The sequence below is a fragment of the Aquarana catesbeiana genome, linkage group LG02 (assembly GCF_042186555.1).
Source record: "Aquarana catesbeiana isolate 2022-GZ linkage group LG02, ASM4218655v1, whole genome shotgun sequence".
In the NCBI taxonomy this organism is placed as follows: domain Eukaryota; kingdom Metazoa; phylum Chordata; class Amphibia; order Anura; family Ranidae; genus Aquarana; species Aquarana catesbeiana.
This window is the reverse complement of record NC_133325.1, coordinates 67,029,762-67,090,709: the sequence shown is the minus strand read 5'-3', so window position 1 is coordinate 67,090,709 and position 60,948 is coordinate 67,029,762. Positions and strand designations below refer to the sequence as shown.

The 60,948-nt window shown below is 43.4% G+C and overlaps 1 protein-coding gene across 4 annotated transcripts; it reads right to left on the bottom strand.

Annotated features, from left to right (window-relative positions):
• Positions 1 to 6,930: 6,930 nt before the first annotated feature.
• LOC141126933 (high affinity choline transporter 1-like) lies at positions 6,931 to 60,697 on the bottom strand. Of its 4 annotated transcripts, none has more exons than XM_073613006.1 (8): positions 59,786 to 60,697; positions 41,809 to 41,922; positions 31,689 to 31,844; positions 30,964 to 31,112; positions 22,201 to 22,344; positions 16,311 to 16,464; positions 12,746 to 12,963; positions 6,931 to 7,757 (listed from the first exon to the last, which is right to left on the bottom strand). In XM_073613006.1, exons 1-8 carry the CDS (start codon positions 59,961 to 59,963, stop codon positions 7,257 to 7,259), a joined length of 1,614 nt encoding a protein of 537 aa, XP_073469107.1. In that variant the 5' UTR covers positions 59,964 to 60,697; the 3' UTR covers positions 6,931 to 7,256. The 4 variants fall into 4 exon arrangements, with proteins under 4 accessions (XP_073469107.1, XP_073469109.1, XP_073469110.1 ...); XM_073613008.1 differs by having other exon boundaries at positions 41,799 to 41,922; positions 59,786 to 59,927; XM_073613009.1 differs by lacking the exon at positions 59,786 to 60,697 and adding an exon at positions 58,314 to 58,333 and having other exon boundaries at positions 41,799 to 41,922.
• Positions 60,698 to 60,948: the final 251 nt, after the last annotated feature.

The following is a 60,948-nucleotide window of genomic DNA, read 5'->3' as shown; positions in this document are numbered from 1 at the left end:
CACCAAAACTCTAATTGTGTGAAAAAAATGAAAATCATATGGGTACATTGTTTGCATGACTGCGCAATTGTCATTCAAGATGTGACAGCGCTGAAAGCTGAAAATTGTCTTGGGAGGGAAGGGGGGGGTGTCATGTGCCCGGTACTGAAGTGGCTAAATTAAGTCAGCATGCAGGTGAGCGGTAAAATTGCAGCTCAACCACCTGGTTTTACCTCCCCCTGGCTGATCATGTGAATGAGCCCTAAAAGCACGGGCTTCTTCTACTACGGTTTGATCAGAGGCAATTGGTTAAACCAAAATCAGCTCACAGAAAACCAGATGACTTGTAATCGGGACTCACTCACACCACGCCGCACAGAAGACGCATGAGCACCGACATGCGTTTTTCTTTTCCTGTACCGGCCACATCAAGAGTCAGACTACTTTTTAAATCTTCTAGATTGTAAGCTCTAATGAGCAGGGCCCTCTGATTCCTCCTGAACTGAATTGTACTGTCTGTCCTCATGTTGTAAAGAGCTGCGCAAACTCTTGGCGCTACATAAATCTTGTATAATAATAATAAATCAATGACCTTAGGCTGCATTCACATCTATTAATGTCAATGAGCTGCCCTATGCTTGACAAATCGCAAAAAAAAAAAAAAAAGGGGGCCATGCGCTTGGTCACGTTAGTAAATTGTACAAGGGTGCTATTGGTAGTGCCTGCATTGACGCACGCCTACGCTATTCCTGAACGCACCAAAATGTTTTTTTCCCCAGCACCATGCGGCTGTAAATATATGTATAATGGCTGTGTTTAGGACAAAAATTAGGTGTGCAGCCCCCCTGAAAGGAGCTTCCCTAAGGATCCTCCAACTGGTTACAAATATATCTACAATGGGGTATGGCGCTCCCTAATTGATTATATGGGATGAGCAGCTACATGGAGGGGGGGGGGGTTAACTACTGACTGAAAGGTGATTGTGTCCCTCCTGTATCCTGATTAAGTGATAGTTGCAAACTATAATAGATGCCTTAGTAAAGGTTTGCAAAAAATAAATAAATAAATACCCTAGTGAGGGTTTGTAAAAAACAACAATAGATTGTGCCAAATTATAAGCTTCTCTATGTGATAAGAGAAATCATAATAAAATAACGTGCACGTTACCATATATTTGCTATTTAGTATTAAAAAAGTGAAAGTTAGAGTCCTATATTGGTCTCCTATAATTAATAGTGAAAGTTAGAGACCTATATTGGTCCCCTATAATTAATAGTGATGCACCTTTAAAAAGAAAACAACATATGGTATTGTGAATTTGCACTGAACAAAGACATAAACTGCACCTCTGCCTAACAATTCAGGCATATACACATAACATCAAACAGAATTAGATAGTGATCATAGTCCATAAAGTGATAAATTTCTGCAAAAAACGTGTTCAGATTTTCTTCAAACAAAACCGTGACTGGAGTGCTTTCAAACGTTCTTAGTGACTTTTGTGCTCCCCCTCAAGGGTCCCCACTCACCAGATCCAATCACCCCAAAGGGGCATACAGTGTGTGATTATATCATCCACGATCTCCTCACCACCGTAATTATTTAAGGCACCCAGGATAGTCTCCGGTCTCCGTGTTGATGATTGTATTCATGGTAACTCCCTGCAGGTCAGGTGAACCGGTTCACCTGACCTGCAGGGAGTTACCATGAATACAACCTAATCATCAACACGGAGACCGGAGACTATCCTGGGTGCCTTAAATAATTACGGTGGTGAGGAGATCGTGAATGATATAATCACACGCTGTATGCCCCTTTGGGGTGATTGGATCTGGTGAGTGGGGACCCTTGAGGGGGAGCACAAAAGTCACTAAGAACGTTTGAAAGCACTCCAGTCACGGTTTTGTTTGAAGAAAATCTGAACACGTCCCAGAAGACTATTGGACCATTCACAATGTGCAGTGCGGCTCGCGCATGCACAGTGGGCACCCGGCTGTGAAGCTGCAAGTTGTCACAGCCAGATGTCCACAGTTACCATGGCAGCACCGGGGACAGACAATAGGAGATTAAACCGGCTGGGGTGAGCACACCGCTGGATCGTAGGACAGGTAAGTGGATGTTTATTAAAGGTCAGCAGCTAGAGTTTTTACACAGCTAATTTTTACACAGGAGACTGGAGCTCCTCTTTCAGTTCAGATCCTCAGCCCTAGCACATGCCGAGGCCTAGCAGCAGTTCCTCTTTTATATCATACACATGCCCCCTTCTATGGGGTGGGGGGGACCCCAGGGGAAGAGAGAATGATCAGACTCTGCTAAACATTTATCTTCTCCCCAGCCACACCTTCTTGGCAAATGAAAAGAAGAAAAAGAGCGCACCAGCCTAGTGCATTATCCTTGACAGATTTATTAATTAAAAACAAGATAAAAACTACTCACAAAGGTTGAAGAAAAAATCGCATAGTATATGGCACAGAGGCAAATAATCCAGTGGTAGCAGTTTTCCAGGTCCCAGGAAGGAGGCGTACGGACTACTGCTGGCTAACGCGTTTCGAAGGTTACCCTTCTTCATCAGGGCCTGAGAGCAGCAAGGCCGAAATCCATAGTCCTTCTTGAACCCTTGGGACTTTCTAGCCAATACACCTGTGCGCAAGAGTATTTTTGCTTCTTTTTATACACCTTCTTGGCAAGCCTCACCAGGGACTGGCTGAGGTCAAATAAATATTCATAATCCATTGTCTAACCCTCCTACACTATTTCTGGAACATGCTTCCAGAGGCAGGCAGAAGCAATCAGCCAGCAGGTTTATTGATGAACCTGATCAGACCTAACAAATAAATTGCAGCTCAGCAGGCTAGGGAGGGGGGGGGGCTACTTTAGCAAAGATTGACTTTTATTCCCACCTAGTGCTTTTAGCAGAATAACTTGTTAATATAAATGATGAGAAATCATTTTTTTTTTTGTCTCTGTGTGTTTTAGAATAATTGGCAGTGTCTGCATTGGGCACAGGAGGTGTGTAAATGCCATTATATCATGAGAAGACCTTCTTTGCTACCATAAGTGTAAAGTTTTGCTCTTTTTTAAACCAGATATCTAATGTTAATTTATAATGGTAAGCAGTTATCACTATCTGCCCTGCACTGCACTATATAATGCAATCCACTCACCATGTTTTACAGCTCAGTCATAAAACGCGGGCCATGATGTGGAGCCTAGGGTGTGCCACAGAGCTCTCTCTGCTCAAAGCAGAATTTTGTGATTGGAGGAAAATCAGGTTACATTACTTTCCAAGGTCACTTTACCAGGCCCACCTAATGGTTTATTTAACTATTTGTGCTTTTATTCATAAGAATAGCACTCCTGGCTTCGTTGTCCGCAGAGTCAGCAGAGCGCCAAGCACATTTGTATAGCATATTGCTGTGCTTTTTTTTTTTAAATCAGTGGTATGACCATACTGTTGCTTCATAAATGTCCCTCTATGAGTATAAATGGATTGTATTTATTAGTATATCATGTGTCTGATCATATCTGTGCTTATATTTTTAATTTAATGCTACCCTGGGGTGTGTTTTCATAATCGGTGGCCCCATTTATTTCCCAAACAACTGTTGGTTTGAAAAATGTCTATAAGATAAATGTTTCTGATGTCTGGTAAATTAAATAAAACTGTGAATATAAGTCTTGGTGGTGTTGGAAGTTTATTTTCTATGCTTGGGTGGCTGATCATGGACCTCTGTTCCTCTGCTCACGTATGTGACTGAGTTAAAGAAAACCTGCCATAACAGAAATATGGTGGTTGGCATTGCTGATTTTTATATGAAATTAGATTGCTTGGCTTGCTATTTTACAGATTGTGTGCTTATAGTTTTTTCCGTGTCAGCCATCCAGAACTGGATAGAACAGTAGATCAGAAGTACTGACTTCACTACTGCATGGTCCTTGTAGGCCTGTGACTCGGAATAGTGGAGCCTAAAGCTGACCATAGATGGATATAATTTGAATATACTGTATGAAAGTCCTTAGGAAAAGTCTTAGGCTGGCCATACATGGTGCAAATTTCTTTCCTGCAACTACGGGCGGGGGAAGCCGTCCTCACTGGGAGAAGACAGTGATTATTGATAGAGGCTATAGCAGCCACTAGCGATAATCGTAAGAGAATCCGGCAGGCTAGTTGTACCCAAGCTGAATGATCGATCAACTTGGTACATTCAGCCTGCCCATTAACGGTTCGAACCTTGGCCAGTTGCTGTTGAACCAGGCGAGACTCGAACAGTGTATGGCCGGCCTTAGGAAAATTTGTCTGAAAGTTCTCAGAACATTCATTTGTCGTTCAAAAGATTTCGTTGGCTTTTACATTTGATTTTGGAATGAATAAGGTTTACTGAATGAAAACCATATACGCTGTTAGAAATTTGTTTGTTCGAGAAACATTTTTTTCCATCATACTCCTTCAAATTTTCACATCACTGTGGTTAAGGCTCCATTCACACTTGTGCGACTTGTCAACTTTGGACATCAAAGTCATACCCCATGTCTTCCAATGATAACCATTCATATATGCATGACTTAAAGTTTCAGCAACTTCAAAGTAGTTCATGCACTAATTTGGTCCGATTTTCATGCAACTTGAGGGCCATAGGCTTCAATGTTATAACCCTCAGAAGTTGCATGAAAGTCGTACCTGAATGTTATACAATGCAACTTGTGTGCAAGAGTTATCCATTATCACTGGTCAAAGCCAAAGTCGTATTCAAGTTGCACCCATCCAAAGTTGCGTCAAAGTTACACGCAACTTTGCTACACAGCACAGCCCTGCCTGGCAAGGCATGGACTCCACTAGACCTCCGAAGGAACGTTGTGATATTTGGCACCAAGCCATCAGTAGCAAATCACTGCTTCCACTGGCTTGCCTTCTTTCCATGGTGCCTACCCTTGGTCAGGAAAGCAACGTATACATACCCCGCCATCCATATGATGTAAAAGAAAATGTAATTCATCAGACCGGGCCTCCTTCTTCCATTGCGCCAATTGTGGGCTGTTGATATGGGTCAGCATGGATACCCTGACTGGTTTGCGGCTATGCGCAGCTCTATACACAACAAACTGTGATGCACTGTGTGTTCTGACACCTGAAGTGATTAGTATGGCATTTATGTGTGTACCGCTAGGCTCTGAGGAGGAAGGACAAACCTTTGAAACGTGTCAGCCAGCAGGGACCCCTATGTGGTCCTTCTAAAGGTCTGGAGACTGTATATTCCAGGACTTAGAAGCCGCGGAAGATTGTCTGTTTCTAGCATATTTACATCTCATGTTTGTGAGTAGTTTTATATATATATTTTTATCTACAATAAATGTATATGGGATCATGCACTAGGCTGGTGCGCCCTCTTTCCTTTCCATTTTTTTAGTTCTTCTATTGGATCGGACTACACAGGTCAGCCTTCCCCCCCTTGTGCATCAATGAGTCTTGGTCACCCATGACCCTGTTGCAGGGTTGCCAACCACCAGTAAATTTACTGACAGTTTGTAAAAATCTGTGTTTTTTTTTACAACTGCCAGTAAATATCAGGGGCTGATAATTTCATGCTGTGTTGACTTTTTAAGTATAAATCAAACAAATTACTTTATTATAGGTATTGTCGGTGTTTCCATATCTGTTCAAATATTCACTGTGTTAGTTTTCAATAGGCGTTTCTGTAATTTCTCATGTTGCCAGTAAAAAATGTGCTCCGCCAGTAAATTTTCCATGTTTTTTCAGAAAAAAATGATGCGGGAGGTTGGCAACCCTGCCCTGTTGCCAGTTTTCCTTCCTTAGATCACTTTTGGTAGGTCCTGACTACTGCAGACCTGGAACATCCCACAAGAGCTTCAGGATTGGAGTTGCTCTGACCCAGTCATCATTAAAATTTGGCCCTTGGTTGCTTGGGGGGCCAGCGATCGTGTCACGGAGCGGAAGAACGTGAAGATGACTTTGTAAACAAGGCATTTCCCTGTTCTGCTTAGTGACATGACAGGGATCTACTGCTCCCTGTCATCGGGAGCCGTGATCGCTGTCATGTGAGTAGTGGCCCATCCCCCCCACAGTTAGAATCACTCCCTAGGACACACTTAACCCCTTGATCGCCCCCTAGTGTTTAACCCCTTCCCTGCCAGTGTCATTTATACAGTAATCAGTGCATTTTTATAGCACTGATCGCTGTATAAATGACAATGGTCCCAAAAGTGTCAAAAGTGTCCAATGTGTCCGCCATAATGTCGCAGTCACGATAAAAATCGCAGATCGCCGCCATTACTAATAACAAAAAAAATTTATAATAAAAATGCCATAAATCTATCCCTTATTTTGTAGACGATATAACTTTTGCGCAAACCAATCAATATACGCTTATTGTGATTTTTTTATTACCAAAAGTATGTAGAAGAATACATATGGGCCTAAACTGAGAAAGAAATTAGTTTTTGTATATATTTTTGGGGGATATTTATTATAGCAAAAAGTAAAAAATATTGCTTTTTTTTCAAAATTGTGTGCCTTTTTTTGATTATAGCGCAAAAAGTAAAAACCGCAGAGGTGATCAAATACCACCAAAAGAAAGCTCTATTTGTGGGAAAAAAAGGACGTCAATTTTGTGTGGGTGCAACGTCGCACGACCGTGCAATTGTCAGTCAAAGCGGCTCAGTGCTGTATCGCAAAAAGTGTTCTGGTCGGGAAGGGGGTAAATTCTTTCGGGGGTGAAGTAGTTAAAGTATTTATAATTCTATATAAAGAGCACAGCATGCTCATATAAGTAATAATAAAAATAGAAATTACAGCGCGAAATACCAAAAGGAAAAAAACAAAGCAGCTGCTGAAAACGTGAGATACACACATGTACAAATATAAAGTTTAATAAAGCAGTGCTGCTTTATTGAACTTTATGCTTATATAAGGAACAGTTAGAGAGACATAAGGTATAAAACTATTGTTTTCCATTTATGTAATACAAATAAAATAACATTATTATTTTAATGAATTAATACATTTTCTTAAAAAAAAACTGATATCCCTTTAGACTTAGTGAACTGTAACCAGACATTGTGACAAGACATGATACATATACAGTAACTAAAACATCTTATTACATTGCAAATGACAACTGTAAAAGTTTAAGGCATAGTATTGCTTAATAGAGTCAATTATCACTTTGAATGTATTTACATAGCAGTAATATTATTGCATAAAGTATTTTTTTGGGAAAAAAAAGATGGTAAAAGTCATTGAAAGCTTTTTGGGCCTGGCCTCAGGTGTTATGGAGAGTCTCTCGCTCTTCCAGTTCATGTGGAGCTGGATGAGACAGCTCTTTGTGAAACACGTGGCATACATCCCATCGAAATGTAAGTATTTTCTTCATGAACAAAAACTGGGCCAGATAAGACGTGACGATTATGGTGATCAGGCTGACGAGCATGGTAAACGTCTTAAAGGGAAACAACTGCACATAGACACCATCTGCAAAGATGCATCCTGGGTAATGGAGCAATGGGGGAATTTTAAGGGAGTTTTCCCCTCCCAGGAGTCGGAGAACAAATCCCAAGACAAATCCAGCCACAGATCCATACGTGTTGGTGCTGGGGAGGAACAGGGCGCAGCACAGCTGAGGGAACAAAAGGGCGTACACCAGCTCTCCACTCAGGAACCAAAGGTCATACACGGAATTTGAGAGGAACGCCAAGGCTGTACCTGCTGAGCCCAGCAGGATCATGGAAAGACGCATGACGCACAGAACTTCTCGATCAGAGGCCTAGGAAAGTAGAGCAGAGAAAATGAGGGACGTGTTCATAAATTAGTTTGTGTCCATCAATATTCATGTTCATCCATTAGGGTCTATTAGTGCAGTGTTTCTCAACTCCAGTCCTCAAGGCGCACCAACAGGTCATGTTTTCAGGATTTCCCTCAGATGAAAAGGCTGTGGTAATTACTAAGGCAGTGAAACTGATCAAATCACCTGTGCAAAATAGTGGAAATCCTGAAAACATGACCTGTTGGTGCGCCTTGAGGACTGGAGTTGAGAAACACTGTATTAGTGTATGTCAATCAACGTCTATCAGTCTGGGCTTGCAATCCCATTCCATGTTCATTAGTATCTATTTGTGGGTACTACTTCTTACTGCATCATATGGAATAACTTGGAACAGTAGATTTGGCACTGGTATCTTCAGAAGGCTTAGTCCTTATCACTGATGATCCCTGCATAAGGGAGGTGATTATGGAAACAAGGGAATGCTGGGGATGCTTACTATGAGGGATGGGGTTACAGTATTAGTGTGAGGTTTAGAGTTCGGGTCACGGTGAGGGTTATGGTAAAGTTTGGTGTTAGAGTTGCAGTCATACTGTTTGTGTTAGATTTTATGGAAGGATTGGTGTGAGGGTAATGCCGCGTACACACGACCGGACTTTACAGCATACTTGGTTCGGCGGACCAGAGTCCGTCGGACAATTCGATCGTGTGTGGGCTCCAGCGGACTTTTTTTCCCCAAAAGTTCGACAGCCTAGGAAAGAAACATGTTTCAAATCTTTTCGACGGACTCGAGTCGGGTCGAAAAGTCCGCTCGTCTGTATGCTAGTCCCTCCGGCTGCACTGCAGGAAGAGTGGTTCTAGCAAATGCGCCCCTTCCATCTGCTGTCCATGCCCCCCTGTGTGTCCCTTATCACTGCAGTGCTGCCGGCTTCCCTCCTCTCCCACCAACAGCTGCTGCGGGCACACAGGGGAATGTTTCAGGATGGAGTGCGGAAGAAGGGGCAGAAAAATATGTCATTTACTGGCCCCTTCCTTTCCTGAATAAACACAGTTAGCGATCAGTAACCAATAACTCCTGTGTCCATTGATCACTGAAGCATAGTAAACTGTGTTTACTATGCTCCAGTTTGTGAATAAGCAGGAAGCCTCAGAGCGCTTTCTATTCATTCATCTGTGCAGCTGGGGTTGCAGGTTGCAGAGAAAGTGACTGAGAAATCTATGTCCTGGGCCACTTTTGGCCAATATGGGGGGTTTGGGGGTGGGCCCTGTCAGGTAAGCTGTGTGGGGCCCCGTCATTTCTAACAGCAGCCCTGTACACACTACTGCGATGTCTAACAGAGAGCACATAGCAATATCCACCCCATTATAAATTAGCCTCTTAGTGTTACAGAAGGCTCAGTATGAGGATTAGTGTTAAAGGGGTTATAAAGGTAAAAGTTTCTTCACCTGAATGCATTCTATGCATTCAGGTGAAAAAACATCCGACAATACCGCCCCCCCCAGCCCCCCCGTTTTATTTACCTGACCCCGCTAAGCCTGGCCATTGATTGGCTAGAGTGGATAGCGCACCGGGGGGCAGGGCTGAGTGATACAGTGAGCGGCTATGGCACTCAACACCATGCGAGGGAGCTCGCATGAATGTGTTGAGTCCTTGCAGGGGGGGGGGGGACCGAGACAGCCGCCGAGGGACCCCAGAAGACCAGGTTCGGGGCCAATCTGTGCAAAACGAGCTGCACAGTGGAGGTAAGTATAACATGTATAGCTTTAGTGATCCTTTAAGATAAAAGTGAAGGATAGTTAGGATTAATGGGAGCCTTAGGGGTTCTAAAGGCAAATAGACTGTGCAAGTGCAGTTGCCCCAGAGTGTAGTAAATGAGCTAAAGATTCACTTTGCAAAGAATACCCATTCACGGGCAAGGAAAATAAAAAAAAACAGCATTTTTGCTTGCACATAATTGGATGATGGAAGTCAGCAGAACTTCTGCTCATTTACTAAGATCTGGAGCAACTGCACTTAGCAAAGTGCACAGTCTATTTGCCTTTTAGTAAATCAACCCCTAAGTGTTAGGGTTGCAGGGAGGGTTGGTTTATAGGTTGATTTGTGGGACAGTTAGTGTAATAGGGCGTACACACGGTCGGACTTTGTTCGGACATTCCGACAACAAAATCCTAGGATTTTTTTCCGACAGATGTTGGCTCAAACTTGTTTTGTCTACACACGGTCGCACAAAGTTGTCGGAAAATCTGATCGTTCTAAACGCGGTGACGTAAAACAAGTACGTCGGGACTATAAACGGGGCAGTGGCCAATAGCTTTCATCTCTTTATTTATTCTGAGCATGCGTGGCACTTTGTCCGTCGGATTTGTGTACACACGATCGGAATTTCCGACTACGGATTTTGTTGTCGGAAAATTTTATCTCCTGCTCTCCAACTTTGTGTGTCGGAAAATCCGATGGAAAATGTCCGATGGAGCCTACACACGGTCGGAATTTCCGACAACACGCTCCGATCGGACATTTTCCATCGGAAAATCCGACCGTGTGTACGGGGCATTAGTGTTACAGGGCGTTAGTGTTGGGGTAGTTTGAGGGAGAGTAATTGTTAGGGTTAATATGAGGAAAGGTTACTTTTAGGGTTACAGGGAGGGTTGGCGTTAGGGTTAGTTTGAGCGAGCATTTGTGTTAGGGTTAGTTTTAGCAACAGTTAGTGTTAGTATGAGGATTGGTTACTATTAGGGTTAAAGAAAGGGTTGGTGGTAGAGTTAGTTTGAGCAAGGGTTAGTGTTAGTATGAGTAACGGTTACTATTAGAGTTACAGGGAGGAGTGGTGGTAGGTTTAGTTTGAGCAAGGGTTAGTGTTAGTATGAGGAACGGTTACTATTAGGGTTACAGGAAGGGTGGGTGGGGTGGTAGAGTTAGTGTTAATATGAGGAACGGTTACTATTAGGGTTACAGGAATGGTGGGTGGTAGGGTTAGTTTGAGCAAGGGTTAGTGTTAGTATTAGCAACATTTACTATTAGGGTTACAGGAAGGGTTGGTGGAAGGGTTAGTTTGAGCAAGGGTTAGTGTTAGTATGAGGAACGGTTACTATAAGGCTGCTTTCACACTAGGGCAGTGGGACCGTTAGCGGTAAAGCGCCGCTAGTTTTAACGGCGCTTTACAGCTGTTTAAATAGCGATTTTCGGTTGCTAGCAGGGCGCTTTTAACCCCCGCTAGCGACCGAAGAAGGGGTTAAAGGCACCCTTGTTGCTGCGCTTTTCAGGCGCTTCGGAAGCACTGCCCATTCATTCCAATGGGCAAGGAGCGGTGTAGGAGCACTTTATACAGTCCCAAAGATGCTGCTTGCAGGACCTTTTTTCCCTTCCCGCAAGTGCACCGCTCCAGTGTGAAAGCACTCGGCTTTCACAATGGAGAGGCAGTTTTCAGGCACTTTACATGCACTATTTTTAGCGCTAAAACGCCTGAAAACTGCCTCAGTGTGAAAGGGGTCTTAGGGTTACAGGTAGGGTGGGTGGTAGGGTTAGTTTGAGCAAGTGTTAGGGTTAGTATGAGGAATGATTACTATTAGGTCCCTTTCACGCGTCAAGCCCGCTCGGATCCGACTGTCTGTTTTTCAGGCGAATCCGAGCGGGGCATCCATTGAATCCTATGGGCAGGCGGATGTCAGCGGAGATGTGTCTGCTGACACCTGAATGCCATTTGATCCGCTAAAATCAGACGTATGTCGATTTGTTCGGCCATCCGTCTGGGGGAACGGATAAGATCTGATGAAAACGAACATGCTGTCTGTTTTCATCTGATCTCCCCATAGAAATCAGCTGGAAAAGTCCCTCCCCGCTCAGTGAGCAGAGACGGACCTGTCATCCGCTGGCTCAGCGGAGATCAACGGAGCAATCCCCTGCTGAGCTGGCAGACTCCGCTAAACGGATCCGCCCCGTGTGGAAGGGGCCTAAGGGTTACAGGGAGGATTGGTGTTAGGGTTAGTTTGAGCAAGGGTTAGTGTTAGTATAAAGAAAGTTTACATTATTGGGAGGGCTGGTGTTAGGGTTAGATTGAAGAGGCCCTTATGATAAAACACTCAGAACCAGGAGCTGTATGCTGAAAACTACCAGCATGGAGCTTGCCGCAATAAAACCCTAATGTATTGGTAAAAAGCCAAAGTAAAAGTACCCAGATAATAACACTGCTAACCCACTAGCCCAGCTTCTTAATGTAGTTTATAAAGACAGAGCAACTTTTAATTATTAGAATGTCTAGGCAAATGTACAAGAGACAGGAGGTGGGGACATAGATGATGTGTGGTAGCATATGTTTAGCGAGGGTATGCCCCCTGCAATAAGTTACAAGTGTTCGAGTGTACAAGAGTTCACTTCTGAGTAAAGTGACTTTCACACATTGACTAGATGTGCAGTATTCTGTATTTATATGATCATTAAACTCTTAAAGTGTCAAAGAGTGAGCTAAGCTTTTTCTTTTTAACCTAACTGTCCATCCAGGATTGTTGCCAGATTTAGACCAATATTGTAGATCCATTTATTTCATACTGCATACAGCTGTTTAAGGCTTGTTGGCCATCATCAGCATAGTGCATGGAAACAGTGGCTTCTATGGTGCAGGATTGGTGACGAAAGAGAAAAGCATAAAAAGTAATGATTTGCATGGCTCCAACCATTGTCCTAAAAGGAGGAATAATCTTCTTGCTTTTTGGATATGTGATGGAATGAGATATGGAAATACCATTCTGTTTTAGGAAGGCTCTACTGTACTACGCGCTGGTTCAGTTGAGAGCTTTTTGGCTCCTTTGGTCCCTCTTCACCATAACCTTCTGAGTTATACTTTCATAGCAGGGAAATATATAAAACCCATATACCATTCTCTATGTAAAACACATAATTTCTACTGGGTTGCTTGATGTGTTCCACATTTGTAGGGTGATTGTGTTGCTAAAGAATTAAGTCATTTTTTTTAGAGACTTTGTTTTCAGCTCACCGTTTTCCTTAGCATCTTCTTGTAGATGTTGTAGGCAAACATGGAGCTGGCAGACAGGAGAGAGGAGTCTGCAGAGGACATCACAGCTGCTGCAATGGCTCCCAACCCTGCCACTGACACATACGCTGGGCAGAGGTACTGCAATACCAAAGGAAGAATCATGTTCGACTCATTCCTCCTATATGGTGAGGGTAAGCCATAGCTAGTCTGGTTCCAGTCTAGAAAAAAAAGTCAACCAGCGGTTAGCAAAACGTGTTATACTATCGGGGAACTGACAAATAAAGTTAGACAAATATTCACTGACATAACTCTTTTGGGCTGTCGAAAATTGAATCATATAGTGAAGCTACACATTTACTCAGAAAAAAAAAATCATCCCCTCCAGGTTAACTACATATTTTAGCAGTTTTGTTCAGTCAGTTGGATGTCAATCCCTGAACTATTTTTGTGCAATACAAATTGTTGACAATATAACATGGACCATCTTGCTAGATTCTGTTAAAGAGGAACTGAACTCTGGGAGCTTTGCGCAAATAAGTCAGGCAGAAGGCAAAGGACCAGTGGTCTTGCAACTGTTTTTTTCCCATTATTGACTTATGACTTGTTCGGCATTGTATAGGCAGGGCTTTCCTTCCTCATGTCAGAGCCTCCAGCAAGGAGAGCAGTGACCTCAAATCTCTCTCCAAATCTTCTGAGACTAGCACTGCATATATACTGTATACTATATGAAGCTGTAGGCACAGGAGTGCCTGGGTTACATTCACATGCCAGGGAATGCATTGCTATTTTTCTGGAGGAATTCAGGTCAAAGGGTACGCTTTTTAACTAAGTTCAAGGAGTGGAAACAGCATTTATTTTTTTGACATACTCCTCTGCTACATTTATACACGTATCCCAGTGCCTAACTGGCAGTTTGTTTACATTGGTATCATGTGATCATTATGACCAAGTATAGCAATCACATGATACCCGGTATCATGATGTCTTTCTTATGACAACATGTAAAGGTACCGCAGGCAGTCCAGAAGTGGTTAAAATGTAAGTTTATTTTATTTATTTATTTATTTCAGGTACTTATATAGCTGTCAATTTACATAGCTCTTTAGAGCCCTTGCACACTGGGGCGGTTTGCAGGCGCTATTGCGCTAATAATAGCGCCTGCAAACCGCCCCAAAAGTGCCGCTGCATGTATTCCTGTGTGAAAGCCCCGAGGGCTTGCACACTGGAGCGATGCGCTGGCAGGACGGTAATAAAAGTCCTGCTAGCAGCATCTTCGGAGCGGTGAAGGAGCGGTGTGTATACCGCTCCTTTACCGCTCCTGCCCATTGAAATCAATGGGACGGCGCGGCTATACCGCCGGCAATGCGCCTCTGCAGAGGCGCTTTGCGGTGGTTTTTAACCCTTTCTCGGCTGCTAGCGGGGGGTAAAACCGCCCCGCTAGCGGCCGCATACTGACGGTAAAACGCCGCTATTAATAGCGGCGTTTTACCGCCGCCGCCGCCCCCGCCCCAGTGTGCAAGGGCTCTAACATATATATTGTACATTCACATCAGTCCCTGCCCTCAAGGAGCTTACAGTCCAAGGTCCCTAGCTCACATTCATACATACACATACTAGGTCCAATTTAGACAGGAGACATTTAACCACTTGCTTACTGGGCACTTTACCCCCCTCCTGCCCAGGTCAATTTTCAGCTTTCAGCGCTGTCACTCTTTGAATGACAATCGTTTCGGTCATGCAACACTCTACCCAAATGAAATTTTTATCATTTTTTCACACAAACAGAGATTTCTTTTGGTGGTATTTAATCACTGCTTTTTTTTTTTTTTTGCTAAAAAAAAACACAGTTTCATAGTTTGTTATAAAGTTTTGCAAACAGATCATTTTTCTCCTTCATTGATGTGTGCTGATGAGGCTGCACTGATGGGCACTGATGAGCACTGAGATGTGGCACTGATGGGCACTGATAGGCTGCACTGATAGGTGGCACTGATGGGCACTGAGACGTGGCACTGATAGGCATCGATAGGCTGCACTGATGGGCACTGATAGGTGGCACTGATGGCCACAGAGGTGGCACTGATAGGCAGCACTGATAGGGCACTGATTAGCACTGATTGGCAGTACTGATAGGTGACACTGGTGGGCACTGGTAGGTGGCACTGGTGGTTACTGATAGGCAGGACTTATATGCACTGGTAGGTGGCACTGGTGGGTACTGGCAGGTGGCACTGTTGGGCACTGCTTAGCAGAAGTGGTTGTCCGTGTGCGGGACCGATTTCCCTCTGACAGAAGCCGGTAATCGGCCTTTTCTTTTATCCTCGCGCTAACAGCGTGAGGGGAGAAAAAAAGCCGATTACGATCTTCTCTGTACATCACGTGATCAGCTGTCATTGGCTGACAGTTGATCATGTGGTAAGGGGACAGGATCGACCCCTTACTCCAATCTGTGATCAGTCGAGACTTATTGACTCGCTGATCACAAAGCGTGCCGCGCACACCCTGCAGGGGGGGGGTGCAAACGGCACATGCTCGGGAGGACACACATGGATGTAATTTAGGCCTACGCTGTAGCCATCTTTCGGCTATAGCGCAGGCGTGAGGAGCTTAACCTACCAGCATGTCTTTGAAGTGTGGAAGGAAGCTGGAGGACCTGGAAAAAAACACACAGGCACTGGGAGAACATGTAAACTCAATGCAGGTAGTGCCGTGGTTACGTTCAACTTCAGATTTTCCTAAAAAAAAAATACCCCATATGCGATTCCATATCCGGTGAATAGTACATACCAGTGATCCTCCTTTTCTAAATGGTGCACATCCTTCTATTACAGATGCAGCTGAGGGGCCTCTCCCAAAAAACTACTGGCACCTCATTCACCTCTGTTCTGCAGCTTCCATAGGTGGAATTTTGGAAAATCTTGCTGAAGGTGAACTAAGCTAAATCAAATACCAAGCTCCCTCTAGTGGTTAATGTTCAAATCTCTATGCTAATTACAATAAACCGTTACCTACAAAATATTAAGTTCAATCAGGGTTGCCAACCGCCAGTAAATTTACTGACAGTTTGTAAAGATCTGCAATTTTTTTACAACTGCCAGTAAATATCAGGGGCTGATAATTTCATGCTGTGTTGACTTTTTTAAGTGTAAATCAAGAAAATTACTTTGTTATAGGGATTGTCAGTGTTTCCATATCATGTTTATATTGTTCAAATATTCACTGTGTTAGTTTTCTCAGGTTGCCAGTAAAAAATGTGCTCCGCCAGTAAACTTTCCATGTTTTGTTAGTAAAAAATGCTGCGGGAGGTTGGCAACCCTGACTGCAATATAATCACCAAATATGTGCTCAATAAAAATACACTAGTCTTTAACTTTACGCTTCTGGCTCTGAGGCATATTTGTGACCTGATGCAAAGTCAAATAGTAAAAAAGAGGTTTTGAACAGGAATCTAAACAGTTATCAGTAAGGGAATTAATGAAATCTGTGCTGGAGCTGGAGATCAATCCATAATGTATCAAGCATTTCATTTTATGGCATTGTCATGGTTTGTTCTACTGGCTGTTACCTGTAGAGGCTGCGACTGCACCAATGAGAATAGAAGGGACCCCCAGGACTGCAGACAGAACCCCCGAGAGGTAAGACACCACCACTGCTTGCTTAGAAGACGAGGCAGCAAGAACTCTCTGAAAATAGATTTGCCATGCAATGCCACCCAGACTCTGAAATGACAAAATGTGAGGGTGAAATATCTGTTATTTCATTTTTATAGATAGTAATGTAAGATGTTTGAATGAAAGGCTAAGTGCTTCCTTTTTTATAAAAAAATTATAGTATATAAAAAATAAAATCAAAAAATTTTTTTTTTAATTTGAAGCCCACTTGTGCAATCACTTGTCCAAACCAGTGGGTTTGCAATGAGTATACACCACCACACCACACACAAGCAACAGGTCCATCTGATGGATGTGTCAGTACTTACTGCCAATTCTCTCTATCCCTAAACCATCTTAGATAGTACATGCGTTGTCAGTAAATGGAGTTTCTCTCACTTGGGTCCCCCATAGAAAAAAACAGGGAGCTTAAATAAAAACTAAACATTTGGAAGGATTTGGCTGGTGGGTGCCTGTATTCAGTAATGGCTTATGGGGTCAATTTATAAAAAATGTAACATGCGTATGCCTGAAAGTAAAGCCATCAAGAATAATCACCGTACTCTGTCTAAAACATTTATTACCTTTAATCGTCAGCTCCATCTTGTGGCCCAATGTGTTATTTTCCTGAAATACCTCAATCTGGAAAAAAATGTATCATGTCCACTAGATGGAGCTAATGGTCATGTGAAATATAGTGACAGGGGGATGGTTCGGGCCAAGCATCGGTTCGGCCCTGAACAGCACCCGTTTGAGTGTTCGCTGAATACCTGAATTTAGGGGATGCTCGGCGGGATGTTCTAAGCCCCCACTGGCTGAAGCAATGCAAGGCTTTGCCCAATCAGGGCACAGTGAATAGCTGGTTGTTAAGGAGCGGGCCGGGAAGCCGGCCACGGTTTCCTTAACAATGGATGAGCTGACAGCTGAATGAAAAAAAAAAAAACATTGCTGACAATACTAAAATGTGAAAATAAAATGTGGGGTCCCCCCCAAATCCATACCAGACCCTTATCCGAGAATTCAGCCTGGCAGGCCTGGAAAGTCTCCTGAACTATACCAGGCCACATGCCCTCAACATGGGGGGGGGTGCTTTGGGGCGGTGCAGCAGGTGTCATGATTGATGATGGATCTACATTGGGGGATATTGTTTTTTTATTTTTTATAAAGGAATTGTCAAAAAACTGTGTGTTTTTATTTTTCTTTGAGACTGTACCCCATACTCATTCACATAGAAGGGGGGCCAGGATCTGGGGCCCCCTTGTTAAAGGGAGTTTCCAGATTTCGATAAGCCCCCTGTCCGCAGACCCCCACAACCATGGACGATGGTTGTGGGGAAGAGGCCCTTGTCCCCATCAACATGGGGGCAAGGTGCTTTGGGGTGGGGGGGGCTGTGCCTCTGTCCCCAAAGCACCCCACCATGTTGAGGACATGTGGCCTGGTATGGTTCAGGAGGGGGGAGCACTCGCTCGTCCCCCCCTTTCTTGGCCTGCCAGGCTGCATGCTCACATAAGGGTCTGCTATGGATTTTGGGGAAACCCCATGCCATTTATTTTTTGGCGTGGGGGTTGCCTTTAAAATGTCATAGCAGACTAAAGGGACAAAAGGTTTCACATTTTTGTATTGCTGGCAATGTTTTTTTTTAAGAAAGCTTGCAGCTGGGAAAATCAATTTAAATGTCTTTTTCTTTATATACATCAGTTTTGCTGCAGCAGGTTCTATAGATGGTACAGATGCATCACTTTACAGGCAGACTAAGGGGACCCCCCGATATTTAAAATAATGTTTCATTTTAAATAAAAATGAAAAAAAAAAACATTGCTGACAATACTAAAATGTGAAAATAAAACGTGGGGTCCCCCCCAAATCCATACCAGACCCTTATCCGAGAATGCAGCCTGGCAGGCCTGGAAAGTCTCCTGAACCATACCAGGCCACATGCCCTCAACATGGGGGGGGGGTGCTTTGGGGCGGTGCAGCAGGTGTCATGATTGATGATGGATCTACATTGGGGGATATTGTTTTTTTATTTTTTATAAAGGAATTGTCAAAAAACTGTGTGTTTTTATTTTTCTTTGACACTGTACCCCATACTCATTCACATAGAAGGGGGGCCAGGATCTGGGGGCCCCCTTGTTAAAGGGAGTTTCCAGATTTCGATAAGCCCCCTGTCCGCAGACCCCCACAACCATGGACGATGGTTGTGGGGAAGAGGCCCTTGTCCCCATCAACATGGGGGCAAGGTGCTTTGGGGTGGGGGGGGGCTGTGCCTCTGTTCCCAAAGCACCCCACCATGTTGAGGACATGTGGCCTGGTATGGTTCAGGAGGGGGGAGCACTCACTCGCCCCCCCCTTTCTTGGCCTGCCAGGCTGCATGCTCACATAAGGGTCTGCTATGGATTTTGGGGAAACCCCATGCCATTTATTTTTTGGAGTGGGGGTTGCCTTTAAAATTTCATAGCAGACTAAAGGGACCAAAGGTTTCACATTTTTGTATTGTTGGCAATGTTTTTTTTTTCAAGAAAGCTTGCAGCTGGGAAAATCAATTTAAATGTCTTTTTCTTTATATACATCAGTTTTGCTGCAGCAGGTTCTATAGATGGTACAGATGCATCACTTTACAGGCAGACTAAGGGGACCCCCCGATATTTAAAATAATTTTTCATTTTTATTGTTTCAATTTAAGCATCATTAAAATAGCATTGATACATGTCTGCCAGGGAAATACCCGGGCCCCATACCCTTTTTATGGCCAATAACTTGCATATAATCCTTCAACAGACTTTAATAGGGTTCGCGTCCGAACATTTTCCATGTTTGGGAGTTCTGGTTCGAACAGAACCTGGGGGTCTTTGGCCCATCACTAGTGAAATATACATATTAGACAGGTTACAGGAATTATTTGTGATGGCTGTGTGAATGTGCATGCCATCTAAGATCTAAGAGTCAACTCTGAATCCCAACTTCTGTTAGGGCGGTTGTAAAGGAGGACCTGAACTGTGCCACAAAAAGGCAAGCAGAGGGCAACAGACTAATCACCAGTATTACCTGTGGTCTCCTTGCAGCTGAACTTTTTAACGATTACTGACTTACCATGCCTTGTTCTGCGTGGAAGAGGCCATCTTGAGTCCGGGTTATGTTTCCTCATGTCAGGGCTGCCCTCTGGATGACAGCGTATACACCCAAATGTCCTGGATCCTGGCAGAATCCTGACATCTCACGGGTCTAGACCATGTCCCGGAGCCAAATGTTGGAAGATTTGTTTCAGCACCCAGATGCAGGTCTATGCACTCACTGTTGGGCGGAATGATCTCCTGCCAACAGTATATGTATAGTTTCTGCACAGAGGAAGTAGACTGGGACACAACATCAGAGTTTCCCCTGAGAACCATCCCCCAACACTGGGCGCTAATGGTTAAATCCTCTATCCCATTGACACCATCACCTTTTCTTTTCACCCTTTCCCACTGAACCCAATATTTTTTTTCTTCATCCACCAAGGTTCCCCCCAACCCATTAACACCAATGCTTCCTGGAAAGATCGAGGTCACAAACCTATGGTTACCTGAATTACAGGTTGAATAAACAGAATTTTGGCAAATGAAACAGTTCCAATGCATGTATTTCAACCATTTGCATAGCTGTTAACTCAACTGTGAGTTCAGCTTTCAAACTGCTTCATAGCAATACTCTTTGCTGCTGATAATCTGCCAGATCAACAAACTTTACTAGCAGCAGTAGTTTCTACCTAATTTGATATACAGTATCTCACAAAAGTGAGTACACCCCTCACATTTTTGTAAATATTTTATTATATTTTCTCATGTGACAACACTGTAGACATGACACTTTGCTACAATGTAAAGTAGTGAGTGTACAGCTTGTATAACAGTGTACAGCTTTTGCTGTCTCCTCAAAATAACTCAACACACAGCCATTAATGTCTAAACCGCTGGCAAAAAAAGTGAGTACACCCCTAAGTGAAAATGTCCAAATTGGGCCCAAAATGTCAATATTTTGTGTGGCCACCATTATTTTCCAGCACTGCCTTAAACCTCTTGGGCATGGAGTTCACCAGAGCTTCACAAGTTGCCACTGGAGTCCTCTTCCACTCCTCCATGATGACATCACAGAGCTGGTGGATATTAGAGACCTTGCGCTCCTCCACCTTCCATTTGAGGCTTCCCCACAGATGTTCAATAGGGTTTAGGTCTAGAGACAAGCTTGGCCAGTCCCTCACCTTTACCCTCAGCTTCTTTAGCAAGGCAGTGGTCGTCCTGGAGGTGTGTTTGGGGTCCTTATCATGTTGGAATACTGCCCTGCGGCCCAGTCTCTGAAGGGAAGGGATCATGCTCTGCTTCAGTATGTCACAGTACATGTTGGGATTCATGGTTCCCTCAATTAACTGTAGCTGCCCAGCGCCGGCAGCACTCATGCAGCCCCAGACCATGACACACCCACCACCATGCTTGACTGTAGACAAGACACACTTGCCTTTGTACTCCTCACCTGGTTGCCGCCACACACTCTTGACACCATCTGAACCAAATAAGTTTATCTTGGTCTTATTAGACCACAAGACATGATTCCAGTAATCCATGTCCTTAGTCTGCTTGTCTTCAGCAAACTGTTTGCTTTCTTGTGCATCATCTTTAGAAGAGGCTTCCTTCTGGGACGACAGCAATGTAGACCAATTTGATGCCCTTCATTCCCAGTGACCCAGCCTACTTGTACTATACTCCTCTCTTCTCTGTCTCCTTTCCTATACCCTCTGCTAGGTTACATCTCCTTAGGTGCTGCCCATGGGTTTTTGGGCCTCTCCCCACCAGATCAACTCAAAGGCCTATGATTAAGTATGCCAAAAGTATAAGTAAATAACCCACACTACAGGGGCACATAGCTCCTATTACCTATCATCTAATGAGCTTCGGACTGATGGGAGAGCCCAGGGCCTGGTGTTCCAGTATCTTGGAGATACCACTCATCACCTTCTCCCATGCACGTGTCCAGGACCTCTCCTAGTCTGTCCACCTTTAGGTGACCCCTGAACCATTTAGAGAGGCCTATCCCACCTCATTGCTACACAATTACCACCTTGTGTATCACCTGTTCTTCCCTTTAATTTCTAAGCTCTTATGAGCACAGCCCTTCTAAGACTATCTAATTGCACTTGATTGCAGTGGCGGCTGCATCCCCCCATCCCTCGATTGATCGCCCACTGCCCGCCAGGCCCCTGCACTTTCCTCATCCAGGTGGCGGCTCCCCCCCCCCCGTGTCTCCTCCCTCAGCCGCTTTCTGATTGGCCGGGAGGAAACACAGAAAGACATTAATGACTATTAATTCGCTAATGTCAAACAACTGGGTGGGCTCGGAGCCCACCCTTTTTGAAGCCAATTTAGAGCCGGAGGCTATAATCATGTGCTTCTAAAAAAAAAAAACCCCATTGGAATCCATGCGTCCGGTGCCTTGCATGTAGATTAGGGCCGGACACATGAATTAGAGGGCGGCGCCACTGCGCCCCTAATGGACGGGCCCCCATTGCTTGATTGTGTGTTTTTTGAACTTACAGTATGTAACTGGAGTTTGTTATTACAATTCTGTAACTTCCAAAAAAAAAAAATCACTGAAATGGAGATTTTAGTGATTGGATTTACATATACTTTAACCAATTGAAATTTACTTTATTCACATGCGTGAAAGCTATATTCTGATTGGCTGCTATGGCCTACCGCCTTATACACATGACTATATATATGTTAATGACATGCGTTTGCGCTACAAGAACAGACATAGAAGACATGAACTCACCAGGTAAGCCAAATCATCCAGCCATCTTGCAATGTACTGTGGCTGTATATTACCAATCCAGGGTTCTTGGTACACTTTATTCACTGCTGTGTAAGCAATGTTTTCAGATGCAGAATTTAGAAGAGCAAATGGTACACAAATCCACTACGTTTAAAATAAGAATAAGATTAGTATACATTTAATACATTTAATGAGCGTTACAAACATTAAGGAGATTAGCTTCTTCTGTCATTTCAATATCAGGCAACTCAGTCTCAGTGCAGATCTGTGCTCATACACACTGCTGATTAAAGCAGATATCCCTTCCGGCATACCAGGACACTGAAATCTAATGTTGCCTAGGTATTCTCCACTGTCAGGTCACAGCGACAGAGCATAGACAGGCCTCAGGCACATGTATTTGCAGTGAGTCATTATTTTTATTTTTTTTTCTGCAGGCATTTGGAGAAAATACATTTAGTTTGGTTGTTACATTAGTGATATCCCTTGGAAGTTCTACAGGTGGGGCATATATATATATGCATTAGGCGTGCCATGCCAAATTAAGGGCAGAGCAAAAATGTTAGCTTTTTGCAGGGGCATAGTTTGCTAATAACAGGATTGGGATGGGAGAGGGTTAAATTATAGTAATAGGTTCCCTAAACAAACAGTGTAATCCCACACTCGCACACACACATCACCATAGCGTAAAACTGTGGTAATATGAGAGTGAATATGGCAATGTTATGGTAACACACTGGCAACTGTGACAATACATGGGCAACAAATGTGGGAAACACACTGGTGATCATACATGGATTACAAAGGTGCAATTTTTACAATACATGGGCAACAAAAGGGCATACAGTACAGGGGCAACAAAAAGACAATGGTGAAAGTACATGGACAACAAAAGGACAATGATAGAATTAGATGGAAAACAAAAGGGCAATGGTGGAAGTATATGGGCTGCCTAAGGGCAATGGTAGAAGCACATGAGCAACAAAAGGGCAATGGTAGAAGTACATGGGCAACAAAAGGGCAATGGTAGAATTACATGGGCAACAAAGGGCAATGGTAGAATAACATGGACAACAAAAGGGTAATGGTAGAATTACATGGATAACAACAGGGCAATGGTAGAATTACAAAGGCAACAAAAGGGTAATGGCAGAATTACATGGACAACAAAAGGGCAATGGTAGAATTACATGGGCAACAAAAGGGTAATGGTAGAATTACATGGACAACAAAAGGGCAATGGTAGAATTACATGGATAACAAAAGGGCAATGGTAGAAATACATGGGCAACATAAGGGCAATGGAATAATTACATACGCAACCAAAGGGCATTGGTAGAACTATATGGGCAAAAAAAGGGCAAAGGTGGCAATACATGGGTAATAAATGGGTAATGGTAGCAATATGTGGGCAAATGACTATTGTCATGTGTTAACAATAGTCCCAATAGTCCTCTTCACAAAATGCCTATCCGAATCCCATGTGCACAAATTCACATCCGTGACTTGAAAAACTTTTTACCAATTCGTGAAGCACCACCACCTTCCAAAATGGACACCAGAGCCAAGGAAAAATTGCGCCTTTGGTTTATACTGGGTTAACCACTCCACTCGAAGTCTCGGTATCTCATAAAAAGCAGACATCCATCATTGAGCAACATATTTTAAAAATGTATTAAATCAATAGAATAAAAATACAGTATATACACTCACAAATCCGGTGCCTTTAGACCGGCACTGAGTCTTTCCAGCATTGTGTTTTTGGCACCTAGCTATTTTTACTCTATTGGTTTAATACATTTTTAAAATACGTTGATGGATGTCTGCTTTTTATGATATACCGAGACTAATGTGGAGGAGTAAGGAGTAACCAGTGGCAACCATTTGGGGGAATCTCAGATATACTGGAAGATATTCCAGAGGGTAGTATTGGGGGCATTAGTGGTAGGTTAACCAAAGCACAAAAACACAAGGTGAGTATAGTAGCAAGTCCAAGTTGCAATCTTGAAACACCCAATACGAGGACAATATGCGACCGGTCTAAACTATGTGGCATGTTCACCAATGCCAGGAGCCTGGCGGACAAGATGGGTGAACTAGAGATACTGTTGTACAAGGAGGATTTGGATTTTGTGGGAATTTCAGAGACCTGGTTCAACAGCTCTCATGATTGGCTGGCAAACATTCAAGGGTATACCCTATACCGCAAGGATAGAGAGGGTAAAAAAGGGGGAGGGGTATGCCTATATATCAAGAATAATGTACAAGTGAATGTGAGAGATGACATCACTGAGGGGGCTAGGGAGGAGGTGGAATCTTTATGGGTAGAGCTCCAAAGGGATGAAGCTAAGGGGAAAATAATACTGGGAGTATGCTATAGGCCCCCTAACCTGAGGGAGGAAGTGGAGACGGATCTCCTATCACAAATTGGATTAGCAGCAAGGATGGGAAGTGTTATCATAATGGGGGATTTTAATTATCCAGACATAGACTGGGCGGAGGGAACCGTGCATTCATTTAAGGCTCGCCAGTTCCTTAATGTCTTGCAGGACAATTTTATGGGTCAGATGGTAGACGCACCAACTAGAAATAAAACATTACTAGATCTACTGATTACCAACAATACAGACCTGATAACAGATGTGGAAATACGGGGCAATTTAGGTAACAGCGATCACAGGTCAATTAGTTTCAGTATAAATCACACAAATAGGAGACATGAAGGGAACACAAAGACACTGAATTTCAAAAGAGCCAACTTCCCTAAACTACAAACCTTGCTAAAAGGCATAAATTGGGATAAAATATTAGGAACAAAGAATACAGAGGAGAGATGGGTTTGCTTTAAGAGCATATTAAATAAGGGCATTAGCCAATGTATCCCATTGGGTAATAAATTTAAAAGAGCGAACAAACATCCTGGATGGCTTAACTCCAATGTAAAAATGCATATAAAAGCAAAGGAGAAGGCCTTCAAAAAATACAAGGTTGAGGGATCATCCACAGCATTCAGAATTTATAAAGAATGCAATAAGAAATGTAAGGGTGCAATTAGGATGGCTAAGATAGAACATGAAAGACACATAGCGGAGGAGAGCAAAAAAAATCCCAAGAAATTCTTTAAGTATGTAAACAGTAAAAAAGGGAGGACAGACCATATTGGCCCCATAAAGAATGAGGAAGGACATCTGGTTACAAAGGATGGGGAGATGGCAGAGGTATTGAATTTATTCTTCTCCTCAGTATTCACGAGTGAATCGGGGGGCTTCAGTAACCAAAACTGCAGTGTTTATCCTCATGACACAACACAGGAAGAACCTACATGGTTAACAGAGGACGGAATTAAAATTAGACTTGAGAAACTTAACATTAATAAATCACCGGGACCAGATGGCTTGCATCCGAGGGTACTTAGGGAACTCAGTCAGGTGATTGCCAGACCGTTGTTCCTAATTTTTACAGACAGTCTATTGACTGGAATGGTGCCAGCTGATTGGAGAAAAGCCAATGTAGCACCAATATTTAAAAAGGGCCCAAAAAACATCCCTGGGAATTACAGACCAGTTAGCCTAACATCAATAGTATGTAAACTCTTGGAGGGGATGATAAGGGACTATATACAAGATTTTAGTAATAAGAATGATATCATTAGCAGTAATCAGCATGGATTCATGAAGAATCGTTCTTGCCAAACCAATCTATTAACCTTCTATGAGGAGGTGAGTTGCCATCTAGATAAAGGAAGGCCCGTAGACGTGGTGTATCTGGATTTTGCAAAAGCATTTGACACAGTTCCCCATAAACGTTTACTGTACAAAATAAGGTGCGTTGGCATGGACCATAGGGTGAGTACATGGATTGAAAACTGGCTACAAGGGCGTGTTCAGAGGGTGGTGATAAATGGGGAGTACTCACAATGGTCAGGGGTGGGTAGTGGGGTCCCCCAGGGTTCTGTGCTGGGACCAATCCTATTTAATTTGTTCATAAATGACCTGGAGGATGGGATAAACAGTTCCATCTCTGTATTTGCAGACGATACTAAGCTAAGCAGGGCAATAACTTCTCCGCAGGATGTGGAAATCTTGCAAAAAGACCTGAACAAATTAATGGGGTGGGCGACTACATGGCAAATGAGGTTCAATGTAGAAAAATGTAAAATAATGCATTTGGGTGTCAAAAATATGAATGCAATCTATACACTGGGGGGAGAACCTCTGGGGGAATCTAGGATGGAAAAGGACTTGGGGGTCCTAGTGGATGATAGGCTCAGCAACGGCATGCAATGCCCAGCTGCTGCTAATAAAGCAAACAGAATATTGGCATGCATTAAAAGGGGGATCAACTGCAGAGATAAAACGATAATTCTCCCGCTCTACAAGACTCTGGTCCGCCCGCACCTGGAGTATGCTGTCCAGTTCTGGGCACCAGTCCTCAGGAGGGACGTACTGGAAATGGAGCGAGTACAAAGAAGGGCAACAAAGCTAATAAAGGGTCTGGAGGATCTTAGTTATGAGGAAAGGTTGCGAGCACTGAACTTATTCTCTCTGGAGAAGAGACGCTTGAGAGGGGATATGATTTCAATTTACAAATACTGTACTGCTGACCCCACAATAGGGATAAAACTTTTTCGCAGAAGAGAGTTTAATAAGACTCGTGGCCACTCATTGCAATTAGAGGAAAAGAGGTTTAACCTTAAACTACGTAGAGGGTTCTTTACTGTAAGAGCGGCAAGGATGTGGAATTCCCTTCCACAGGCGGTGGTCTCAGCGGGGAGCATTGATAGCTTCAAGAAACTATTAGATAATCACCTGAATGACCGCAATATACAGGGATATGTAATGTAATACTGACACATAATCACACACATAGGTTGGACTTGATGGACTTGTGTCTTTTTTCAACCTCACCTACTATGTAACTATGTAACTATGTAACCTATTAGAGTGGAGTGGTTAACCCAGTACAAACCAAAGGCACAGTTTTTCCTTGGCTCTGGTGAGTGTCTATTGTGGAAGGTGGTGGTGCTTCACGAATTGGTGAAAAGTTTTTCAAGTCACGGATGTGAATTTGTGCACATGGGATTCGGATAAGCATTTTGTGAAAGGACTATTGGGACTATTGTTAGTTAACACATGATTTTTAATTTTAATTGTTTTTTAATTTTTCATTATTTTGAGTTTTGATGAATTTATTAGCATTTTTTTTCATGAATCACAGATAAAATTGTTCACATGGTAAGGCATATATCGCTTTTTAGGGTCAGCGCAGTTACACTCTTCATCACAATATCTTCTTCAAGCACTGTAATCTTGAATTGCAAGGGCTTGACTCTGTTTCTGTCTGCAGTGTGTATATCCTCCTAATGAGGCAACTCAAAATATTGGATTTTCCCTCACTTTCAGTCCAATTGACAATGGTCATAGGACAGACAGAGAATCTCCCTAAGTGGGACAAATATGCCAATAAAAAAAAAAAACATAACAGGTATTCCAACCCTCCACCGTGTAAGGCATATGGGTGCTTTGCATATTTTATTTATAACTGTGCAGTACTCCAAGAGCCTCCTGTAATAAAGACCAGTCACTTCTGCTCTCTCTCCTTGGGCAGGGTGACTGGTCTTGTCTCCGCCCCCTCCTTTAGTTTTCTGCAGGCAGTCTGTTGTGGGTCGGGTCTGCTGCATCCCTCCCACAGCGCTGCTCTCTGCACAGGCTATGTACAATACAATGATGATGTCACTGCTAGTTTTACAGGGTATAAAACTGAGGTTGCAAAGGTTTTTGGTGCACACAAAGTAGATTTACAGTGGAGAAAATAATTATTTGATCCCTTGTAAATTTTGTAAGCTTGTCCACTTACAAAGAAATTAGCGGTCTATAAGGGATATTGTTATCATAGTATCTTGTATTCTAAATGATAGAGACAGAATATCAACCAAAAATCCAGAAAAAACACGTGATACATATGTTATAAATTGAGTTGCAGTTCAGTGAGTAAAATAAGTATTTGATCCCCTACCAACCAACAACAGTTCTGGCTCCCACAGACTGGCTACAGTATGTGCTCATGTGGTACACATTTTGGGGCTGTTTCTCTGCTAAAGGTACAGGCCGACTTTCCCGCCATGAGGGGCCAATGGACAGGGCCATGTATTGTAAAATCTTGGATGAGAACCTTCTTCCCTCAGCCAGAACACTGAAGATGGGCCATGGATGGCAACAAAGGAGTAGCTCAAGAAGAGGGACTTTGGACTTTATAGGCACGGTCACAACAAATATCTATAACAAAATTAATTTATTGAAAAATACATACAAATAGGACATCGATTAAAACCACAAATCATATGTGGGTATCAAGATCAGATGCATGGTGCCATCCCTTCGCTGGAGCACAACTCGCTCCAGCGAAGGGATGGCACCACGCGTCTGATCTTGATACCAATGGAATTCAGGTATGAGCAACTCTCACTCCAATAATTATCTCCTGTGATACTTTGGCTCTGGCACCTATATAACCGTCTGAGACCTTCTGAGCCCTCTAGATATATTCATATATACCTATTGAAACTGACATGGAGTAATATCCTTTATCTTGAGCTGCTTCCACAATATATCCTTCCGCTCTTGAAGAAGCGTGAAGACACTCGAAACATGTTGAGCATTGAGTATCTACATGACATGAATTAATCGATTGCGGATCTGCTATCCAGCCACCTTCTCGGACCTGTTGCTACTCGGGATGGAAATCCTCATGTCCGAATAATTATACATTTAGATGGTTTTGTATAGCTATCGCTTCATTATACTTTGATGTACACATATGATTTGTGGTTTTAATTGATGTCCTATTTGTATGTATTTTTCAATAAATTAATTTTGTTATAGATATTTGTTGTGACCGTGCCTATAAAGTCCAAAGTCCCTCTTTCTTGGTTTTTGAGTATCAGTATAAGTTATAGGACGTGGCACAAGCATACCTTCCATGTATCCACAGTACCACTCTGTGTTATGATACATTTCCAGTTTTGCGTAGCTCAAGAAGAAGCACATTAAGGTCATGGAGTGGCTTAACCAGCCTCCAGACCTTAATCCTATAGAAAATATATGGAAGGAGCTGAAACTTTGAGTTGCTAAGCGACAGCCAAAAAACCTTAAGGATTTAGAGAAGATCTGTAAAGAAGAATGGACCAAAATCCCTCCTGAGATGTGTGCAAACCTGGTCACCAACTACAAGAAACGTCTTACCTCTGTGCTTGCCAACAAGGTTTCTTCACCAAGTACCAAGTCATGTTTTGCTTGGGGATCAAATACTTATTTTACTCACTGAACTGCAACTCAATTTATAACATTTGTATTATGTGTTTTTCTGGATTTTTGGTTGATATTCTGTCTCTATCATTTAAAAAACACATATGATAAAAAATATAGACCCTTCATTTCTTTGTAAGTGGGCAAACTTACAAAATCTGCAGGGGATTAAATCATTATTTTCACCACTGTATATACTTTGTAGCTATTTAGGAATATACCTAAAATTATTGTAAAGTTATTTTTTTAAAATAACAAACATGTTATACTTACCTGCTCTGTGTAATGGTTTTGCACAGGGTAGCCTGGACCCTCCTCTTCTTGGGCCCCCCCACCACTGCTCCCGGCTCCTCCTCTTCTCTGTGTCACCATGGGAAGCTGCCTCCGATAGTGGCACATGTGCGGGCTCGATCCTGAGCTGTGCTCTGTTTGTCTATAGACACACACACACAGTGCCATCCAGATCCCCCCCCCCCGCTTCCACATCACTGGACTTAATTGACAGCAACAGGGGCCAATGGCTTCAGCTGCTCCTCCTGAGTCCAGTGAAGAGGGAGAGAGCGAGAGGGAGTACCACATCGCTGGAGCGAGATTGGGCTCGGGGGGAGCTGACAATAGAAGTTTTTTTGCCTTAATGCAGAGAATGCATTAAGGTAAAAAACCTTCAGCCTCTACAGCCACTTTAAATTAAAACTTGTGTTCCTAAAGTTCACCTTTAACTCCACCCACCTTACTTCACCTACTGTTCCAGGGAATCCAAACTGTTTGTTCAAAAATGTTAGTTTTTGAAGTCACATGTTCTATTTTCTAGCTTCCCCTGGAAGCTCCTTGTAGTGCATTTTCAGGTGTCTCAAAGGCACTGGGCTTTATGGGGCAATGGTCTATGAGTATGCCACACACCAATTAACGGAGTCCCCACTGACCCATTTATATGTCAAACTGTAGGATACTTTAATGACTCCAGTAGACAATGTATTTTCAACCAAGCATTTTTAAGTTGTGAGATGACAATGAATTCATATGATAAGAGAATGAATCAGAAATCTGTATAACATATAGCCACACTGCCACATTACCTTTGACAGAACAGCTCCAGGAAAATACATTCCATTTGGTTCATCTACTCATTCATATGTCACATCATTGGTCTTAATAGTATGTAGCCACACATCAGCAGTTTAAAATTAGACTTGTTAAGGGAGTGCCTACTTTCTTGGGAGGAAGAAGTACCAAGATGGGTTTAATAAAAGAAGAGAGAGTTGATGATGGGTGACACCAGTATGATGATGCTCAGTAGTCGTCCACATTGTAGGTCTCGGGGGGGGCAATGGCAAGCAATCTGCAGACAATCTTTATATAATGTGTGTTTCAGTTTTAAGGGTTTAGCTGTAGCTGTCCTTGAGGCCATTTGCACACTGGACCCTATTGTAAACATTGTGGGAATTAGGTCTTTACTCACCAGACTGACCATCATGAAAAGTAGCTGAATGACATCAGTATAGGCCACAGAATAGAGTCCACCAAGTAACGTGTACAAAATGACTGTACAAGCAGAGATAATGATGGATATGTAGCCGCTCACATCCAGAATGACTCTGACAGTGGCTCCTACAAAGACACATCAGAGGTCAGTCCAAGAAATGTTCCTGAGTTACGATCATTGTAAATTGAATCAGCAAACAACAAAAGTTTAGCATGCTTTCCAGTTTTTATGCATCAGTTTCAGCTGTATTGGAAATGTTCCATTATTTAATGCATCTGCTACATGTGTAGATGTGATCAATGCATGACATACACATGACAATCCAGCCAATGTCAAGTCTTGTGCAAGTGCTTTAAAAGCTCCCCTAAATCCTAACAATCAACTTCAATTTGCTTACCCTTTATCTGTTAATTTACCATCAAAAACATTTTGTTATATCAGTTCAATGAGTGCAAAAAATACTCTGTCAGAATTTAGCCCACATAGTTTGTATCTTGTGGCCACAGATCAATTACCCCTGAATTTGAATAAGCCTGAAAAAATGCTTTGTGTTGTCAGCCCACAATAGAAAACTAAGAGCTGAGTGCAATTCTTGCAGAGCAAGAGGCACTTTTTAATACCGACAGGGTCTTTAAAGGGATAGGACATGGAGAAATGTGCATGTAATTTAAAACATTGCTTATGGTACAAAAAATACCTACCTAGAGAGGCCAGGATAGACGCAAACCAGAAAATGTCGCCAAGCAATGATGGGATAAACAGGATACTCCCCATTGTGTCCCCAAATGATTCTTGGAGAGGGTCCATCATTGTCACATAATTTTTAGATCTCATTGGCTTTACAAAGAAGAGAGCACCTGGAAGGTAGAAACTCATTTAATATGTTAATAATTAAGTGTAACACTACTGGTATATAAATAATATATATAAAAAAAATATAAAGTGTGACTATGCTACGCAATACATTACAATCTACTCAACAATCATACATGATAAAGCTTATCAAAATGTGCAAAATGAATGTCCATCACACAATTTACAGTCCTTCAAGAATATTTAATTTAGTGTTGCAAAGTTAGTAACCATCGGTGATTATTGTGGCCCACTCCACTGTGAATGTGTTCCCTCCAGGCTCCCAGAACTCTCACCTCCACTCTGGAAGAATGAAGCATGTGTAGCACCCTGGGGTTTGGTCGGGGAGGTCCTCACAAATTTGCTTGCCAGGAGTAGTTATCTTGGTCGATTGATAGAGATCTATTAATTTCTCCCTAAGTTTGGCCTTGTTGCACTTTTCTCTTTTACCACTAGGTGGCCGGGTACTTGGTGGTACTAGATACGAGAAGGGCAACCCAAGGTCAGGTTATGGGTATATAAGGTATCTCAGCCAATGAGCAGGGGTTTTCTTGAATCCCTTGGCCTGCTGGGAGAACCTATATATACAGGGGAGCTCAGGTGATCTCTTTTCTGTGCCACCTGGTCGGCTGTCTGGGTGGACGCATGTGGTACACCCCGGGCTTCTAGGCCAGAGATTGGGCCTATCCCGGGGGCTCAACCAGAAGTGACAGTTCTGCCAGCCGGAGAACCTGTCAGTAGTCGGAGGTAGAAGGGAAGCTGTCACCACAAAGGGGCCAACCACCTTTACCAGGGAGCACAGTGAGTAACTGAAGCAAGTACCGGAACCACATTCTGACCTAAAGGGCACAGTGGAGAATTGGGAAACTTCAGGCAGTGATCACGTCAGGGACCCAACCCACAGAGGAGACACTTGCAGAGCAGCCTTTTGAGTCAAGTCAGGTACCTCGCCGGTTAGCAGGAGTGAAGCTTGAGAAGTATTTGGAGTGCCAAGCTAGGGACCCAGCAGGGAAGCGTGGGTGACGCTTAAGGGAATACCACTGCAAAATCTTGAAGGAGCTCAAGGGATTCAGAGTCGGTGAATCAGCAGGTCTAGTGAGAGACCGGGAGCTCAGTGCTGAAGAACTACAAGAGGCAGTTGTAGTGAAGCTGAAAGGATTGTTACATTTTAATTAGGAACTGTTAAAGACTGTTACCATAGGAGACAGCATTCTCACAAGTGCAGATGTGGCTTCTTGCTGGGGCCTTTCCCTGCACGGCTGTTCTCTTATTAAAGTCTCGGAGTCTGTCAATTGAATTTGCAACTATCTGAGGATGTCCTGGCCCTAACCCTCAAAATCCCCCAAAAATACAAAAAGGACTGTTAAAAGAAATAAAACCTCTTTTACATCCAATTGCAGAGAAGGAATTGGTGATGTGTGTGAAAAAAAAGAAGTGTCTGGCGCCCAATAACTTTGTCCACCTTGCACCCACTATGCCTCACAACCCACCACATACAGAAGGATGTCAGCTATCTTTGGCTTGAAAAGTTCTCATTAGACTGGACAAGGCCAGAGACCTTGCTACATTTGGCGCCCAACGTGGGGTTAAGGCGTTATCCTTGCAGCAGTCACCCATAGCAACCAGCTTCAGCTCCATCAGGATTTTGTCTGGCTTTGTGGGAGGGGAGTAGCAAGTAACATTTACCCTTCTTATAGACTGTGTTGTTGTGTGTACTATCAATGTGGGGAAGAACCACCAAGTCTCATTGCTCGGGGGAGAGGATCAGTCTGGTCTTTTGACACTTCCGTCAGTGCTGTGAGGGTTAATCCAGATTCCAAAATGGACTCCATTGCAGTTTTGGCATGCCGCAGCAAGGGGGTGGGTGCCACAGTTCCCAAAGAACTTTCGCACCAATCCATTGGCAGGGAGAGGAGCCTTCACTCTGCAGAGGAGGATAAGGAAGTGCTGCCACGTGTGTCTGATTGTGGGTTAGTAAAGATGGGGCAGCTCTGGAGCACAATGGCAGATTGGACGATGTATCTCTCTGGTGTTGATCTTGACTGGAGTCAGTCGAAGGTGTTCTGACTGACACCGGAGTGCGGTATACAACAGAGGGTCAACTTGCTGTCATGAACAGGTGTGACCAGAACCGTGTGATCTGTGACAGAGGACACCCAAATGTATATACGTGAAAATATAATAATTTTGGTGTGGAGGAACTCAGAAGTCCTGACCTCAACCCTACTGAACACTTTTGGGATAACCTAGAATGCTGACGAAAATAAATGACAACTCCATATTAATGCCCATGGTTTTGGAATGGGATGTCCAAAAAGCTCATATCGGTATGACGTTCAGGTGTCCACATTAAATCACCATGCAGATTCAAACTTTCCAGGTAGTTTTAAATGTGTGGTTGTGATGAAGAAATGTATATGAATGTAGTACAAACGCTTTAAAAAATTAGGCTTTCTCTTTGTGTCAAACAGGAAGGCTGCAGTGGGTGTGTTCATGAATTTCTCTTCTGTATGACTAAGGCACCACAGATGTCATCAGCACCCACTTAATAATGGCCGCTATCCTACCCTGACCCTTTTACCCCAACTAAACTGCAATAACCAACATGACACTATTTTGGAGTAAAAATGGGTAGTGGCCATTTATTAACCAATAACCAAATATACAGTTTCATGCAAAAGTATTCACCCCCTTGGCTTTTTACCTATTTTGTTACATTACAGCCTTTAGTTCAATGTTTTTTTAATCTGAATTATATGTGATGGATCAGAACACAATAGTCTAAGTTGGTGAAATAAAATTAGAAAAACATATACATAAAACTATTTTTCAGAAATAAAAAACTGATAATTGGCATGTGCGTATGTATTCACCCCCTTTGTTATGAAGCCCATAAAAAGCTCTGGCGCAACCAATTACCTTCAGAAGTCACATAATTAGTGAAATGATGTCCACCTGTGTGCAATCTAAGTGTCACATGATCTGTCATTACATATACACACCTTTTTGAAAGGCCCCAGAGGCTGCAACACCTAAGTAAGAGGCACCACTAACCAAACACTGCCATGAAGACCAAGGAACTCTCCAAACAAGTAAGGGACAATGTTGTTGAGAAGTACAAATCAGAGTTAGGTTATAAAAAAATATCCAAATCATTGATGAACCCTAGGAGCACCATCAAATCTATCATAACCAAATGGAAAGAACATGGCACAACAGCAAACCTGCCAAGAGATGGCCACACAGCAAAACTCATGGACCGGGCAAGGAGGGCATTAATCAGAGAGGCAGCACAGAGACCTAAGGAAACCCTGGAGGAGCTGCAGAGTTCCACAGCAGAGACTAGAGTATCTGTACATAGGACGACAATCAGCCGTATGCTCCATAGAGTTGGGCTTTATGGCAGAGTGGCCAGAAGAAAGCCATTACTTTCAGAAAAACACAAAATGGCACGTTTTGAGTTTGCGGAAAGGTATGTGGGAGACTCCCAAAATGTATGGAGGAAGGTGCTCTGGTCTGATGAGACTAAAATTGAACTTTTTGGCCATCAAAGAAAACACTATGTCTGGCGCAAACCCAACACATCACATCACCCAAAGAACACCATCCCCACAGTGAAACGTGGTGGCAGCATCATGCTGTGGAGATGTTTTTCAGCCCTAGGGACTGGGAAACTGGTTAGAGTTCAGGGAAAGATGGATGGTGCTAAATACAGGGATATTCTTGAGCAAAACCTGTACCACTCTGTGTGTGTGATTTGAGGCTAGGACAGAGGTTCACCTTCCAAAAGGACAATGACCCGAAACACACTGCTAAAGCAACACTTGAGTGGTTTAAGGGGAAACATGTAAATGTGTTGGAATGGCCTAGTCAAAGCCCAGACCTCAATCCAATAGAAAATATGTGATCAGACTTAAAGATTGCAGTTCACAAGCGCAAACCATCCAACCTGAAGATGCTGGAGCAGTTTTGCAAGGAGAAATGGGCAAAAATCCCAGTGGTAAGATGTGACAAGCTCATAGAGACTTATCCAAAGCGACTTGGAGCTGTGATTGCCGCAAAAGGTGGCTCTACAAAGTACTGACTTTAGGGGGGTGAATAGTTATGCACATTGACTTTATCTGTTATTTTGTCCTATTTGTTGTTTGCTTCACAAAAAAAAAAAAAAAACATCTTCAAAGTTGTGGGCATGTTCTGTAAATTAAATGATGCAAATCCTCCAACAATCCATGTTAATTCCAGGTTCTGAGGCAACAAAACATGAAAAATGCCAAGGGGGGTGAATACTTTTTCAAGGCACTGTAACAAACATTCCTTAAAACAGGAACAAAATTATTAATACAATAACAATAAACATAAGGTTGCCGATCTTTGGAGGCACAAGGTATCAAGTATCCACTTTGCATCTGCATAACTACTTACATGGTCCCCAGCTGCACCACACCGGCTCGGGGACAACCTCAACCCACCATTAACTGGTATTCCACAGGGGAATCCATACCTTAGACGGGTCCCTAATATGATAAGCACAGCAGATTTTTAAATGCCTCCAAAGACCCCAACCACCAGACCACCTATTACCACCTAAAGATGAACTGATCCAGTGCAGGGGCGGGCAGGCAGGAACGTTATTCCTCCATGTTCCTTCTCCTGGTGGCTGGGAACTTTCCTCATCCGCCTGAAACACCCCCTGCAATCCCCTCTCCCCACTGTGAGACTTACCAATCACAGTAAGTGCACTCACCTCTTTCGTAACTTTTAAATCAACCCTCTCTCTCTCTCTGATTCCCGTCTCCCAGTCATGCTAGCCCTACACTAATTTTTTTTGTTGCTTCGGCTATACTTTACAAACAGGTAAGCAAAATAAGTTCCCTGATCCTCAGATCACTGACAGATCATAGCAATGTGAAGTGGTGCACCACAGCTAGGCTTGAAAGATGAAAGAAAAATGAAAACCCCTTCTGTACTCTTCAGCCCTAAATCCTTTTAAGCAGCTCTATTAACCAGTAAATACAACAATCTAGTGCAACAGTAATGACACAGCACTCCTATACTACATAATAAATGTCATGTATAACAAAATAATATAATGTAATGTAAAGTGTATACCTCCTGTGCTACCACACAAAAGCCATGTATAAATCACCTATCAGGTCAAGTGCTCACCACTGTACTGCAAGCAGACTTATGGCCCGTACACACGGTCGGACTTTGTTCGGACATTCCGACAACAAAATCCTAGGATTTTTTCCAACGGATGGTGGCTCAAACTTGTCTTGCATACACACGGTCACACAAAGTTGTTGGAAAATCCGATCGTTCTGAACGCGGTGACGTAAAACACGTACGTCGGGACTATAAATGGGGCAGTGGCCAATAGCTTTCATCTCTTTATTTATTCTGAGCAGGCGTGGCACTTTGTGCGTCGGATTTGTGTACACACGATCGGAATTTCCGACAACGGATTTTGTTGTCGGAAAATTTTATATCCTGCTCTCAAACTTTGTGTGTCGGATAATCCGATGGAAAATGTGTGATGGAGCCCACACATGGTCGGAATGTCCGACAACAAGGTCCTATCACACATTTTCCGTCGGAAAATCCGACCGTGTGTACGGGGCATAAGTGTAAATGGGACAAAGAGGCAAAGCAGAAAAAAGTCAAAGAAATAAAAAAAAAAAGAAAGAAACCAAAAGGGTATGCAGCTGCTGGTAATACACCAATTTGTGTTCCCACAAATAATCAAGTGAAAAAATAATAATAACTAAGTGTAGCGCTGCTGGTATATATATATATATATATATATATATATATGACTGTGTGACTATGCTACACAATACAGTACAATATATTCAACAATCATATATGATAAAGCTTATCAAATGTGCAAAATGTATGTCCATCACACAATTCACTGTCCTTCAAGAATATTTAATTCAGTGTTGCAATGTTGGTAACCATCCATGATTATTGTGGCTCACTCTACTGTGAATAAAATAATAATTTTCCTGTGCTCCCTCCAGGCTCCCAGAACTCTTACCTCCATTCTGGAAGAATGAAGCATGTATCAATTCTAAAATAATTTTATTGACTTAAAGTGGATGTAAACCTGAAAATTTTTTTGTTAATGAAGACTTCTACCTGGTACAGTAGAGGATGTCAAGTCATCTGTGCCCAGTCTTGCCACAAAGAGTTAATCCAGCTCTGAGCAATCCTTTTATCTTTTTTCAGTAAGATAAAAAAAACAACACACCAATAAATGTGTGTCGCCACTTCCCCCACTGCTGTGACTGACATCTTATTTCTTTATCTCATGCAATAGCATGAGAGCAGAGAGAGTGTCTACGATTCCAGCTTCACGTCCCTCCTCCTTTCTTCTCCAACTCTCCCAGGATTGGCTGCGCCACACCTCAGTATGATTGGGCATGCTGAAGTCATGTGGTGCCTTTCCTGAGTTTTGACTGGATGTTAATTATCATGGGGCGTGATCCACGAGATCAGCAGAAGATCAGCGTGACTGAGGAGGAAAAACATGGTGCAGTCAGCTCCCAGGACACCAGCAGAAAAAGTAGGAGAGTATAGAGGTGGGCGGGGAGTCTTGTGATGTCACGACTCCGCCCACCAAACGCCAGCAAAGAGACCCGCCCACCGATTCCGGAGTTTGAGGGGCTCCTACGGCTGAAGGGGGTTACAGAGGAAAGGTAAGGGTTCATGCAGGAGTCTTGTATATGTGCACAGATTAATATAGAGAATCACTTTCTATCTTGCTTTGCAGAAAACCTTGCTCAGCAAGCTTCCTTTCTTTGACTGAAAAGTCACTGCTGTGGTGATTCTTTCCAGTTATTTGAGCAACAGCCAATTAAATAGCTGGACATATAGGGAAAATGCTAGAGCTGCATCTGACTATAGAGAAAAGACTTAAAATGTCAAGATGTACTATTCTATATATAAGAAAAACCTATATAATATATATTTACTTTTAAAGTGGAACTAAATTCTTTCAATTAACATTAACTATTTTTAAGCCTTATGCTGCTAGCTTTAGTAAACAGATAGGAAAGTATATTATATTTACATATTTTAAACATTGTTTTATACATTTCTTCAGTTGCTTATAGGTTTCTGGCCTAGGATAATTGATTTTATGCATCCTAGGACTCATCTTTGGCATTTTTTCCTTTCATCTGGAGGAGGGGGAAGGGGTTTTGTGAACAAAGCACACCCTCATGCCTGCATGCCTGAGCTAAAGGCATATGGATTCCAGGAAGTAAATGCTGCATGAATGATCTGCCCTTACTAAAAATGGTCACTGCTACAAATGCTAGGGGGTGTTTTTCAAAGTGATTTCTTATGAAAACAAAGTATGGAGACATGGATGGATGGGCGAGTTTGCTTTGAAAATTTAAAATTAATCAAAAAAAAGTGTATTCGGTTTATGGTGCTCAGATGCAGTTGAAGTGGAAGTTCAGTCAAAATCTAACTAAAGCTAAAGCTTTTCCCACCCCCATTCTAAGACTATACTTTCTACCCTGTGAAAGAAAAGATGCTTATACCTACCTTTTCTGAAGCCACCCTGGTCCAGTCACATGATCTCTCCAGTAGTGGCTTCAGTGTGGACAATAGAACGCCGACAACGGCTGCAAATGCCAGTGCAGTGACATCACCCATAGACTTACTATGGAGCATTAGTTGTCGGCTGCCCCTCCTCTACTCTGAAGCTGGCGGTGGGACCTGATCATGTAATAGGACCGGAGCGGTTTAAAGGGAGAGAGAGAGAAAGAGGGAGAAAAAGAGAGAGAAAGAGAAAGAAAAAGAGAGAGAAAGAGAAAGAAAAAAGAGAGAAAGAAAGAAAGAAAGAAAGAAAGAAAGAAAGAAAGAAAGAAAGAAAGAAAGAAAGAAAAAGAAAGAAAGAAAGAAAGAAAGAAAGAAAGAAAGAAAGAAAGAAAGAAAGAAAGAAAGAAAGAAAGAAAGAAAGAAAGAAAGAAAGAAAGAAAGAAAGAAAGAAAGAAAGAAAGAAAGAAAGAAAAAGAAAAGGAGAAAGAAAGAAACTTCTGGTAAGCTTTTATTGGTATCTTCCAGATTGGGGAGATCTTTTCTGTGCATTCACCGGGATAGGAAGTGTGCACAATGTCTTCAACAGGGACAAAAACTTTAATAAATCACTTTAATGAAAGCTATTTTTATCTCTTTGCTGTACTGTGGAAGAAAGGTCATTTCATGTCTGCCACTCTGATGTTAAAAGAGTTAACGATCTGAAGAATTGAACCATTTGTACAGAAAGAAGTAGTAGTTGTATTGGCAACCTGCCAGGTTCTACTTTAGAGACAAATCAATTTAGATCATGTACAGTACAAGGAAACAAAACAAATTAAATCTGCTGCTACATCAATGTGATAAAAGATTTCCAATGTTAGTGGAACACAATCTAGGATCTTGACTCTGTAACCTATCACATCTTTCTATTATCAGAGATGTTTATCGACAACCTCCTGGTGTATGTCTCTTTCTAACAAGCACCCTCTGAAACTGGATTATCGAACAGAAATAGGACAAAGTGCCTAAAGTGACCCTATCACAAATGTAGGCAATTCAAATTTATTTTAACCGTTAAAGAAAAGAACTACTTAGAGCTGTGTAAAATCCAAAACTAAAAATGTCATTGTGTTAATGTGTGAGCATCAAACAGGAAATTGTGACAATACAGTATGTGGGCAACAAGCAGGCAACCATGACATAGTGAGGGCAGCCAATGGGCAATTGTGATAAAAGACAGGCCAGGCAACAAATGGGTAATCATGACAATATATGGGCAGCAGGGCTGTTGATAGATACCACAGGCCCCATACAGCCAACATGACAGCCCCCAAATATACACAGTTTACTATGCTTCAGTTATGAATGAACACAATGAGTGATCAGTATTGATCACTCATTGTGTTCATTTGCGAAAGGAAGGGCCTGGTAAATGACATATTTACCAGACCCTTCCCCCACTCTCCATCCTGAAGGATTCTATTGTGGGCTTACAATGCCTGCAGGAAGGAGAGGAGGGAAGCCGTCAGCACCGCAGAGGTGGGGGGGGCACACAGGGGGCCTGGACAGCAGAGGGAAATGTATGGTTCACAGAGGGTGATCATTGCGGGGGGGCAATAACTGTAACCGATCCCCTATATGGCTCTCTCTGCAGAGGACGCACTGGACACCTTCACTGCCATTGTCTATGTGCTGGGTGTCCAGTGTGCCCCTGTGCCTTTAAGGAGCAGTGGGCTCCTTCAAGGCTCACCTGCCCTCTGCCTATCCATTATAATGCACGTGCTTCTACTATGGAGTCTCTCAAAAATGTACAGAGTTAGGACTGCGGATAATAATGGGGTGCCTTGTCGTAGCCTCCGCAGCTTACGCATGTATTTGCAAATATGTGCTGACTACAAGAGTTGCAAACTGTTAGGATAATTTGGTTGGTAGCAGGCTGGCTATTGAGTTGAAGTGGGAATTTTCTTTGGTTTTGCTTTACATGTGTTGCTCTTCCATGTGCTCCTTGCTTTGAAGGCCAGTTAGAGGTGGGGGCAGTGGCCATTTGTTTGTACCCCCTTATCCACAGCCCTGGTGGGCAACAAATGTGCAACGGTGACATAAATGGTGAAAATAAAGTGAAAATAATTGGAGCTCATTCAGCAACCCCCCCCCAAACTACTTAACCGGACACTCCGAGAGAGATCCAAAGAGCTCCCAGGTATGGGTAATGTGCAGGTGTGGGTGCATTGGCAATGATTTCTGCACCAAGGTTTTCCAATGCCACCATTGGAAAGAGGTTATTAGCCACCTGGGTAGGGATTTTAGTTCAGAATAGATTAAAGGGTCAAGAATGAAGCAAATGAAGCTGGGAAGATTTGATTCTAAAATGATGCTAGGCCTACTGTATATCCTAACTAAGGAGAAACAAGAGAAAAATAGACAACCTTTGCTCACCAATAATAAATGTTGCTGCAAAGCCCAATGGAGCATGAACCCAGGCAAGTCCTCTTGTAGGAAGATAGACGATCTCTGCTGTTCCATTAATATAGGCACCACCAACCCATGTAGCTGTTTAATACAAAGAAAAGAAGAAATTACTGCATACATCATGTTAGAATGACCTAATTATTTGTACTGGAATTTTCAGTGGGTTAACCAATTTTACCTTACTTATCATACTTGCTCTGTACGTGTGGTAGAGAGCAGACTGCTTCTAGTCTAGAAATATAGATAATTTCTACTTTGCTTTGTAAACTGTGCACCTTTCATTCCCTGTCCGTAGATTTTAACTTTGTGATAATATTGCTCAATTTTACTGCACCCATAGTTAAAATTCTGTATAATAAAAAACAGATCCTTGGGAACAAATGGAGAAGTCAGTTTGTTGTGTCAGAGGTGATCTTAATGTAGAACTGTGACCAGGCTATGTGTTTGCAGTTACTTTGTCTGCCACTGGATGTCTCTCTTTCCAATATAGTGTGGTAGAGGGAATTATGTAATTGTGTGTTAGGCCCATTTTAGAGAAAACCTTCCTCTTGTGATGTAATTGGTGGAATTAGTTTCCATATACAGTATCTCACAAAAGTGAGTACACTCCTCACATTTTTGTAAATATTTTATTATATCTTTTCATGTGACAACACTGAAGAAATGAAACTTTACTGCAATGTAAAGTAGTGAGTGCACAGCTTGCATAACAGTGTAAATTTGCTGTCCCCTTAAAATAACTAAACACACAGCCATTAATGTCTAAACTGCTGGCAACAAAAGTGAGTACACCCCTAAGTGAAAATGTCCAAATTGGGCCCAATTAGCCATTTTCCCTCCCCGGTGTCATGTGACTTATTAGTGTTACAAGGTCTCAGGTGTGAATGGGGAGCAGGTGTGTTAAATTTGGTGTTATACTTCATATTCCCATCGCACACATTCCTGGATGAGCTCACGAGTATGGGTGTTGCAGCAACAACCAGCTGGTTCAAGTCAAAATGAGGATATTTGCCAGCACACCATGGAACAACGTAGATAGCGTCCAATCGTGTAATTTATTGCATGATCACAACACAAGGAGAGTGCAACTTGACTCTGAAACATTGCACTCTCCTTGTGTTGTGATCATGCAATAAATTACACGTTTGGACGCTATTTACGTCGTTCCATGGTGTGCTGGCAAATATGCTCATTTTAAATTTGGTGTTATCGCTCTCACTCTCATGCTGGTCACTGGAAGTTCAACATGGCACCTCATGGCAAAGAACTCTCTGAAAATCTGAAAAAATAATTGTTGCTCTACATAAAGATGGCCTAGGCTATAAGAAGATTGCCAAGTCCCAGAAACGGAGCTGCAGCTTGGTGGCCTAGACCATACAGCGGTTTAACAGTACAGGTTCCACTCAGAACAGGCCTTGCCATGGTCGACCAAAGAAGTTGAGTGCACGTGCTCAGCGTCATATCCAGTGGTTGTCATTGGGAAATAGATGTATGAGTGCTGCCAGCATTGCTGCAGAGGTTGAAGGGGTGGGGGGTCCGCCTGTCAGTGCTCAGACCATATGCCGCACACTGCATCAAATTGGTCTGCATGGCTGTCATCTCAGAAGGAAGCCTCTTCTAACTCTTCTAATGATGATGCACAAGAAAGCCCGCAAAGTTTGCTGAAGACAAGCAGACTAAAAACGTGGATAATTGGAACAATGTCCTGTGATCTAATGCAGTGGTGAAGCACTCATTCCCCCCAGCGGCACCCACCGAACCCCCCCCCCTGCTGTTTGCAGGTCGGCCTGGCACTTACCCCATCGTGACGGATGTCAAAACCCGTTTCCTGATTGGAGGAAGATCAGTGTTACAACAGCGAACATTGGTTCACTGTTGTAACACACCTGGGTGGGCTCGGAGCGCACTCTCTGTGACCCGAGCACACCCTATATTGAAGCCTATTAGAGCCTCTGGCTCTAATCGGTGTTTAAAAAAAACAGCCCCTCTGCATTGGAATCCATGCGCCAGTGTCCTGAAAGGGGCCAGATGCATGGATAGGGGAGGCGGCACCCATACGCCCTTAATAGACGGGCCACCCCTGGTCTGATGAGACCAAGATAAACTTATTTGGTTCAGATGGTGTCAAGTGTGTGTGGCGGCAACCAGGTTAGGAGTACAAAGAGAAGTGTGTCTTTCCTACAGTCAAGCATGGTGGTGGAAGCGTCATGGTCTGGGGCTGCATGAGTGCTGCTGGCACTGGGGAGCTACAGTTCATTGAGGGATCCATGAATGCCAACATGTACTGTGACATACTGAAGCAGAGCATGATCCCCTCCCTTTGGAGACTGGGCCGCAGGGCAGTATTCCAACATGATAACGACCCTAATCACACCTCCAAGATGACCACTGTCTTGCTAAAGAAGCTGAGGGTAAAGGTGATGGAGTGGCCAAGCATGTCTCCAGACCTAAACCCTATTGAGCATCTGTGGGGCAACCTCAAATGGAAGGTGGAGGAGCGCAAGGTCTCTAACATCCACCAGCTCAGTGATGTTGTCATGGAGGGGTGGAAGAGGACTCCAGTGGAAACCTGTGAAGCTCTGGTGAACTCCATGCCCAAGAGGGTTAAGGCAGTGCTGAAAAATAATGGTATTAACACAAAATATTGACACTTTGGGCCCAATTTGGACATTTTCACTTAGGGGCGTGCTCTCTTTTGTAGCCAGCAGTTTAGACATTAATGGCTGTGTGTTGAGTTATTTTGAGGGGACAGCAAATTTACACTGTTATACAAGCTGTACTTTCTACTTTACATTGTAGCAAATGGTCATTTCTTCAGTGTTGTCACATGAAAAGATATACTGTATATACTTGTGTATTAGTTTTTTTCAGCCCCTTTTTTGGGGCTGAAAGTGCCCCCCTCGACTTATACATGTGTCACTGCCATCTGCCTACATGATCAGAGTGTCATGCAGGCAGACGGCGGCCAGCGTATGCTACATAGCACTCAGCAGCGGCTCTCACTGTTCAAAAGCCGCGCCTCCTCGTCTGTGATAGGCAGTCAGTGTACAGCCTATCACGGACATTCTCTCATCCTCGTCCGTGGTATGAGGATGAGAGAATGTCCGTGATAGGCTGACCGCTGACTGCTGGGAAATGGAGTTTTCTGCCTATCATGAACGAGGAGGAGGCGCGGCTTTTGAACAGTGAATGGCCGCTGAATACTACACGCTGATCAGTGCAGAGCGGCGCACGGAGGCATGCACAGGACACAGGTAGGATGCACACACACACACATGCACACAGACACATGCACACAGGTACATATACACATGACACATACACAGGACACAGGTACATATACACATGCACATATACACAGGACACAGGTACATATACACAGGACACAGGTACATGACACATATGCGTATACAGCTGCAGATGGGCATTGTTGACCCTCTTTTTCCACTTACAGTAGCTGCTGCATTTCTCACCCTCATCTTATATTCAGGTCAATAAGTTTTTCCCATTTTTTTTGTGGTAAATTAGGGCCTCGACTTATACTCGGAACGACTTATACTCGAGTATATACGGTAATAAAATATTTACAAAATGTGAGCCAAACACCTCAGCAAGTCGGATGTAGTCAGCTACTGCCAAGGGCCCTAAATAGGGCTGCAACTCTGGGTGGGGTAGTTCAACACCCATAAGGACCAGCTGTAGTCGCCCTAACTGTTTTACAGTCTGGTGTGGGCTATGAATGCATTCAAAAGGCCTTATAGGCCAGGCTAAGGGTCCCCTGAAGTGAGTACTAGTACACCTGGGAATGAGTGTGGGAGCATGCTCAGCTGAGCAGAACTATAGAGTGGGACAGTTGGAGAGACTGGTATACTAACAAGGGCACCTTGATTATAATTGGTTAAGGAAGCTGAATGCTGTGGATTTAGTATACATGGGGAAGTGTTCCCAACCCATAGAATGTCTGCTTTTGTGTATGGCATTCTGTGCCAAATAGTTCTGTCAGTACGTCAATGTGATGTCACATTGTAGATGCCACGGAGATCTTTGAGAAGATAAAGTAAAGTGAAGAAAATATATTTCACGTGTGAACATTTCTTACTTCTCGCATATTAAGGCTTACAGTCAGTAAAACTGTGAATGGGCCTACGGTGAGCAGTTTGACACAATATGGCAAAGGGTTACATCTGCCAGCAGCTGAGTAGATGTCCTATCCAAGAAGAAGCAGGGCAGGGATTTGCATAGTTTGCCGTCAATACACAGCCAATCACAGTTTCCCCTACACTATGGACATTCAAGTATTTATATGTTCGTAGCAAGCAATAAAGCGCTTAAAAAAAATCCCCCACTGATCTCTGCAGTCACTGTGCAGCAATTCATCGTCACAGTTCGCAAAAGAAGAAGTGAAATTGTTCAAGTCAGGTCTTGGCACTCAGCTCTCTCCTCTTCATGTGCACATGCTCTGTGTTTGCATTAAAGATTAGAAGGCTGGAAGGTTTTCAAGTCACTGCTGGCAAAGGGAAGGTGAGCTACAGAAAGAAAATGAAAGTAAACCTGAAGAACTTGCAATGCAAATTTGAGAATTAATTACCCTACAGCGACTGTTCTACTGAAGTCAATAAGGTCTTGTTTTAGGCCACCTGCTCACAGATGCCTAAGCTCATGCAATGTAAATTCTAGTGTATTTTTAGGAGGCCCTGGTGCTGTGTAAACTAAGCCGCATGAGACATAATGGGCTGTGTGCTGTACTAGAGTATATGCCAGTGCTCATGTAAAGATGAGTATAGTGTGCGGACATATGTACGTGTAGTGCCACCCCCGAAGGAGACGCTTGGTGAATTTGGATTCTCTGATCTCCACCTCAACTCCAAGAATGACCACAGCACCTCTACTACTGCAAACACATTTAAGGACACGTGTGGTAAATACCGTTATCCTGGCTGTGGATTACCACCAAAAATAGACACACACCTGGTAGTGATAAACAAGTTGAATATATTAGCACGGTTTAAAGGATATGGAAACTTACAACATTGTTAAACCTTGCTACAAATAACTAATACATTAGAAAAGACAACTTTCAATATTTAGCAACTGCAGGTATAGAAAGGGCAGTAATCTTTTTCCCCTAACACAGGCACTGAGAGGGAGGAGAGAAGACTTGTCAACTTCTCAGCTCCTTCTGGGCCACAAACACCTTTGAGTGGCAAACACACAACGAAAAGAAAAGGGTTACACAAGTACAGTAAGCACAGTTCTGTAATGTTGCAGGTCCTGAGGTGAAGAATACTAGTGTCTTCTGCTAGCAAACGGTGGGGCCCTTGTTTTAAGAGAAGGTTTAAACAAGCTTGCATGGAGCAGTAATCCTCTAGAAATCCTCTAGAAGGGCAAACTACTAGATATTGCAGCTCCAAACAAGTATCCTGTGACACTAAAAAGGGAAATTGGTGTCTGCATGCAGTGTCAGTATGGTGTCAAAAAGGATCTTGGGTTTACACCCACTCACCAGTCATCTGTGCGATGACACAACAATAGTCCAAGGTGCTGGTTCAGGCTCGTGATGCTCCTAGCGATGTTGTAAGGCACTGGATCTCTTGCTGATAGCCGATCGAGATGACTGGTAGCGAAACTTACAAGGTGAACGGGCAACGGCTGACCTGATACCCGAATGGTCCCTGAAAGCGTGGGTCGTCTCTGCTGGGCTGAGTGGTGCTGGGCTGCTGAGTAGGGTCCCTGGACTAAATAGTAGTGGACCACGTGGCTGTCTCTGCTCCTGGCTCCCCTCCGGTGTCCTCACTCCTCCGTCTCTAGGCAACACTCTCCTGGCAGTTTTTGGAAAAGCTTGGCTTTCTTCCCCTCTGATGCTGCCAGAGTCTCTCTCTCTCAGTCTCCTCAGTCTCAGCCATTTTCCTCACACCTGTCACCTCACCACTTTCTCTCTCTCTTCAGACCGCTCTCCTTATTCTCCTCACAGACTTTTTTTTCTGGGCTTCAGGATATCTTTCCTCCTCTGTGGGACACACAGTCCCTGGTGTCAGTGTGTGTCTCACTCCTTTCTCTGGCACCTTAGTTCCTTCCCCTCACACACTCCTCCTCTCCCCACTGTTAAGTGGCACTGTGTCCCAGAAAAGGACTTTTTGAGCCTTGGTTTCTCCCTCTCTTTTAAGCAATCTCCTCTCCTCTGTCTCCTGTCAGCACTCTCTCTCTCTTTTACCTCAGTACTTCCCTCTCTTATGTCCCCTCAGCACTTCCTGAAACTCCCCTTTTTCCCAGTGTTCTCTCTCTCTCTCTCTGTTATCTGCAAGGATCAGTCAGCATCTCTCTGTCTCCATCTTGTGGCCAAAAGGAGAAATTGCATTACAATCTGCCTGCTACATACTCCCCCCACCAAAGACCCTTTGGTCCCCAAAGGAAGGACAGATTCTATCAACAATAATGTCCACAACCTGTTACTTGCTTTCAAAATACAACAGGAGGCAAAAACAGGTTAGTACATGTAAGAAAACAAACAATTTGCATGCATGTATGAATCTGATAGAGGAGCCTTCCACCATTTGTTATAAGAGGGAAGGTTGTTCTGCCCACAAGCCATTGATATTGGGGTGGCCCACCTAGATGTGCCAGGGGGTGAGTTGGAGTTGCCCTCCTCTAAATCTGTAGTGGGAAGGGTCGGCAGGCTGTGCATTCTCTGAGATGTGAGGATCGCTTCTTGAGAACTTTCGGCTAAAATATCATATGTCAGCCTTTTTGGTGGGTGAATTGTTTGCTTTCCTCTCTGCTCTTTGGGCTCAGGCGTTTCGGGTATAGTAGCCTCTTCCTCTGATGCTGTAGAAGGTTGAGGAGCTTCTATGTCCTCTACAGTTGGGGAACTCGGAAAGTTTCCTTGGCTTGCCAAGGGTTGTCTCTGTGGGATGAACTCCAGAGCCTCAGACCTGAGGGTTCCCACATCTGCTTCTCTGGGAGAAAGGGGAGTGGTCGTCTCTGCCAGCATAGACTGCCACGGCCAATCCATGCCCATGCCTGCTCCAATGCTGTTTCTTTTGAGCCGTAAGGGTCCCAAGCATGTCCAGGAGGGTGCGATTAAAGTGTTCTGGCTGGGGATCTCCTTGAGGGTGGTAGGGGGTGGTTCTTGACTTCTGAACACCTAACAGGTCTAACAGTCTTTTAATGAGTCTATTCTCAAAGTCTCTCCCCTGATCAGAGTGAATACGCTGAGGTAGTCCGTAGTTTACAAAGAACTTCTCTACCAGAATTTTGGCCACCGTAGATGCTTGCTGGTCCTTAGTTGGGAATGCCTGGGCATACTGGATGAAGTGGTCGGTCACCACCTGAACATTTCCCTGTCCACTCGAGTCAGGCTCCAAACACAGAAAATCAATACACACCAATTCCAGGGGTCCTTGACTTTGAAGATGGCCCATTGGGGCAGCTCTGTGGGGTAAAGTCTTCCTCTGTATACACCGTATGCAGGAGTGACAATATCCCTCAACTTCAGCCCGCATACAAGGCCAATAGAATTGGTCTCCCACCAGTTTGAATGTCCTCCCATGCCCTAAGTGGCCGTGATTGTCATGCAAGGCAGTCAGCACAGTCTCTCTATGCATTCTCGGCAAGAATAGCTGCCACTTATCTTCAGGATCATCTGAGGGGCCCCTTCAGTAGACCACCCCATTGCGTAATTGCAGTCGATCCTATTTCTTGTGTACTAGTCGTGCTCCTGTTGTAGAGTCTGTTAGCAGTAGATATGGGCGTTGGCTCTCCAGGGCCTTCAGTGTTAAACTACAGAGGGGATCTGCTATATGGTCCTTTTTTAAGTCTCTATCTGAAAGTTTAGGTAGAACGTTATCCCTGACCTGGGACAAATCACAGTAGTATTTGGGGATACTTGCCACTGAGATTCCGATGGCTTCTGCCCCAGTTATTCTTCTGGCCTGATGTTCCGCTCCCTGACACAAGGCTTGTATCCCTTCTGGAGTCAGTTGAGTCCACTCTTCAGAGGAAATCCCCAAGTCATAGGGTCTCCTCGACGGGGCATCAGCTTCTCCATTCCCAATTCCTGGGCGGTATTTTAGGCTGAAACGGAACCCTGATAGGGCGGTTACCCACCTGTGCCTGGTGGCATTCAGTTTTGCTGTGGTGAGTATGTACGTAAGTGGGTTGTTGACAGTTTTGACCACGAAGTCTGCACCAAACAAGTAGTCTTTTAACTTGTCCACTACTGCCCACTTCAGAGCCAAGAATTCCAACTTGTGAATAGGGTAGTTTTTCTCAGCAGGTGCAAGACTTCGCTCACATAAGCAACAGGCTGCAGGTGTCCATCGTGCTCCTGATACAGTACCCCGCCCAGCCCATCTCGACTGGCATCAACATGCAGCTCATTAGGCTTGGCTGGATTGGCATAGGCCAGAACAGGAGCAGTTGTTAGACTCCACTTCCGCTGCCTAAAGGCTTGCTCACACGGGTCAGTTCACTGTTCTTGGATTGACTCCCGAGGCTTTCTGGGGCCTCTATGTTGTTTGACCAGCTTCGTTAGGTCTGGGTCATCATTCTCATGCTCATTCTTTAGTAACTCATTAAGGGGGCGGGCTATTCTAGAAAATCCCTCAACGAATCTCCTGTAGTATGAGCAAAATCCCAGGAATGACCTAAGCTCAGTTACATTGGTAGGCGTTGGCCAAGAGATGACAGCTTCCAGCTTCTGGGGGTCAGTAGCTATTCCTTCAGCGGAGACAACATGGCCGAGGTAATTAACTGAAGGCTGGTAAAACTGACATTTTTCCAGGGACAGCTTCAATACCTAGTCATGGAGTCTCCTCAGAACCTTCTCCAGATGCTCTTCATGTTCTTCGAGAGTTTTGTCGAAAATTATGATATCGTCAAGATAAACCAACACTTCCATTAGGTTCATGTCCCCTACTGTCTTCTCCATCAGTCTCTGAAATGTTGCTGGGGCACTGGACAGACATTGAGGCATCCTATTAAACTCGAAGAACCCTACTGGGGTGATAAAAGCAGTTTTTTTACCTGTCCTCAGGGTGCATGGGGATTTGATAGTACCCACTTTCAGGTCCAGCATGCTGAACTACTTCGCCCCCAACAGGCTCTGTAAGGGCATCTTCTATCCTTGGAGTGGTGTACTGATCAGGGATAGTCCTCCTGTTGAGCATCAGATAATCAATGCACAGCCTAAGGGACCCATTTTTCTTCCGCACCACCACTATGGGGGAGGCATATGGGCTCCTAGACTCCCTGATGATGCCTGATCTTTTCAATTCTGCCAGCTGCTCACGTAATTCTTCTAGGTCCCCCAAAGGGATCCGTCTGACTCTTTCCCTGAATGGCCTGTCTTCCTGAAAGCAAATCCTGTGCTGGGCACTTTTCGCACACTCCACATCAAACTCATCTTTCGAAAACATATTCTGCCATCTCAGGAGCTGGACTTTGACCTTTTCTTTCCACTCAGGTGATAGTGTGGTGTTTTGTGGGTAAAACTGTTCTATGGAGATTTCTTCCTTCTCTCCCTTCCCCAAATCAGATGGTGGGACTGGGGTGGCAGGATTGTCCTAACAGCATTTGGGCTCGCTGTTTCAACGACGAGACCGTAACATTCCGGATGCTGGCAGGGATCTTCCCACAACTCCGTTGCAGAGCCCTAATTGATATGACTTCTGGGATTACCTCCACTTCCGTGTCCTCTCCCTGGCGGTCAGTTTCAAGGACAACAAAGGAGCCCGGTTGTTCCCAATTGAGTTTGACTGAAGCTTGTAGACACACCACCTCTCCAGGTTGTAGTATCTTCTCACTTCTATCCAATCGCCAAATCTTCCGCACTCCTACAGCTGGGGCTCTCTGTTCTTCGACTAGCTGCTAATACACTTGTCTCAGCATAGGGTGTATGCCTTTGGTTGTCAGCCTTCAATACAAGAGGAGTGAGCGGCCTTCTGACAAGGTCCATGTTCGTTCCTATTATCAGAGAACTCTTGTTGGCTCCTGATAGTCGAGGGCATACAATGGCTAAGGCATCAAAAATTTCTGTTTGTTCAGTCACAGAGGGGTCAAAAATCAACTTGACCAGTAAGTATCCATCATATGGGAATTTTTGGTTCCATTACTCCATATCTGCAGTTCCTCCAATTTCTGCAGGGGTAAGTGTTCGAGGTGCCGGTCGTAAAAGTCTCTATATAGCAGGGTAACTTGCGCCTCTTTGTCCAGAAGGGCCTTTGTATAGATGCCTTCTATTTGAATTGACATGATGGTAGAAGGTCCCACAAGTTTGTCAGGGAATCTACCAAGAGTAGGGTAGTTATTTTGTCCTGTTGTCTGTATTCATGCCCAATTCTTGATGGGCTTCTGGTTTTGCTTGTGTCTCCATTGGGCAGAGGGTTGATGTGCATCTACTCTCAGTGATCAAGCTCCTGAGGTCGCAGAGAGGGGGTTGTATGGTCACTCAGAAACAGCAGCGGGGGGCCCTTTGTAAAGATGTTGGCTTCCACTGTGGTTTCTCTGTGTCTTTGAATATGGAGCTAACGGTTGTAGGTGAGCACCCGTTTGGCTCCATCACCGGGCCCTCTGAAGTTTCCCACTGGCTTTGGACGCTGGGTTTCAGACTTCGGTGGGCTTGGACAAACACGTCGGTAGTGCCCCACTCCTCCACAGTTGAAGCAAACCCCTCAATTCATTGGCTTCTCGACCTGGACAGCCATAGGGTTTGCAGACTGCTTGGACTCCGAGACTTCCTCAACAGGTGAGACAGTGGTTCCGGCTGTCAGTAGAGTCATCATCCCCATCAATTGTGACACTTGGGTTTTCAAAAGTTCTATCTCTGTGTTGCCATCAGTCACACTAGCTACTCTAACCCCAGCAACAGGCTCTGATTTCTAGGTCCTCTTTTTGTTTTCCAGCATGGCCTCCTCTTCTCATACAACCCGGATTAGTTCAGGATACTTTAGGATTCCTCCATCTCCTTGAGTTTTCAGCTGGATTGTGAAAGGGTCTAGGGGTTGAGCTCCCATCAAAACCTGTTATGCCCGAACCTCATCTACTGACCTGGGATCCAAGCCCTTTTTTAGTAATACCTGGTGCATTATCTTGTCCAGACGCCTCATATAGTCAGATAGCTTTTCCCCTTCATTCTGATAGGTATGTTCGAACTGATACATAAGGTCAGATGCCTTTTCTGTTCACCCAAACACATCTTTGCAGAACACTCAAGTAGTCCTGAGCAGTACAATCCTGTTTCTGAGTTTTAAATTGGGAATGGCTTCTGAGGCAGGAACATCCCATCCATCTAAAGCTTGAGTGGCTTGCTCCAGCCACTCCTCGGAGCTGTTCTCTCTGGCTGACACTGGTTGCTTTCCTGAAAAAGCCCTCAGTTTTTTATATCCGGACCCAGTGTATGTAGGGTTATTCTTTTGGCACTTTTCCATGAAGGCTCCCAAGGCAGCAATAAACTCTGGTCCTATCATTGCTACAGGTGCCGGTGGGATAGCGTCTTCCGACAATGCTGCTTGGCCCAAACTTTCTGGGCTCACATCCAATGCATTCAGTTGGATCAGACGAGCTTCGACATCGTCAGTCAACCATACACGGACCCTTTGGAAACAAGTAGGGATCCCTTTCCTCCACTCTATCAAGGCATATGTGCGGGAGTTCTCTTGATCTGGCTTGATGTCTATCACCCACGCCTTCTGATCTGGGACTAGTGTCTTCGCAGCTTGAATGATCCATTTCTCAGTCCAGGCCATCCCAGGGATGTCGATTACAACACTTGACCCCCGCTCACCATTTTTCTCCTCACACCACTGGGTTGCAGTGGCAGGGTCCATCTTGACACTCTCTGGGGTGTTTTCTTGGAGATTTGCTAGTAGAAAAGAGGATCCCAGACAAGCCCCCACATGTAGCACCACCCCCGAAGAAGCCGCTTGGTGAATTTGGTTTCTCTGATCTCCGCCTCAACTTCAAGAATGACCTCAGCTCCTCTGACACACCTGGTTAAATAAAATTACTGCAAACACATTTAAGGACACATGTGGTAAATACCGTTATCATGGCTGTGGATTATCACCAAAAATAGACACACACCTGGTAGTGAAAAACAAGTTGAATATATTAGCACGGTTTAAAGCATATGGAAACTTAAAACACGGTTAAACCTTGCTACAAATAACTAATACATTAGAAAAGACAACCTTCAAGACAACCTTCAATATTTAGCAACTGCAGGTACAGAAAGGGCAGTAATCTATATGCCCTTAACACAGGCGCTGAGAGAGAGGAGAGAAGACTTGTCAACTTCTCAGCTCCTTCTGGGCCGCAAACACCTTTGAGAGGCAAACACACAACGAAAAGAAAAGGGTTACACAAGTACAGTAAGCACAGTTCTGTAATGTTGCAGGTTATGAGGTGAAGAATACTAGTGTCTTCTGCTAGCAAACGTTGGGGCCCTTGTTTTAAAAGAAGGTTTTAAAAAGCTTGCATGGAACAGTAATCCTCTAGAATGTTCAGTTAGGCAGAGATTTAAAAGGGCAAACTACTAGATATGGCAGCTCCAAACAAGCATCCCGTGACACTAAAAAGGGAAATTGGTGTCTGCATGCAGTGTCAGTATTGTGTCAAAAAGGATGTTGGGTTTATACTCGCTCACCAGTCCTCTGTGCGATGACACAACAATAGTCCCCATTGCAGGTTCAGGCTCCTGATGCTCCTAGCGATGTTGTAAGGCACTGGATCTCTTGCTGATGGCCAATCGAGATGACTGGTAGCGAAACTCGAAAGGTGAAAAGGCAGTGGCCGACCCGATGGGTATCTCGATCCCTGAAAGGCATGGGTTGTCTCTGCTGAGCTGAGTGGTGCTGGGCTGCTGAGTAGGGTCCCTGGACTAAATAGTAGTGGACCACGTAGCTGTCTCTGCTCCTGGCTCCCCTCGGGTGTCCTCACTCCTCCATCTCCAGGCAACACTCTCCTGGCAGTCTCTGGAAAAGCTTGGCTTTCTCCCCCTATGATGCTGCCAGAGTCTCTCTCTCAGTCTCCTCAGTCTCCTGTTTTCCTCAAACTTGTCAACTCACCGCACTCTCTCTCTCTCTCTCTCTCTCTCTTCAGACTGCTCTCCTTATTCTCCTCACAGACTCTTTTTTTGGGCTTCAGGATATCCCTCCTCCTCTGTTGGGGCACACAGTCCCTGGTGTCTCGCTCCTCTCTCTCTGGCACCTCAGTTCCTTCCCCTCACACACTCCTCCTCTCCTCACTGTTAAGTGGCACTGTGTCCCAGAAAAAGGACTTTTTGAGCCTTGGTATCTCCCTCTCTTTTAAGCAATCTCCTCTCCTCTGTCTCCTGTCAGCACTCTCTCTCTATTTTACCTCAGTACTTCCCTCTCTTCTGTCCCCTCAGCACTTCCTGAAACTCTCCTTTTTCCCAGTATTCTCTTTCTCTCAGTTTTCTGCAAGGACCAGTCAGCATTTCTCTGTCTCCATCTTGTGGCCAAAAGGAGAAATTGCATTACAACATGCCTGCTACATACAAAATCTAAAGTGTAGCACTTTTTAAATACTCCTGCACATATACGTACCTGTGTACAGTCATGCACAGTTAGTCATGTCTATGGGCAGCTTTACACAGCACCCAAGCTTTCCAGGCAGGGGAAATACATCAGAATACATCAGGGAAATACTTTAGAATTTACATTGCATGTGCTCAAATGCTTGCATGCAAGAGGCCTTAAAGTTTATTTGCTCTTAACAAGCCAATATTTAAATGGTCTTAGCCAGGACCCAGTTCTACTTGAAATGGAATAGATACAAAATAAATGTGCTGTGCCCAATTGATAAACATAAAAAAGTAACAAAAACAAATTATTAAAGATAAATCGGCATCTACATCATGAATATAATGCATGCAATGTCAAATCAGTAGCAAAGGAGCTCCAAATATATACATTTGAATGTCATAAATAAATCTGAATCCAGATCACAGTTGGATGTATCAAGATGGAAATCCCATATGCATGGAAAAAGTCTAACAATAGTGCCACAACCCAGGCACTCCTGTAGCTCAAAAGCTTTCAAGCATCATGACATCTGTAGCGCTACCCTCATCAGGGCACCTTAAAAGATCTATACCCCAATGAAAACTTGGTAACTTACACTTGACACCTGCTGATGATTTGCTGCACCAAATAACTCTGACAACAGAAACAGTCAAAGAATAATCAAATAATGTATCACCGATACCTCACTCCCACTAACAGTATGGGGTCCCACTGTGCACATAGCATGGACTCCTCTGCAGTGCAAGTCTGCGACAGGATGCTTGTAACTTCTGTTACCCTAGGTAACCCTCAAGTCTTCACACCGTATTACTCTTGTACTGATGTCTTCATACCACCAAAGTACCTTAGTGACCTGAACTATGGGATGGTGCTGGTTACGTGCATTACACCCTTTTAGTAACTTCAGACCAGGCATGAACAATGTTCCAAAACTTTCTTTAAAAAGAGCAAAAGGCATTACAAAGTCCAACATGCTGAAACATTATTTCTTCCTACATCCCTAACCCTAATCCAGGCTGTGTGCTGCCCTGGCATACCTGCAAAGGTAGAGTCCATGTATAATACAGAGTCCATCTGTGGCATTTTTCAGCAGCTGGTGACTTTGGGGTGAACCCCAAGTTCTGATGACTTTTACATATCAGTAGTAGTAAGAGACATTCACCAAAAAAACAAAGAACCGGGAAAGCACTAACTCTTACCCTCCCGTTCAGGATAGCACCTAACTGGCTATTTTCAACCTGCTTACAAGATAGACAGATAGTCAAACATGTTTTAATATATGAGTATTGCTAAATGTTTTGTTTTATGTTTTTAATACTGTTTGTGACAATAACTAGTAAGTATTCCTATCGACCCTTGTGCACTGGCTTGATTCTTTTTTTATCATTTCAGACACAGATGTGGCTTAGCTACTCCTGTGGGCTGCATGGGACCCATTTTAGGATCACAATTTACCCCTACATTCTCTGCTTGCCTCTTAGTTTGTTGCCAGTGAGTCAGGTAGTGGATATAGATTGCATTTTACCACTAGCTACCCGCCCACCGTCAAATGACGGAGGAGCAGTGCGGCTCTAGTTCTATGTTATATGACGTTATATGACGGTGCCCCAGAATGTCCGTGCTTGCGGGGGGTGTGCAGTGCGGCCACGCCATGTTCTTAGGACACTGCATGACCAAGATCTCTGTAAAGAGCAGATGATGCGGCTCTTTAACCATGTAATCGGCTGTGTCCAATCACAACTGGTCACATATAAATGCGGAAGTGCCAGTAATCGGCTCTCCTCGCCTCACACTGACAGAGTGTGTGGCGAGGAGAGCCGATCAGGGGAGACCAGGGCATGTAATTAGGGGAATGATCATCAGTGCCCTGACTACAGTAAAGCCCCAGCAGTGCCCTTCAGTGCCACCAATCAGTGCCAATTTGTGACACAAATCAGTGCCCATCAGTGACACCAATCAGTGCCCATCAGTGACACCAATCAGTGCCCATTAGTGATGCCAGTCAGTGCTGCCTTTCAGTGCCCATCAGTGCCTGTTCATCAGTGCTGCCCATCAATGCCCATCAGCGCCTCCCATGAGTGCCGTCCATCAGTGCTGCCTATCCGTGCCTCCTATCAGTGCCCACCAGTGCCCATCAGTGCCACCTATCAGTGCTCATCAGTTCAGCATATCAGTGCCACCTATCAGTGCCCATCAGTGCAGCATATTAGTGCCTCCTCAACAGTGCCACCTAATCAGTGCCCATAAGTGCCACCTCATTAGTGCCCATCAGTACAGCCTATGAGTGCCCATAAGTGCAGCCTCATCAGCACACATCAGCAAAGGAGAAAAATTACTTATTTGCAAAATTGACTGACAGAAACTAAGAAAAACTTTTTTTTCAAAAATTTTCGGTCTTTTTTCTTTTCTTTTTTAGAAAAAAATTAAAAATCCAGCAGTGATTAAATACCCCCAAAAGAAAGCTCTATTTGTGTGAAGAAAAGGATTAAAAATTAATTTGGGTACAGTATTGCATGACCGCGCAATTGTCATTAAAAGTGCGACAGCGCTGAAAGCTGAAAAATTACCTTGGCAAGAAGGGGGTGAAAGTGCCCTGTATTGAAGTGGTTAAGATGCAACTTTTAGGGTGTTCATTATTTAATGTGCTTAACAAATCTCTAAGCAGAAACCTTCTCTGAAATGCACATGACCACATAACCAATAGATCCAGAGTTACAAGCAGCTGAAATTGAAGGTAAAGTTCTAATTTTTCCATCCCTCAAGCTTATCACTGTATTAGGCTATACTTGCACTATACACCAGCAGTTCTGGATTTGCCTTATAATGAGTAATAATCAATTTATCTTTGGGATATGTAAAGGAATGAGAGTTTTGACTACATTTGTTTTAAAAAGGCTCCACTATACTATTGATCAGTGAAGAAAAGCTCACATTAAGCAGCCTTTGTCAACCAGGGTTCAGTGAAATCCTAGGGTTATTCCAGAGGTTGCTTGGGGTTCCTTGAGCTTGTCAGCAGTGATGCCCTCAGCAAGAGGAGCACTTCTAAAAGGACCATCAATATAAGCTTGTACTTTTCCACTTATCTCAAAGTAAGGGTGGCGCTTTTGGGCTGACCAACAAATAACATGTAAAATGCCCCCTTTCTATTGTCCACCAATGTAAAGGCATACTACAGGATCTACTGTCTGTGTTTCATTTACTGGACATTAATAATATTCTTTCATGTCAAGATAATCACTGAAAACAGTTTATTTGTCTTATGGAGTGGAGAATTGTTAAAAATATTTCCTGGGTGTCAAATACAAATAAGTAACACCACATTTTTATTTTAATATCTACAAATTACTTATCATTGTAATGTACCCTAGTTGTAGAGGAGTTCCCTAAAAACCATAGCTGTAGAGGAGTTCCCTAAAAACCTAACAGTCATTTCAAGGGTTCTTCAATAATAATATGGTTGAGAAAAGCTGCATTACAGTAGACAGGCTAAAACAGGTAAAGCCAAACTGCCCTGTTGTAAGAAAAGAGATCTGCATATAACTGCAGCTGCCATTATCTCTGCATTTACTGATCACTCTGACATACAGTTCTAACTACATTACCTCCACTTACTTATTTTTTATTGAAGGTTTAGTTGGAATTACTATGGAGACATGTTTAATTTAAATTGTACAGTATTAAGAAATATGAAACATCTATTTAATTTTTTTCCGTGGTCCAAAATCCATTTGGATTTTTATGTGGTCACTAATGTCACTAGAAATAAACATTTTAAAATTGAAAACTTAAATTTATAGGTTTACTAAACAATATATATAGTAGGTATAAATCATTTAAATACCTACAAAAGTAACTAAGGAAATTATATATATCTTTAATTTAGGTTTACGTGAACCCAATGTTTAATATTTGAAATTTCATGATATTTACCTATATAATCCCTACTGTAAAACAATGAGCTTACTTTATAGATCCTTGTAAACTTACTTTATGTATCTTTATAATATTGTATACTCAATAAACTTCTTTTGACAAGGAAATTTATAGGTTTACTTTTACTGAACTGTTAATCAGTGACAATCATTGCTTAGGTTATATTATATATACTGTATATATATTATATAATACATATATTACATATTAAATAATACCATATTATACTATATTTAATAGTATATATATAATAATATTAGATATTGGGTATTATTTAAAATAATAATTTCCATAGTAACCAGTTATAATTTGTCCAAACCCCTGACATTGTCTCTTTTTCTGGACAGCAGGATAAAACAGAATTTTCAAAATTGTGTCCCTTTAAACTTTTCACATTTTTCTTAAAACATTTTTTCTGAAAAATATTTTTCTTATAATTACTTTATCTATAAATCAAGTGATGATCTTACCAGTAGTTGTGAAGAGTCCCACAAACATATTCAGGTTTCTTCCTCCAACAATAGCTACCTCCGTCCCCTTTTTGTTCTTCTCACTCTTTTTGGCTCTCCAGGCTGCCCAGAGACCAGTGGCCAAAGTCATTGCATAGAAAACGATGATGGCTATCAGCCCAGGAACATTGAGTGCCATTATTACCCACAAGAATTTGTCCAATAATTCTTTGCAGTCTTTCAAGGTTTAGGGGAGCAAATCTCATTTACTGACAAGTCTAACAGCAAGAAATTCTTTGCATTTCCAAATACACCCAGCTGATCTATATATTGGCTCACCATATGCTACAATAATGCTGGGTCAGCTTCAAGGATGGACCTCCTGTACTCTCGAAGAGAGAAAAAAAAGCAAACTTTTTCTTGTCCCTCCAACAACAACTTGCCAGAGAGGAGGTGTTTGGCTTCTTTCCAACGGCTTCATTCACATGTCAGAGAAGAGAAAAGCTTGTATGTTCAATGGATGTTTATCCCTTTTCTTCTCACTTCCATTCAACTTTTTGGAGTTTGGGCAGTACGGGCTAAGCAATTTTAACTTACTCAAGTGCAAAAAATAGTAATTTAGTTATGGATCCACAATGCTTGTAAGCAGTCTCTTAGCTTCTACCCTACCACTTAGCAAAAAGATACTGTCATCTTGGTCATTCATGTCACTGATACTGACACATGCTCCCCCAAGGTGTAGAGTCTAAAGCGGCCCCTAGATTATGCAATTTTCTTTCCTTCCACCTCTGGAAGGAAAGATTGCTAGATTCCCATTGTGTTCAGCCAGCAGTGAAAGGTTCCCCGTTCTGCCTGCCGGCTGAACACTGACTGTGTTGATGGGGAAAACCCCTCCGCAGTGCTATTATGTTCTGCCGGCGGGGAGAACGGGGAACTTTTCACTGCTGGATGAACACAATGGTCACTGCTGTCGGCTATAACCACTGGCAGTAAACACATGCAAAAAATCTGACAGGCTGTTTGTACTGAAGTCAATAGATGGATCAACTTCAGTACAACCAGCCTGCCCATAGATGGATTGAATCTTGGCCAGTCTCTGCCGAACCGGCTGAGATTCGATCCATTTATAGCCAGCTTAAGTGGTTTTAGTCAAAGCACCCAACAAGGAGTGATGAGCTGGTGAC

Excerpts from the sequence above, each read along its gene's own strand:
- LOC141126933 (XM_073613006.1), bottom strand. The coding sequence starts at position 59,963 with ATGGCACTCAATGTTCCTGGGCTGATAGCCATCATCGTTTTCTATGCA. Across the intron at positions 12,964-16,310 it reads TGCAGTCGCAGCCTCTACAG|ACTGGAACCAGACTAGCTAT; the intron begins GTAACAGCCAGT and ends TTTTTTTTCTAG. Across the intron at positions 7,758-12,745 it reads AGAAGATGCTAAGGAAAACG|GCCTCTGATCGAGAAGTTCT; the intron begins GTGAGCTGAAAA and ends CTACTTTCCTAG.